At 35.9% G+C, this 72,089-nt stretch overlaps 3 protein-coding genes across 4 annotated transcripts; 2 read left to right on the forward strand and 1 right to left on the reverse strand.

The window, feature by feature from the left end:
• Positions 1 to 15,139: 15,139 nt before the first annotated feature.
• Positions 15,140 to 17,502, reverse strand: LOC145018290 (Tetraspanin family protein). The gene is made up of 6 exons (XM_078976190.1): positions 16,963 to 17,502; positions 16,589 to 16,688; positions 16,362 to 16,442; positions 16,169 to 16,273; positions 15,773 to 16,003; positions 15,140 to 15,434 (listed from the first exon to the last, which is right to left on the reverse strand). The coding sequence occupies exons 1-6, from the start codon at positions 17,361 to 17,363 to the stop codon at positions 15,387 to 15,389; spliced, it is 966 nt and encodes a 321-aa protein (XP_078832316.1). The 5' UTR covers positions 17,364 to 17,502; the 3' UTR covers positions 15,140 to 15,386.
• Positions 17,503 to 26,192: 8,690 nt separating this feature from the next.
• Positions 26,193 to 33,682, forward strand: LOC145014251 (CLIP-associated protein-like). 2 transcript variants are annotated; one of them, XM_078972629.1, is made up of 21 exons: positions 26,193 to 26,732; positions 27,053 to 27,208; positions 27,306 to 27,368; positions 27,564 to 27,632; positions 27,710 to 27,866; positions 27,967 to 28,128; positions 28,261 to 28,358; positions 28,443 to 28,517; positions 28,586 to 28,654; positions 28,738 to 28,823; positions 28,893 to 29,010; positions 29,117 to 29,215; positions 29,334 to 29,676; positions 29,759 to 31,329; positions 31,408 to 31,509; positions 32,252 to 32,356; positions 32,453 to 32,527; positions 32,678 to 32,746; positions 32,824 to 32,892; positions 33,007 to 33,108; positions 33,295 to 33,682. In XM_078972629.1, the coding sequence occupies exons 1-21, from the start codon at positions 26,400 to 26,402 to the stop codon at positions 33,445 to 33,447; spliced, it is 4,074 nt and encodes a 1,357-aa protein (XP_078828755.1). In that variant the 5' UTR covers positions 26,193 to 26,399; the 3' UTR covers positions 33,448 to 33,682. The 2 variants fall into 2 exon arrangements, with proteins under 2 accessions (XP_078828755.1, XP_078828756.1); XM_078972630.1 differs by having other exon boundaries at positions 29,334 to 29,634.
• A 3,194-nt stretch (positions 33,683 to 36,876) lies between these two features.
• On the forward strand, positions 36,877 to 41,126 carry LOC145014861 (chaperonin CPN60-2, mitochondrial). The gene is made up of 18 exons (XM_078973300.1): positions 36,877 to 37,109; positions 37,208 to 37,232; positions 37,333 to 37,464; positions 37,860 to 38,019; positions 38,114 to 38,289; positions 38,393 to 38,488; positions 38,630 to 38,734; positions 38,842 to 38,928; positions 39,019 to 39,108; positions 39,214 to 39,294; positions 39,385 to 39,453; positions 39,553 to 39,630; positions 39,706 to 39,801; positions 39,882 to 39,981; positions 40,067 to 40,170; positions 40,258 to 40,363; positions 40,573 to 40,651; positions 40,761 to 41,126. Exons 1-18 carry the CDS (start codon positions 37,072 to 37,074, stop codon positions 40,867 to 40,869), a joined length of 1,731 nt encoding a protein of 576 aa, XP_078829426.1. The 5' UTR covers positions 36,877 to 37,071; the 3' UTR covers positions 40,870 to 41,126.
• The last annotated feature ends 30,963 nt before the right edge of the window (positions 41,127 to 72,089 follow it).

Raw genomic sequence — 72,089 nt, forward strand, 5'->3', positions numbered from 1 at the left:
GAGTAGCTTCGTTTGATTACGACAGTCGGGGTTTGTTGACGCTTCATGGTAGGGTGTGGGTACCGTACTGGGGTGGGATACGGCAAGTATTGATGGACGAGGCTCATAAGTCTCGATTTTCTATCCACCCAGGAGCGACGAAGATGTATCGAGATCTTCGACCTGATTATTGGTGGCCCTGCATGAAGCGAGATGTCGCTTGGTATGTGGAGAGATGTTTGACCTGCCGGAAGGTCAAGGCGGAGCACCAGAGACCTCATGGCAAGATGCAACCGTTAGACATTCCCGTGTGGAAATGGGAGGATATCACCATGGATTTTGTCACCAAACTCCCCAGGACCGCACGTGGGGTGGACTCGATATGGGTAGTAGTGGATCGGTTGACGAAGAGTGCCCATTTTCTTCCGATTCAGGAGAGTATATCGGCGGAAAAGTTAGCCGATATCTATGTGCGAGAGATTGTGGCACGTCATGGAGTGCCGGTATCGGTGGTGTCGGACCGAGATGTTCGTTTCACGTCCAGATTCTGGAAGCGATTCCACGATGAGATGGGTACTCGTCTCCATTTCAGCACCGCTTTTCATCCTCAGACTGACGGGCAGAGCGAGAGGACGATTCAGACTCTCGAGGACATGCTTAGGGCATGTGTTTTAGATTTTGGGGGCAGTTGGGATACGTATCTTCCGTTAGCGGAATTCTCATATAACAACAGTTATCATGCGAGTATTGATCGACCTCCTTTTGAGATGTTATATGGCAGGAAGTGCAGGACCCCGATTTGTTGGGGCGAGGTCGGTCAGCGAGTTATAGGGAGCACCGAAGTGGTGCTCAAGACGACGGAATTGATCCAGCAGGTCCGTAGTAGGCTGCAGACTGCGCAGAGTCGGCAGAAGAGCTACGCCGACAGGAGGCGTTCGGACTTGGAGTTCCAGGTGGGAGATATGGTTCTTCTGAAAGTCTCACCTTGGAAAGGTGTCACCAGGTTCCGGAAGAGAGGCAAATTGGGCCCCAGATTTATTGGTCCTTTCAGGGTTTTGACCCGGGTGGGTCGGGTTGCTTATCGGTTAGATCTCCCTGAGGAGCTTAGTCAGATACACAACACCTTCCATGTGTCGCAGTTGAGGAAGTGTTTGGTGGATGAGACAGCAGTCGTTCCCTTATAGGACATTCAGGTTGATAGCAGCCTAAATTACATCGAGAAGCCGGTCGCGATTCTGGAACGGAAGACCAAGACCTTGAGGAACAAGGTAATTCAGCTAGTAAAGGTGCAGTGGCAGCACCGGAAGGGGTCTGAATGGACGTGGGAGTCTGAAGAGGAAATGAGAGCGCACTACCCGGAGTTATTTGCAGATCCAGCCGTAGCAGACTTCGAGGACGAAGTCTGAGACAAGTGGGGGAGAATTGTAACGACCCGTTCCCGGTATGTTGATTTATTGGTAATTATAGTGAGTTTTTTTCAAGAGGGACTCGGCGAGTTCTAGCCTGACTCGCCGAGTAGGGTCGCGCCTGAGGGCACGCGTGAGCCGGGGACTCGGCGAGTCCATATCCCTGACTCGGCGAGTCCATCTGTCTGGGTGAAACCCTAAATTCCCCGGGTTGCCCACTATTTAAACCACCTTATAGCCCCCATTCTCGCCTTCCTCACCCTGAGAACGCAGTGATAGAACCCTAATCCTCCCTTGAAGAGCTTATATGTGTTTTGGTGCCATTTTGTGAAGGTGTGAAGAAGGAGAAGAAGGAAGAAGCAAGGAGAAGTGTTGTAGTGCAAAGATCCAAGGCCAAATCAGAGTTAATTGAGGTATTTTCAGAGTTCCATCTTGTTATATGCTTTAAACTTCCATTAGAGCTCTCCTAAGAGCTAGTTGATGCTTGTTCCAAGCCTTATGTTTGCATGAACGTCTTAGTAAGTCGAAATAGCTATGGATCTGAATGTTGGGGTGTTGTAGAGCCCAGATCTACTGTCTTTTTGGAGTTATATTGCATGATGACCATAGATCTACCCATTTTATGCATCCTTTAGCCTTATTTCCCTTATTCATGAGGTTGTACACGTAAAGTTGGAAACTTTACGTGGTAAATCAGCTTATTGGACTCAGATCTATCAATTGTATGCATTGGATTCAAACAAAATCAAGTAAAAATCAGTTGCATGGCGGCAACTCGGCGAGTCGGAAGAACGACTCGACGAGTTGGGTCGCGAGTCCCGAGTTCTTCAGTTTTATCAGTGTCGAGTGGACGAGGTGAGTTAGGGAGTGGACTCAGCGAGTTGAGGGTAAACTCAGTGATGGGGGGGACTCGGCGAGTCCAAGGCAATCTTCTTGGGATCAAGAACAACTCGTCGAGTCTGTTCATACGACTCGGCGAGTCGGATGAAGATTGGCTGAGTTCTTGGATCAAGAGGGTACTCGTCGAGTCGATGCCCGACTCGGCGAGTAGCAGCGAGTAAGAGTGAAAAGTGAGAAGTAGGACTCGGCGAGTTGGGTGGCCTAACTCGGCGAGTCAGCCCAAAAGATAATTGACTTTGACCGAGGGTAAAAGAGTCATTTTACCCCAAGCGCAGTGTTTAGTATTTGATCGAGTGTGTTTATGGACTTGTAGCCGAGGAGATTCAGGAGCAGCCGCCGTTAGCTTTCCGAGCCACACACTCAGCAGCCAGCTTACGAGGTGAGTTTCCTTCCAGTAGGAACGGGTCTAAGGCCACAATGCCGGCCCATTCAGTTAGCAGTAGTTTCCGGATTTAGGTCCGATGCAGTAATTAGTATGTTCGATGCCTTCATGACTCGAACAGGATTTGTGTGCTATGTTTTATGTGTTAAGCATTATGTGTTCCGGGCCACGACCCGATGTAGCATGTCGTATATGTGTTATGCTAGTCGATGTGTTATGCTATGCCATGTTCAGTCAGTCAGTTCCGGACTTCGGTCCGATGCAGTTAGTTCCGGACTTCGGTCCGATGCAGGGGACAAGGTCCCAGTCAGTTCCGGACTTCGGTCCGATGCAGTCTGTTCTGGACTTCGGTCCGATGCAGTTATTTCCGGACTTCGGTTCGATGCAGGGGACAAGGTCCCAGTCAGTTCCGGACTTCGGTCCGATGCAGTTTCCGGGCCTCGGCCCGATGCAGTGGGCAAGGCCCAATATGTGTTTATATGTTATTGTATGGTATGTGGTAGTTTGGGGGAGCTCACTAAGCTTCGTGCTTACAGTTTCAGTTTTGGTTTCAGGTACTTCCGCAAGCAAAGGGAAGAGCTCGGGGTGACGGCATCGCACACGCCACAGCTTAGCTTTTAGCCTGGGATTGATTTAGTTTGTTTTGATTTGACGTAGTATGATACAGTTTCCGCACAGTGTTTTCTATTATGATGGAATACATCACGTATGGTTTTATTATATGACACTCTGATTATGGTTTTGATTATATCGAAAAACGAAATTTTTTTGGGACGTATTTTTGGGTCGTTTCAGTTGGTGTGTGCTTCGTGTGGGATTTGCATCCGTTAGGAGGTCGGGAATAGGCGATCGGAGCTGTTGCCGCTGTTGGAGCCTTAAGACCACTGTGAAGCCTCAACGCCTCTGTAGCGTTGCCAATAACACCACTGCCGCCGCTATTTGTGCTTCTACCACTCCACTACCAACGATGTTGGAGCTCGCCGGTTGTCTTCAAGTGGTGGACCGTCATGGCCACCGTTCTTCTCCCCCAGTTGAAGCACCTCACCCTCTTCGTTTTATTCCACTGTTACATTGCCAAACGCCAAGACCACCACTGTTGTAGCTGTCGTCGCCGCTTGTGTTGCTGCTACCACCGTGTACACCACTAGGTGGGTGGTTGTGTTACTGTTTCGGGCATAGAATGTTGGTGTGTGTGTTATTTCAGTGAAGTAGGTTTGGTTTTGTATGGCTGGAAAACCAAGAAGACCACCACCACCACCATGAGGTGGTGGCTGCCACCGTCGGCCACCACAAAGTGGCTATGTGTGTGTGTTATTTGAGATTTGTATTGTAAAAATGTAATATGGTAGGAATAATCAAAAGAAAACTCATAATCACCATCGTAATATGGTGGTTGTGGTCTCCTGCCACCACCAGCCGCCGTGTTGGGTGGCGGTGTGCCTCGTTTGCATTTTAACTCGTTTGTAATGCTTGGACAGAATGGGACTTATGAAACCCTAGTGGTCCCAATGAAACCCTAATGGGCCCAATGAAGCCCTAATTAACCTAAAAGCCCAAACATGGGACTAATGGGCTAGTATTGGGTTGGAAACCCTAGTTTTGGAAACCCCTAATGGAATAAAACCCTAATGTTGGGGAATTATCAGGACCCGCACTTGAATTAATTACGAAACTGAAAATGAAAATTAATAATCATTTTCAAATTAACCTAAGGCAATATTGGACTTAATGGATTAAGTCCTTAATGGGTTAAGTAGGAACACGTAACCCTAATCATCATTTCATGTGAAAACCCTAATTTCACTTGGGCCTTGAGTTAGGCCTTTCTTTTGGGCCTTGGTGAGTGGGTTATGGATGGGCTATCCAAGAACAAGTAAATGGACTAAAATAATTTAATGGGCTTTAGGATAAGGCCCATGTGAAGGACTTGGGCCGAATTTGGAAAAATTAGGCTATAACTGGGCCTTGATGATGATTATAAGATATTAGGCCATTGGTATACTAATAGTTTAGACTAGAATTAATGGATGTCCCTTAAGGAAAGACCATGTAGAGGTCTGGGCCCAATTTGGAAAATCGGGCCATATGTTGGGCTTTGGCCCATTACTTGACTATTAGGCCTTTAGAGTGTGAGTTGGACCTTGGGATTGGAACCCAATTATTAATCGGGTATTGTTTGATGTTGGCAGTTCGGGAATCTATCAACCAGCAGCTGGAGTTTCATCTGCGGGACTTCACCAGTGCCAGGTGAGTTATCCTGACTATACTTAGGGGTCAAAGGCACTAATGACGGCTGATTGGATATGTTATCATAGCAGTTGGTATTATGTTAAGTATGAGTTAGTTTTGCATGCTAGTTGCTATGCCAGTTTGGTAGATCTGTAGGACTACTTATGTTATTATCTGATTATCTGTATGTGCATTAGTTATGTTATATGTCGACATATTATGTGGGTTGGGTTGAGGTTGTACAGCTCCGTGCGGTAGCCAACAAACCCTAGAGTATTCCAGATACGAGATGAGGGCCAGGTATAGCATACCAGACTCGTACTGTGGGATCGGAGGCAATCCAGATGTGAGTTGTGGGCCCGGAAGGCAATCCAGACTCATATTGTGGGCCCAGGGGTAATCTAGTATGTAAAGTTGTGGATCCAATACATGTTGTTATTTGTATATGTGTTATTTGCAGTGTATTAGTATTTTGGGGGAACTCACTAAGCTTTGGGCTTACAGTTTTAGTTTTGGTTTCAGGTACCTCAGATGATCGCAGTAAGGAAAAGACGTAATGGTACAGCTCCTCACATTTTATGACTATGTTTTTGGGAGACTTTGATATTAAACTATATTGAAAACATTTTGTAATAACTAATGGCTTTCGAATGTTTGAAATTTTTTTAAATTGGATTGATTTTTTATGGGTGTTACAAAAATGATTATTGGTGGCCCTGTTTGAAGAGAGATATGGCATGGGTTGTCGAGAGATGTTTAACCTGTTGCAAGGTCAAGGCAGAGTACCAGTGTCTTCATGACTAGTTACAGCCTCTGGAGATTCCCCTATGGAAATGGGAACAAATAAGGACTGTGAGGGGTATTCACACAATTTGGGTGATTGTAGACCGATTGACAAAGAGTGCTCACTTCCTGGCTATAAGTAAGAACTCTTATGCAGAGAAACTGGTTGGGGTCTACGTTCGAGAGGTAGTGGCTCAGCATGGAGTGCCGACATCGATAGTGTCATATTGTGATGCGCACTTTACTTCCAGGTTCTAGAAGAAATTTCATGAGGATTTGGGTACCCGGCTACATTTCAGCACCGCATATCATCCACATACAGACAGGCAGAGTGAGCAAACGATTCAGACGCTCGAGGATATGCTACGCGCTTGTGTTGTGGACTTTGGTGGGAGTTTGGATTCTTATCCTCCCTTGGCTGAGTTTTCATACAACAGCCATCACTCCAACATTGTGTTGCCTCCCTTCGAGCTCTTATATGGGAGGAGATGTCAGACTCCTATCTGTTGGGGGGAGGTCGGACAGAGAGTGATGGGGAGCACCGAGATAGTGCTCAAGATGACAGATCAAATCCAGCAGGTTAGACAGAGGTTGTTGACGACCTAGAGTCGTCAGAATAGTTACGCAGATCGAAGGCGCTCCGAGCTAGAGTTCCAGGTCGGCGACTTTGTTCTCCTGAAGGTATCCCCATGGAAAGCGGTGATCCGATTCAGGAAGCGGGGCAAACTGGGCCCTAGATTCGTTGGCCTGTTTAAGGTGATTGCCCAGTGGGCAAGGTAGCTTATCGGTTAAAGCTGCATGAGGAGTTGAGCCAGATTCATAACAATTTTCATGTATCCCAGCTAAGAAAGCGTGTAGCCGACGAGACGACATTGGTTACTTTAGAGGACATTTAGTCGATGAATGTCTGAATTATATTGAAAGGCATGTATCGATATTGGATAGGAAAGTAAAGACTTTAAGGAACAAGAGGTACATATATTTAAAGTTCAGTGGTAGCATCGTAGAGGTTCAGAGTGGACTTGGGATCCGGAGTCCGAGATGCGCGAGCAGTACCCAAAGTTATTTCCAGAGGATGAATTTAAAGGCGAAGTCTGATCCTAGAAGGGTAGAATGTAACATCCCAAGATAAGGTATGTATCGATGACCCTTACTTTTATTGAATTATCAAAAATAGCCCTTAATTGAGAAAAAGGTGGAAAATGAGTATGCGGGGCGTACACATGTGTACGCTCAGCGTACTCATGTGCGTATTATGGACGTAGAGGCCACCTAGTACCTTGGGCGTACTAGGCTCAAAGTGTAAACCCCAATTGTGTTGTGGGTCCCTATTTAAGGAACACGATAGCCTCATTTCCAATCACCATTTCCGGCCTTCAATTCCCCTCAAACCCTAAATCCCATTTTCATAGCTTATGTGAGCATTTGAGGCTTATTGAGTGATCTTGTGGGATTCTTTTGTAAAGAAGGAGCTTTGAAGGAAGAATAGTTGGTGTCCAAGCTTTTGGATCTGAGTTTCCCTATGGTTGGTGCATCATCTAGATGTATCAAGCTCAAAGTTTTCTCATTGTTTTGATTAGTTCATGTTTTGGTCCATTTTTAGGGTTGTATGTCCCAAGCTTGAAGCTTTATGAGTTTGTTGAACTCCAGAGTATAATACTTATCCTTTTAAGTGTTTCTAGTTGTTTGGACTCATAAAAATGAGAACTTGGTCGTCAAGATCTCTCCATATATGAGATATGAGGACTTTTGTGAGTAAATGATGAGAGTTTATGAGTTTTAGACTTGTCCAACCATGCTAAGGCTTAAAGTCACCAACTTTGTGAAGTAATAGACTCTAGTTAGCCTAGATATTATATTGTAACTATGGTCTTAACGTATTAAGACTAGGAGAGTGAGAAAAGTGAGTCTGGGACGTACGCCGAGCGTACTCCCAGCTACGCGCAACGTAGCGCTGAGCCACCTTGATGCATGCATGGTCAGTTGTACACCCAACGTACACGTTGGGTGTTGACTTCCGTTGACTTTTAGGGTTTTGGTCAAGTTGTGGACTTTGGAGGCCATGGAGGGGTAAAATGGTATTTTATCCTTCTGAGATTTTGTAGAGGAACTTAGCCTAACATCTTTTGGGGGGTTGTTAATATCAAATATTAATTAGAGATATATGCGATATATGTTAGGCGGAGTCTAGACCGGCAGTTCGGTTGCGGGATATACTTGCTTTACTTTACGAGGTGAGTCTTCTCACTATACTTACCTTAGTGGTAATTACTGTGCGACCGGAGGGTCTTGTTTGTGTTATTGAATGACGGGTCTCATTTGCTTATACAGAGATATGTGATATTATGCATTCTGTCTTTGTGAATTATGTTGTTATATTACTCTGTGTGTGTGTGTGTATATATATATATAGATATAGATATAGATATAGATATAGATTTATGACCGGAGGGTCCATATCGAGTAGTGAGACCGGAGGGTCTTCACCGAGACACATGACTGGAGGGTCCATACCGAGCTGTGGGACCGAAGGGTCTTCACTGAGACACATGACCGGCGGGTCCTTATCGAGATATAGCCATGAGAGGCTAACTAATTGTGTGTGTGGTATTTTAGGGAACTCACTAAGCTTCGTGTTTATAGTGTTTGTGTGAAATGTGTTTCAGATACATCTCCGGATCACGGAAAGACTCTGACATGATTGTACACACCAGCTTGATGATTTGTGTTTTTGAGGATTTGGGGATATTTGACAAATAATTTTCCGATGTGTTGTGTTTGGGAAAATTTCAAATTGGCTTGATAAATGTTAAACTATGTTTGTGTGGAAATTCTAAAATTTAAAATTTTATTTGAAAATTTAAAGTGTTACAAAATTGATTTTGAAGAAATGAAAAAGGAAGAAGTTGTGCATGTATACATTAGAAACCCTTTAGGTGAAATTAGAAACCCTTAGGGTGAAATGTCCAAAATGTTCTCGTGTGCAAAGCACATGTGCAACTTAACGTTTCTCTCAAACAATCATCTCACATTAAGGACCATTGTGTGACAACTTCTGTCAAAAGAGACCATCGATGCCAAAATAATAATAATAAATAAATAAATAAATAAAACTAAAGATGATTCTAGGTTTTCATACATAAGGATTATTTATGAAATTTTCTCTATATGAAAATCCATTTACCTTTTTTGGAAAAGAAAAAAGAAACTTATTATTATATATATTAAAACCATATGACCTTAGCAATAGTACACTTTTAGGGTTTATTTTTATATGCTGTCAGTTTTAATCTTTTTCTACAGTGGTAGTTTTTTTAGGTCTGAAACTTTAACCAAAAAACGTTTATATGTTGACAGGTTTGGTCCATCTGTATAGTGGTATGTTTTTGTAAACAATATTGTTGTATTTTGGAGGGCCACAATCATTGTGTGACAATTAACATGATATCAAATTATATCCTTTTAAAACGGGTTAATATCAGTCTAGTTGTTATTATTGTTGACTTTTTAAATTTAACATGATTGTATTAGGTTGGTAAATCAATATATGTTGAACCTAGTAACAGCTAAATAGACCTAACCACAAATCAACATATAATTGTTTAAAGGGCTTGTTACACACGCGTTTGTGTGAATCGTATTCATTCATTGAATTCTGAAATGTGGGCATGATAATTTAGCTGAAGAAGTCGCATGCATTTCATTTTGTTATGGATGATAATAATTTGAAGGGACCAAACGATATGAAATGCTAAAGAACGTTATTGGTTGGGTTTCACAATTAAAAGAGAGTATACGTGCCAACTTTTGTAGCCTCTTGCAATAATGTTCTCGAGTGGGGGACCTTTATTTACAACATTTTGTTTGTGTGTAAAAATATTGTTTATGCTGCCTTTTTCACCTTTTTTTTTTTTTTTTTTTGATAACTGGCCACAATAAGTTGGGTTTACGACGAGGTGTTTGAAACCGACAAATATCAATTTACCGGGGAAAATTTGAATTTTAAAAGATGAACAAGATATAGGCGTTTTTTCATCCGGAAATATTAACCCAATGGTTTTTCAATAACCGATCCAAAATAGGTTAGTTTTTTCATATTTTACTAGATATGGTTGATGTATTAAAAATAGGAAATCCTTAGAAAGATGCTAAAGGCAAAAGGTACAAAATAACAGATCACGGATTACATAAAGTAAGAGACATATTATTACATTAAAACTGACATGCAATAGTCAAATCACATCCTCTTTTCACCCACAAATTAAAATAAATCGTCCATTTTTTTCCATCAATTTAGTGGGGTTTTCTTGAACTACTGAATTTAGTCGTTTTGTTATAAATGAAACCAATTTGAAAACTAAACGACCTTTTATATTTTTATAGTTTGGATGCCCTAGCTATTTAAGTTTCTTTACAAATTTCGGTCATTAAAGTATTGTATTGTGTAGTTCTGTAGAGCATAAATTGTTGTATGGGAAAAAAATTGTTACTTACGAATCTTTCCTTTTTCTTATATAGTATCTGTAATTTATATCATATGACTTACATATAATACTCAAAAAAAAAAAAAATTAAGAGAGCATAATGCTAGCTATATATTAGCATCAATGTAGCCCCTTCCTATTCATGCTTCACAAGATCATGATCATTATTCATATGGCAAGCGACAAGTGTGTGAGCGTGTGTGTGTGTGTGTGTGTGAGAGAGAGAGAGAGAGAGAGAGAGAGAGAGAGAGTGTGGTGTCCATAAGGCTTTATGAATGTATGGTCCTCACATCATATTATTATTGTTAGATGGGATGTCACAAGATTTTAATAAGATCCTCCAATTTTGGTATGTTTTTGTTATTCTTAACTGAAAATGATTGTTTGTATTTTTAATCTTTTTTTCCAAATGAGGTTCTTATTCAGATAATACTTGTTGTCTTTCTTAGAGCTAAGGAAAAAACTTATGACACGTTTAAATGACAACACACTCTATTGTAGTATGCACACATGACTACATAAAGCATTCTATAACTGTATAACATGACATGAATCATGGACTATGTACTTAAAAATAGTATTTATCGTAGTTAAAATCCACATACATCAAGTATCAAAATGCGTGATGTTGAAGCCTAAAATGTGTATGCATAAAACCCACATGCTTTATCCGAACGATAAGAATATTAAAATTCAATTTGTAAGTAAGGTATCAGATTAAAGCCTGAATGCTTGAAAATCATATTTCTTGCTTTAGAAACATTGTGATTTACCTTCTTATGATTATAAAGTCATTGGGGACACCCTACATTACTTATGGTACCATGTGTCACGTTAAACATTTAGCAAACGTCAATTTATCCGTAGTTGCATGTACCTAATAAGTTTCCCACCATCGAATCGTCTTGTCCACCGACAACTATTGTGCATAATTAATAAAGTATTATATATTTCATTACCATTCAAATATATATATATATATATATATATATATATATATATATATATATATATATATATATATATATATATATATATATATATATATATATATATATATATATATTCGTTACAATTACATTCAACATGAAATTGTCAAAAAAGAGTGAGACCCTCACATATTAACTGTGGTTGCTGTCTTAGACAATGACAGAAGCAAAAAGAATTCCAAACATAGTGCTGGGGGTTTAGAAGTCACATTCACCTGCCTCAACTCAACTCATAGTTGTGACTTGTGACTTTGATATGTATTTATTTTTTTTATTTTTTTATGATTACAAAATCTGAGTTTTATGAAGTTAAAACTCAAATAAGATTATGTCTTTTTTCCAAGAAAGATCAACATGAAAAAAGCACAAACTCTCTCATCGACGACTCCATTAGCGGGTCCCACGACCGTCATAATGAATGTAAGTTACTATATACCATAATAAAAAAGGTGATGCGTAAGCTTGAGCATCACAAACCAATGTTTTAAAAACCGGTTTTTTAATTGAACCGGTCGAGTGATGTTTTCCGGTTTAACCGGTTCAACTGGATGGTCAAACCGGTTCTATATTTTTATATGTTTTTAATTATCCTGTATACATTGATTACAAAAACTTGTATCTTTTTAGTATTACAAACGTAAATAGAATGCAACATATAAAAACAATCATTATAGAAGTCAAAATCAAACAAAAAAGACCAAAACAAACACAAAAATCCAAGAATGTCCGGTTCAACCCGATCCATTCCGGTTCAATTCAGCCGGTTGAACCGGTTTTTTACCAAAACCGGCTGGTTCAATCCGGTCAGGAAATCATTATAAAACCGGTCCAAATCGAACCACTCTCACCTCCGGTTCCCGGTTCGAACCGGTTTTTAAAACAGTCACAAACATGTGTTAATGTATCTTAGGCCACCACTGGGGGGGTTTAGGAAGAGTTTAATGGATAAAAAAATATGATGTGACTTTGTATGGAATGAAAATACCATTGGGAGGTGAGTTTAATGAAATAGGAATCAATCCCCATTCAACAGTGTCATGGTAATTTGCTTTTGTTTTTTAGTTTTTTTTTTTTTTTTTTATTGCTTTCTCAATTTAATATACCAATTTATAAATTTATATTGAAAGTAACGTTTGATTTTTTTTTTCAATAAACAAACCATATATTATGTTTATTGTTTTTTGAATTTTCATACTTTTTTTCTTTTTAATTCGTAACTTTTAATTTCCAAATTAAAAAAATAATAATAATAAATTAAAAAATAATAATAATAATATTTAGTAATTGTAACTTTGAAATTTTAGTTAATGTGATATTTTAGTTTTATTTATTAATATTATTTATAAAAATATATAATAAAATACTTATGTGGTAATCCATTGAACACTTAAGCAGTGGCAGACGCAAAAGATTTGAAGATGTGTGCCGCTCGTATACGAAGGTGGTGCACTTAAAAGGAAAAAACAATACACTACAGGGCGGAATCGGAGTAGTAGCCCGGGACCCCAAATGCACTACACAGGTCCGCCACTGCACTTAAGAGTTTAAAGGAGTATAGAGCTTAACAAGTAAAATGGTATAGTTAATGGAATGTTGATATGACAATCTATTGAACTTTTAAGAGTTTAATGCATTGAAGATGACCTTACATCAGAATGATAATATTGGAATCCATAGACATCTTACATGGTATAAGAGTGAGCTCCTAACTCTTTCATGGCTTCAACCTTATTGTATATCCTTATTGAGTCTCCTCTTTCAAGAGTGTTACTTGTATCTCATGTTGATGTGATATAGTGTTATAACAAAGTATATATGTTGAAGTCTCTATCTCTCCATAAAAGTTCTTTTGGAGAGACAAAATTAGGCTCATATATAAATATAAATATAAGTATATTCATACATGAATACATCACCTCCCACCCGCCACCAACCACCACCACCACCACCATCTCCGCCACCACAACCAATCACCGCCAACAACCGTCACCTCTGTCACCACCCGTCGCCGTTATATTCATATATGAATAATCATTTCTGCTATACTTATTTATATATGAATATATGTATTCATAAATGAATATGATCTTTTCCTTTGCAATAAAAAGATATAAAATTGATCTTTTATATTTTATAATTTAACTCAATTCAATTGTATTCCATTAAAATAAAATTTAGAGAAAATAAAATTTGATTTGTTTTGTTTAAAACTACGTCGTTTAAAAGGTTTTATATCTTATCTTATCTTAGGGACGTGTGCGTGTGTGTCTATATATATATATATATATATATATATATATATATATATATATATATATATATATATATATATATATATATATATATATATATATATATATTTGTGGGTGACAATAATGCTTTTCCTAATTTCTTTGTTTCTAAAAAAGAAGTGGTTGGGAACATGTTGTTTTCACATTAATTATAGTGTGTTTGTTTGTTGAACTGAATAGTGCCTTAAATTTCAATGTGGTTGACAAATGGAAGGAAGGAACGGACTTACCAAATGATCGTACAATTAATATGATGGAAAAGTTAATCACGATATTAGAATTAGAAGGGTGATGTCCGGAACCGAAACTTCATTTGTGAATCCCAAATCCTTATCGTTAAAACAAACATAATGAAATGGGTTTTTGTATATTTGAGCATATAATATAATATTCAAAAGATTAAGCCGATTAAAGGCGACTCTTTCCACTCATTTACTTATAAATAAGTTGGTTGGAGCCTTGAAGTGTGTTTTATCTTTAAGGATTTAAGCGAGTAAAACAAAAAATAGCTAAAATTTTAACGGGTCAAAATGGGTTGAAAGAGACTATAGTCCTCCATCTAATGTGGTAACATCCTGAATTGTCTTTATTCACAAAGTAAAAGAAAATGATTATAATTATAACAATGCAATATTTATACAAATATCTACGACTAATATTTATAAGCAAAGAGACAGACAAAATATTTGTATATCAACATAATTAAAGGAAAATCACCTATCAACCCGCTTATATTTGTTCAAATTATAAAGATAAGTGTTAGTATATAAAGTCTAAATATGGTAACGGAGCACATGTCGTCGTTACGGCCCAACTCTTGAAAAAAGTGGGCCCGGGCAAGGTGTATGTTTATTTTGCAAAGGCATAGTTATGTATTATGTAATGCAATATAAAAGATAGGATTCACAAAATAACAAAGCTATTATCTGTTACCCATAACTCATATTTTTTTGTTACCCAAAAATCATAATAACTTAATACTTATGTTTCCTACTAATATGGCGATTTGCTTTATTTATTACATATTGTCATCGCATATAATGGAATATAAGTTGCTGCTATTACAGATAATGAATATTAAGTTCATTGTTATCATATGTAAAAAAAATACAAGTATTTTGTTATAAGTTACATTTTGCTTTTATTGTCAAAAGTCTATCCGATGGTTATTTATTAAACATGTACCCCGACACGTTGGGAACGAATTTGAGATGCAGTTCCATCACTAATACACGGCCCATTACTATTTCTACTTTCAAATGGACTTTCACACTACCTCTTGATCCATCTTAATATTATTAAGGAAATAAGAAATTCCATCTTCAAAGTTCAATGTAAAACAAGCACTATAAAATCAAAACTATGAATAAGTTGGCACTTAGAAATCATGATGGACATATTGGTTGGAAATGAAATTAATATAATTACTTAAAACTCACAGTGACTCAACGATGATGATCATGATTGTTTATAAGTATTCTGAATTATACAATGTATAACTATAAAACAAGATTTATGAAATTCAACACCATAGTTTTGGACACAATTTTTAACTCGAAGCATCTGTAACAAGATATGTATGAAATTCAACACACACACACATACACAGAGAGATTGTAGAGGATGTTACCACACAATGTACATCTACAAATGCTTATGGTACAAGTACAACACCGGTTGTTAGATAGATAAGATGTGAAGGAAATGAAGATAATTGTGATTCTGAAATAGAGTGATGGATTGAGAGACTATAAAATGATCACACGGGGCTATGGCTATCTATACAAATAAAATCATAAAGAAAATAAAATAAAATTGTACCTTAGCAAAATTCACCCATAATCCTTTAAATAGGCAAACAGGTTGAAATTGCATTGCGGCTTTCATTAAATAATGAGATTGAGGTTTCTCCCAACATCTTGGAGATAAAATGTTGCTGCTGCTTAGACTTTCCTGTCAAGTGCTGCACTCTGATTGCTATTCAATCCATACTGCATCCAAACGGTCCAGAATGAAAAGCAAGTTAGGTTTCATATTTTCTCCATTTTATCATTTTTTATCGTAATAGTCATTGAAAAGCACAGTTCTTTTTGTTCAAGAATCTACTGTTGATCTTCTTATTGTGACCAGATTCTAGGAAATTCTCAAAGGGGGCAGTTCTACACTTATAAATATATATTCCTTCACAACTGTAAATAACTTAATAAGAGAGAAAGAGAGGGACATGGTAAATGTTTGATGAATTCCTAACAAAAGTCAAAAACAAGTAGTAGGTAGGTAGGTAGGTAGGTAGGTGTATGAAAATTGAAAAAGAGGGGAGTACGGGTACCTTTTCTCTTATCCTTGAGGTCCAGATGTCAGACTTAAAAGCTTTAGCATCACCACCACTAGTTGAGGTTGAGGTTGAGGATGATGCTTGGTTTGAATTTGAGTTTAAGAGGGGCTCCCATGCTTTCCCTCTTGAACCAGAAACAGAACCTTCCTCCAGATCATCATCCTTCTTCTTCTTCTCTGAAGACACCATCATTCCCAAAACTACAGCAAGAAGTAGACTTACCACCTGAAAACAAACAAACAAACAAGACAATTATCTGAAAACAAGTCATTTAGAAAAGGTCACAAGAATCATGCTCTTAGAATTCATAATGTAAAAAAGTAGCAACTAATATGAATATTTTAGTGAGTGTGTTTGAATTTTGATATAGAATAGGAAAAGATATCTTACCTGAATTACAATTATAGCAATGCCAACCCATTTACAGATATCAATATTATCTTCTATGAAACCCCGAATGCTATCAATTTCTCCAGTTGGGTCCTGTGGTAGATCCTAAAAATTGCCAAATGTGATTACGTGGGTGAAAACTCTCAAGATCAACATGTATATATATGTCTCAAGAATGATTACAATGTAACACCTTTTCCCAACGATGATCAAGTGCAATGAATGCCACTAAAGCCACCTCAAGCAGGATCAATACAACTTTCAGTATGGTGTACTGAAAAAAATTTCAAGCTAAGGATGTAACTCGGAGATATTTGAACCAAATGAATCAGTAAAAGACATGGCATGAGAAGCCCTATTAAATTATTGCAAATTAAATCAAGTATGTATTATCTACACAGAAGAAAGAAAAAAGGATACGCAACAAAGGCAACACCCATTGATTGCTTCAGCTGCAATATGACCAATACAAGAGATACAACAAAGTACAACACCCAATCCCATGAATGCGTATATGAACCTGCCACAGAATATAGCACCAATTTGTCAATATATAAACAACTATTCTATCACACTGCATAACCCATACCCTAACTAACACCAAAATCAGACAACTTAAGTCAAATTCAACTCATCCAAGTTAGAGAATGTACATCCTGCAGTTATGTGAGAATTGCAGTTGTTGACGAATTGACCACCAATTTTTCATTTCTAGGTCTTTAATAATAGAAACATTTTTTTAGAAGACACCCTAACGGATAACTCTCCAGAGACAAATAAAAATTAATATTCACCAGGGAGCAGGAATGGGATTGGAATCGAGCTTTATCCCGCCATAGAAACTGTCAATCGTGCCATCTCCAAGATTCAGATGAATCACTTGATAAGAAACCCTACCCGTGTTGAAAATGGAGAAAACAGATTCTGACGAATTCGGCGATGGGGCTGGAGCTAAATCTGAAGGAGGTGGTGATGATGATGGTGATGGTGATGGTGTTGGTGATGGTGATGATGATGGTGATGGTGATGGTGATGGTGATGGTGAAGGTGGAGGTGACGGAATCGGCAAGTGTTTCTCCCACTGATTCAACATATACCCAGAGTAAACAATGATCGAAATTCCAAGGAATGTTTGGAAGAAAATGAGGAATTTGAGAATGAATGCCACAAATGAATGGCAACAAGACGTCCTCATTTCTTCGTAAAATTTTCAAACAAATCGCTGATTTTGCAGAGTTGAATGCAAATCAAACCCTAGCTTCCGATTTATTTCGGTCTTGACCCTTTTCGGTTGCTGTTCGTCGAAAATCCGTTGAATATGTGAATATTCGACGTAAAATGAAACGGTAGGATTGTGATTGTGCCGGTTGTTGTTAGTGATTAAGGTCTAGTGGGCTCATATGACCCAATCTGAGATGGGCTGAAACATTATTGACCATTTTGCTTCGGTGTTTCAGTAGTTGTAAATTGAAATTGTCCGCTTTGTAAATTACTTATGATTTTGTGGTTTTAGTGACCTAATAATCAAACATGAAAAAAAAAAAAAAAAAACATGGAACGATTTGTGGCCAAGAAAAAAAAAAAAAAAAAGTGATTATTAAGAGTGAATATAAAATTCCTAACAATCAATATCTAATAACCACTACGACTAAGGTTTGGTGCATAAAAACCAAATGTTTACATTTTTTTTTTGAAGGATTATATCGAAGTTGTGAGCATATTAGGTAACTAGCATGTGAGCCCGGGCTGAATCTCTACAGTTTTTTTCTTACGAGGATAAAGAAGTAGCAGTTTGTGTATAAATTTGTAACTAACTACATATCTAGATTAATTCACACTTTTTCATGTTATATGAGAAGGTAGTACATGAAGCACCCAACTAAAAATCATAACAAAAAAAATTATAATATGAATGAATGTAATGTGAAGTAGATAAACGTCTCCCATATGTCAAGAAATGGAAGAAAAAAAAATCATGATTTTATTTGAATGTTTGATCATTTACAATGTACTAAACAAAGCTAAAACTTAAACCTACACATAAATCTAAGTAAAAATGATATTGTCGTAGTGACCGAAGAAGCCACTCTGCAAATAGTAAACATTTCATCACCAAATCTATGTTATTTTTTAATAACTTAATCTATATATGCAGAAGCTTTCAAGGCTGACTTTCAAACTCGAATTTATATAAAAGAAAATAGGAGAAAGAGATTGTGTGCCTGCTTCCATTGAAGCTTTTGGATCTGAAGAACAAACTTGGTTTTTCAGTTGATCTTAAGACAACTCTAAAAACCCCTTGGCAATTAGAAAAAATGAATTTGTGAAGTAAATTTTGTGCAAATTGATTTGCTCCTCATCACATATATTTATAGACGGAGATAAATCCTAATGTGAGAGATGGAATGGATCTTAAGAATCTTGAGTCAAATTGGGAACTCAAGCCACAAATGATAAGTGAATATCGGTCCATCAACAATCTTATATGTTTGCCATAATATTTTGGATTTAAATGATAACAATATATATGTTCATTTATAGAATGGTCCTATGATTTTCTAACAATCTCCCATTAGACCATGAATATATAAATGTACATATAACCATATTAACGCTTTAATGTATGTTATCATTATATGGGTACCCTTAAATAGTCTTGTCAATTAATCATAATTGTATAAGATCAAGGTGGTCTTTGTTACAATTTACGTAACTAAACCATCAATGGCCACATCTATATATATAAGTATAAATAACGACATAGATTAAACATGATGCGTGGTCACAAAATCAAAATTGATTTCTAACGTGTTACTCTTTAACTTGAAGTGAGATCAAACTTCAAATAAGTGCAACTAATAATGGAATTAGCTGAATTCTTAAGTCTATACAGAAAAACATAGTTGTTCTTAAACCAAAAATAAAGCACCCAAAAATAAATTATAAAACTTCCACTAAAACAAAATATAATCAATATTTATCACACCCATGTGTGTAGCGTGATCATTAAAGACCTTAGGAGGTAATCCATTCGTGAGAGGATCTGTTATCATGGAGTTTATCCCGATGTGCTCTATTGTGATTTTTCCATTTTGCACTATTTCTTTAAGAATCAGTAACTTAATGTTAATATGCCTTTAATATGTAGAACTTTTGTTGTTGTTGGAATACAAAATTGCTGACATATTATCACAATACAACTTTAGTGGTCTTTCAACACTAATAATACACAACCCCATGACTAAGTTCTGCAGCCATATTGCATGATCTGATGCCTCGAAACATGCTACAAATTATGCCGCCGTGGTGGAAGAAGTTACCAAAGTTTTTTTCGCACTCTTCCATGAAATAGTTCCTCCTGCTAATAAGAAAATGTAGCATGATGTGGATTAATAACTGTTTGGCACCCAACAAAATCAGAATCAGAATACATAATGATATCCAAAACATTTGATTTCCTATATGTGAGCATGAAGTTTTATTCTCTATATATATATATCTCAAACCCTGTTTGGCTGCTCTCCATTGGTCCATGCCTAGGTTACTTAGATATCTTCCCAACATCCCTACAATGAAAGATATGTCGAGACGTGTACACACTTGAGCATACATAAGACTCCCAATAATTGATGCATAAGGGATCTTCTGCATCTCTTTTAACTTCAAGGTCATTTTTAGGGCATTAATTGAGACTGAATTTGTCTCCTTTCGAAACAGGGGTGTCTCCTGGTTTGTAGTTTTGAATGCTAAATCTTCAAGGATCTTTTCAATATAGCTCTTTTGTGATAATCCTAGAATTCCATGAGATCTGTCTCGTTGATTTAGGATTCCTAATACAAATGAGGCTTCCCCAAGATCTTTCTTCCCAAAATGCTTTGAAAAAAATTTATTGGTCTCATATAAGACCCCTAAATCATTGGTGGCACGTAATATATCATCAACATACAATACCAGAAAGTTGTATTTACTCCAACTGAACTTGTGATATACATAATCATCTACTATATTTGCCTTAAAACCAAGTGAGACAATGATCTGATGAAACTTATGGTACCACTGGCGGGAGGCTTGCTTGAGTCCATAGATAGATTTATTTAGTTTGCAAACCATTTCCTTTGAGTCTTTCGACACGAAGTTTTCTGTTGCACCATATATATAGTTTCATCAATGTCACCATTGAGAAATGTTGTCTTAACATCCATCTGATGTAACTCAAGATTGTAATATGTAGCTAGTGTCATGATCAACCTAAAAGAGTCTTTTGTTGAAACCGGAGAGAAAGTCTCTTTAAAGTCAATTCCCTCTTTTTGAGTAAAGCCCTTAGCTACAAGATGTGCCTTATATGTTTCCACATTACATTTTGAATCCCTTTTGGTCTTAAAAATCCATTTGTAACAAATAGGCTTTGAACCTTCATGTAATGGAACAAGATCCCAAACTTTATTGTCTTGCATAGACTTATACTCATTGTTCATGGCGTCAATCCACTTTTGATAATTTGAACTTTGCATGGCCCGAGAGAAGTTGATTGGATCATTTTCAATCATTCCATTTGGTTCTTCATTTTCTTGGAGATATACATAGAAATCGGAAGGGATTACACTTCTCCTTTCTTTAGTGGATCTCCTAAGTTGAGGTTGTTGAGGTTATTCATTATTAATAAGATAGTGAATAACATTGTCTTATTAAGGTCCCTGAATTACTTCTTCTCCGACAGACACATTAATTTGTGTATTGTCAAAAGTAACAGTAGGGATCGAGATTGATTCCTCCTCAAAGTCAATTCCCTAACCTTATTTCTCTACCCAAACTCAACATCCTCAAAAAACGTTGCAGTTCCTATTTCAAAAAATTATTGTTTTGCAGAATCATAAAACTTATAACCCCTGGATCGTTCAGAATTGTAACATCCATAAATAAATGATACGACTTGAACCCCTTTAAATTAGAGTTTTTACATTATTAGTCCCTTAGTACGTCGGGCGTACTTAGGAGTACGCTCAGCGTACTAGGACCTTTTCTGGCCACAGATGTTTGGAGGTACGCTCGGCGTACGCGCCAGGGACCATAAAACCCTAATTTCGGACTTGAGGCCTATATAAACGACTTTAAGCCCTTGGGACTAAACCTTGGAGAGCCTCCACTACTCTTGAACGTCATTTCACTGCTGAAAGCCTTGAGAAATCATTTTTTATCTTTAAAAGTGTGCATTTGTGATCTTTAGTGTTCATTTCAAGGAGAAGAGTTGGTCAAGCAAGCTTGGATCTAGAGGGTGCTTCAAGATCTAGCATCATAATCATCTTATAGAGCTCTTAGAGGTAAAAAGACTGCACCTTTCCTCTTTGCTCTTTAGATCTAGCTAGGGTTTATGCAGTTGGTCCTTTTGATGGATTATGGGCCTCATTTGTTGGCTAGATCGTCCCCATTCACGTAAAGTTTGCCACTTTACGTGATAGATAGGTTGTGGGGGAGTGGATCTATGGATTGGAGCCCCTGCATGGCTTGAAAAGCCATTGTATGGATTAAGAACTGGAGGTACTCGGCGAGTTGGATGAAGATAGGCAGGAACTTGACGAGTTGGAAGAAAAACTCCGCGAGTCTGATGAATGTTGCCTTGGACTCGGCGAGTCTGGTCGAGGAATCCTAACCTTTTCTGGTTAAGCCGTGAATCGATGAGTCGAAGGATTACTCGGTGAGTTGAGCATGAAGGGACTCATAGTTCGTGGGACTCGGCGAGTCTTGGGGTGACTCGACGAGTTGGGTCGCGGTATGGGAGTGTTCAGAGCCTAGGGACTCGACGAGTCAGCGGGCTGACTCGGCGAGTAGAGTCAGTCAGGAAGTTTGACTTTGACTGAGGACTTTGACTTTGACCAAGAGTTGACCAGTTGACTTCCAGGGGTAATTTGGTAATTATTGGTATTTGTTGAGTTCAGTCTTTTAGTATTATCAGTGGTGGAGTTTGTGTCGGAGGTTGGAGCAGCGTGATCTTATCTTTTTAGTCAGCAGTTGTGAGGTGAGTTATCCTCACTATATTAACAGGGTCTAAGGCACTAAGGTCGGCCCTTTAACGGATGGGAATCCGGGTAGTTGTTATGTTATTACTTTGCTATATGTTTGCATCCTGGTAGTTAGGATGGTATATGTTAGAGACTAGGCTAAGGTCGATATCCTGGTATATAGTATGATGCTATATTAGTGACTGGTTAGGTCGGTATCCTGGTTAGAGTATTCTATGTATGTGATCTGCTAGATCGGTTGTTTGATGATTAATTGTTATATGGTTATATGTTTATGTGCACATGGTTGGTTGACTGGGGTTGGGTTGAGGTGAGTCCTGCTTTGTGTTGTAGGTCAACATACATAGGGCGGACCGGATATTCCGAAGGCCCAGCAAGCGGTCCGGATAGGTTGTAGGCCCCACGAGGGCGGACCAGACGTGTCGAGGCTCGGAGAGTGGACCAGGCCGACTGAAGGCCCGATGCAGGCGGACCAATCATACTGTAGACTCAGAGAGTGGACCAGGTGGATTGAAGGCCCGGTGCGGCGGACCAATCACACTGTAGACTCGATGTATATGGCTAGACTCAGAGGGTAGACCAGGTGGACTGAAGGCCCGCTACGGCGGACCAGTCACACAGTAGACCCGAAGTGCATGGCTGTTATGTGTTATATTATGTTATGATATGTTGTGTGTATGGTATACGTGGTTGGTATTTTGGGGGTATCTTACGAAGCTTTCGGGCTTACAGTTGTGGTTTAAATGTTTCAGGTACTTCAGGAGACCGTGGCAGGGCAAAGGCGTGATCGTACCGCTCCTCATGTTTATGTTTTATGATATGGTTCTGGGAGATACTCTGATAATAATCGTATTGAAAACCTTTTTGTAATAACTTAACGAAACTGGGTTGGTTTTGAAAAGTTTAAATTGGTTGGAAATTTTTAGAGCGTTACAAGTTGGTATCAGAGCCTTGGTTTGAGTGAATTGGAAAAACATTCGTGTGAATCCAGTCTCAAATCAATGAGAGTTTTTAAAAGAGAATTTAAAATGGTTTTCAAAAATGAATATAGGAGGACGCGGAGGTACGATCAGCCGAAGCCAGTAAGTAGCCCCAAAATACCATACAAGTTATTTGTTTATATGATATGATAGAACAACATGCTAGTACTAGACTAGGGATCTTCAGGAATTGTATGATAGAATTGTCTAATTATATGATGCCTGCTAGCCTAGGGTTTCCTTGTATGGAATTGACATCATTACTGTAGGTATTTAGTGTATGCATCGCAGTTGTTCATAACTAAGATCTTATAGCATGAGAATGTTGATTTGGCCTTATGTTATGTTCTTGTCTGATTGGGAGCTTAAGGTAGGATTGAATATTCGAAAGTCTATAGGGTCCAACGTTATGTATGACTAGCATACACTAGTGTTGCAGGAGTTGGTGGAAGTTTAATGGTCGGGTGAGTTGTAATCTAGTTATTGTATGATTAATACATCTCATTAAGGCCCAAATCATCTCCAGTAGATTCTTTAACGAGACTATATATATATACACATCTCATGAAGTTAAGTTTGAGTGATAAAGAAAATCATGTAAATCCCAATAATTGTTTGTTTTGCTATGGCCATTACCAAAAGTCAATAGATAGTTATCAAACAACATGTTTCCCATAAATTTTATTTTTTAATCATTATGTATTATCTATGGATGTTTTTATGCTTTTTTATGTTAACTAGCAGGAATCAAGTGTGCGCCTTTGGCGCTGTGTTGCATTTAAATGATGATAAATATTTATGTGGAAATTGTCAATGGGAATCAATTTGAAGTCAATTGGGTTAATATTCGCATATGGGTTCAACATATGAATTTTTGATTTCGCAAGTTTAGAGTTCAAGAACTAAACTGTGTTCGCATTTGGAATGAAAATTTTGTGGTTCGCATTTGATTAATTAGGTTAAAATGCGAAGCTTCTTGTAATTTCGTCTGAGCTGCTTCAATAACATCTGCTACTTCTCGAATGTAAGCAATGAGTGAGAGGAGCACGTGGTGGAATTGTTAGAGAGTTGTTTACGTAGTATCGGATGTTGTTCTTATTTTTATTTTTTTTTAATAGTAAGTTTTTTGGGACCAGTAGTTTCAATCGATTTTGAAATTAAGTATTGTTCGCATTTGTATGAGTGTAGTCGATGAATCGATAAAGCAAGAACATATGAGTTTTTATTCGCAATTGGATTGATGATTAAGGGATGATTTGTGAAGAAAAACGCGAAGTCAAGGACTGTGAAATTGTTGTTTGCAAGAATTTAAAAACTCGATTGTGGAGTTGTTGATGCTCATTTTGCGAAAGTAAAACAATCGACTGTTTGCATCTGTGAATCAATTTGAAGTCAATTGGGTTAATATTCGCATATGGGTTCAACATATGAATTTTTTATTTCGCAAGTTTAGAGTTCAAGAACTAAACTGTGTTCGCATCTGGAATGAAAATTTTGTGGTTCGCATTTGATTAATTAGGTTAAAATGCGAAGCTTCTTGTAATTTCGTCTGAGCTGCTTCAATAACATCTGCTACTTCTCGAATGTAAGCAATGAGTGAGAGTATCAATTATCATTTTAACGATCAACTTCTCCCATAATGATATCTATACTACCTAGTATCGTCATAATATCAGCCAATTTCATTCTTTTAACTAACTGAGGAAGAATTTGCAAATTAATAAACCCCGGTGGCCGAATTTTATAGCGCCAAGGAAAAACACCCTTATCTCCTATCAGAAAAATTCCCAATTCTCCCTTTGGTGCTTCGACTCTCGCATAAAGTTCTTGCTTCGACAATTCAAAAGTCGGAGAAAAAATAATAATTTATTATGATGCAATGGATTCATAGTCATGTCTTGCTAAGGTGCTTTATTAAGTATTTTCCACGCTCCTCGAGGCCATTGAATCTGCTGCAGATGTCATCATAGAAGAAGAAGCTGTTCTTCTTTTTTCTGCATCATGAATGCCCAGTCTTTCTCTGCCGTCAACTCGACGTCGTCGTCACCTGCAAGATAAGGCCAAAAACTTGACTTTACTACCAAGCGAGAAAAGCCCTTTCTATCTTCTTAGTCAAGCGCGCTAGCTGCAATCAAACTTGACTTTCTATATTAGTCAAGCGCACTCACTCTAACGGCGTACCTTTTGCATGAACAAATATTTTATCATCATATTCCAACCACAGTACTCCACATTAATATGAGCGTCAAAACGACTGCATAACCTTTTATTGTATGGGACAACATATCTATTATCTGCGTAGGAAACATAGCCAGGCGAGGAGAATGTCCCCGTTTAGAAGCAGGTAAAGCCGACGACGAAACCCCTTGTCGGAATTCCAAACGGGAAGTGGAAGGAAGAGCCATGATGCAAAGAGGAAACGAAAAACACACAATACACAACGAAGAACAGAAACAAACCTGAAGAAGTGATCGACAGAAAAAGGAAGAAGAGTTGAGAAGCAGCAGGAAGGTTTGACGAATGGTGAAGGAACGTTTGACCTTACGTGGGAAAAACAAATAAAGAAGGAAAGATAAAGGCGGTGGGTGTGTCCAATGTGTTAAATCAGTTAAAGAACAGGGGTTAGAACCGTGCAAAGCAAAAATTAATGTGACAGATATGTAAAAAGGAGTAAAGAAGGAAAGATAAAGGCGGTGGGTGTGTCAAATGTGTTAAATCAGTTAAAGAACATGAGTTAGAACCGTGTAAAGCAAAAATTAATGTGGCAGATATGTAAAAAAGAGTAATCATGTGGCAAAATTCTAATTTACTAAAAGTTCCTGTTCACCAACCCGTTTGTGAATTAATATATATATATATATAATGTGAGTTATAATCTAGTTACTGTATGATTAATGAAACTAAAAAATTATTAAGATAGAGCTTAACGAGTTCGAACTCTAATTACCTCGTTAATTGCTAGATAAGATTATCAAATAATGTGGGCCACTTGATAGAAAATTGGGAAAGTGTCGTTGGGAAGTTGCTGCTAGCTGTACCATAATCCTACAAAACGCATATGTCAGTCACACCGGTAAAATACTCCGACTATTACATCCGCTCCGTCGATCTTACAACCGCCAACTGTCAACATCACACCAACCACCGTTTCCGGCTGCTCAGCCACCGCCATATCCCGGGACAAATTCGTGACAGATCTGATTAGATCAGTGGTTGTAGTTCAACTTCCGCGAAATGGAGGAGGCGCTAGAAATGGCACGTGCCAAGGATACGAAAGAGAGAATGGCCGGAGTAGAAAGGCTACTCGAACTTCTAGAAGCATCGAGGAAGAGCCTATCGTCGTCGGAGGTCACGTCTCTCGTCGATTGTTGCGTGGATCTCTTGAAAGACAATAATTTTAGGGTTTCACAAGGCGGGTTACAGGCTCTCGATTCCGCTGCGGTTCTATCTGGTGATCACTTTAAGCTTCATTTGAATACTTTAGTTCCTGCAACCGTTGAGCGCCTTGGTGATGGGAAACAACCCGTTCGCGATGCTTCTCGACGCCTTTTGATCACTCTCATGCAGGTACTATGCCGGCGTCTGTAAATTTGCTGTCAATTTCGAGTCAACATTGACTGTTTCTTATCGAAATTTTAATCTTTATGGAAGTTTATGTTATTCCCTATTTGAAAACGAAATGCATTTTCGCATTATCTTGTTCGTTGATGGTGGGTGCATTCGAATTGCCTTCTCTCTATGTGATCTTGTAGTTTCTACTTTATTTCTCCGAGTGATTTTACGATTGCTGGTGGATGCTATCTTACATTTTAAATAATTTTTTTAAGAAAAAAAAAGAGAAAATTACATCAGATAAGCTTACTAGTCTGTCTCTACCGGTGGTGCAGGTTTCTTCTCCAACCCTCATTGTAGAGAGAGCTGGATCCAATGCTTGGATTCACAAAAGTTGGAGAGTTCGAGAGGAGTTTGCAAGAACTGTTACAACTGCGATTAATCTTTTTGCATCTACAGAACTACCACTTCAACGTGCCATTCTGCCTCCTGTATGTCATTTGCAAGTGTCTTATAAATCCTATGTTACGTTACTGAATTACTGGAAATTGTAATACTTACTGTGTCCACCTTTCTTCAAATGATCAGATATTACAGATGCTATATGACCCTAATCCAGCAGTCCGAGAAGCTGCTATTTTATGTATAGAGGTTAGTAAGGGGCATGGTCTGGCTGTTTATGCTATCTTTTCTATTCAAGGCATATTCTCATGAGGTTTTATATGATCTCTTTCTTCTTAGTTAGTGTCCTGAAACTTTTTGGTAATCCAGTTTCCAACCTAGGGCTTTGCTATAATTTGAATGATTATTAATTAATATTATTTCCTTTTATCTCTGTGGCTGCAGGAGATGTATACTCAAATTGGGTCTCAATTTCGTGAAGAACTTCATCGGCATCAGCTTCCATCATCAATGGTGATTATGTTACTACTAGCATGCTTTGCCATTCTCTTGAGCTTGATTTCCATCTCTGACTTGAATATAATCCTTAGGTAAAAGATATAAATGCCAGACTAGAGAGAATTGAACCAAAGCATCATCCTTCAAATGGACGTCATGCTCCTGCTGATGCAAAACTCTCTAATCATAATCCCAAAAGAAGCAGCCCAAAGGCCAAAAGCTCCTCTCGCGAAGTTTCTCTTTTTTCAGGTTATGTTTATTTTGTCCTTGAACATATTAGATATTCTCTTTGTTCCTGTTTCGTTTATATCAGCAGTATGTATTGACTATCAATATATCTCCATCACAGGTGAAACTGATGTCAATGAAAAGCCAGTAGACCCAATCAAAGTGTACTCAGAGAAGGAGTTGATTCGGGAATTTGAGAAGATTTCTTCAATTCTTGTTCCCGAAAAAGATTGGTCCATCCGCATTGGTGCCATGCAAAGGATAGAGGGCCTTGTCATTGGAGGTATGTTGTATAATATATTACTATTTTTTTTTTTTTTCATTCTGGCATTTTAATTTCTTATATGTTTTTGTACAACTCTTTTGTGGTGGAAATTTGTTTTTTCTCACATACCTTATATCACATTCACATCAGGTGCGATTGATTATTCATGTTTTCGTGGACTTCTAAAGCAGCTTATTGGTCCCTTAAGCACACAGTTAGCTGATAGAAGATCTAGCATAGTTAAACAGGTATCCTACAGTTTCATATGTCTGAAATTATTTAAGTTGTTAATAGTTTATGCATTTCATTTTTTCCTTGAAAACTTTTGATAGGCTTGCCACTTACTAAACTTTCTATCCAAAGAGCTGCTGGGAGATTTTGAGGCATGTGCAGAGATGTTCATCCCTGTGAGTAAAAAATTATCTTTATACCATTGACATGCCAAATGTTTTACTGACCCTTAAGTTTAAATCAGGTCCTTTTCAAGCTTGTTGTGATAACAGTACTTGTAATCGCAGAGTCAGCAGATAACTGCATAAAAACGGTAATTTGTGTTTTAGTTTTAGTTGTTTTGATTTTTTTTTTTCAAATATAATTCGTTTAATTTTTCAAATTTTCTGTTTACAGATGTTGCGTAACTGCAAAGTTTCCCGTGTACTACCTCGTGTTGCAGACACTGCAAAACATGACCGGAGCTCAATACTTCGTGCCAGGTTTGAATTTATTATTTTAATTATAGTTTCAGGCAGTTTCATATTACAATCTCTTTTAAATATTTGCAGATGCTGTGAGTATGCTTTGTTGATATTGGAATATTGGGCTGATGCCCCTGAGATACAACGTTCAGCAGACCTTTATGAGGACCTTATCAAATGTTGTGTTGGTGATGCAATGAGTGAGGTATGAAACAAATACTCTTATTATTATTATTATTATTATTATTATTATTATTATTATTATTATTATTACTATATAGTATATAGTGATTAACTTGTAATGACAACAGGTGAGAGCAACTGCTAGAGCTTGCTACAGAATGTTCTCCAGAACATGGCCTGATCGTTCCCGTCGGCTGTTTTCACTGTTTGATCCTGTTATTCAAAGGGTTTGTGGTTTTAAATTTGAAAACATTTTTTTTTTTAATTCTTGTACTTTTCTGAATTATCATAAAAAAAGGCTGTTACTCAGTTATTTGTTCTAACTAGATATTATTGTTTGCATAGATAATAAACGATGAAGATGGAGGTATGCACAGGAGGCACGCTTCACCCTTGCTTCGTGACAGAAATCCACAAGTGTCACTTAACACCCACATTTCCACTCCTTCAAATCCACCTGGATATGGAACTTCAGCCATAGTTGCCATGGATAGAAGCACAAGCACAACCTTACCTTCTTCTGTAACCTCTCTCTCCTCTGGGCTTTTATCATCACAAAATAAGGGTGGTGGTACAGAGCGTAGTCTGGAAAGCATGTTGCATTCAAGCAAAGAGAAGGTTTCAGCCATTGAGACCATGCTTAAAGGTTTGGATTTCGACAGACCTAAATCTTCAAGTCTTGATCTTGGTATAAGTTTTAAATCATTCTTCTTCTTTTTTTTTTGGTGTAATTTTAAATGACTAAAATTCTTTTGTTACTCCTAGCGCAGGAGTGGACGCGCCTTCATCTCGTGATCCACCATTCCCTCTTGCTGTTCCTGCTTCCAATAGCATCTCTAGAAGTAGCAATCATGATGGGGGCTTGGCTTTATCAGACATCATGTCACAAATTCAGGCTTCAAGAGACACTTCCAAACACTCAAACGAGACTTTCTCATCTCATTCATCCTACACAGCTAGAAGAGTAGAAAGAAGCTCTTTTGAAGATCATAATGACATTAGGGTTGCCAGGAGGTCTGTAAACAGACAATACTTAGACACACCACATTCACATCCACATTCACATTCACACCAGGTCCCAAATTTTCAAAGACCACTTTCAAGAAAAAACGTTGTATCAGGACGAATGTCTGCAAACAGACGCAGGAGCTTTGATGATAGCCACTTATCCTCTACAGACACACCTACCTTTACAGAAGGACCATCTTCTCTCAATGATGCTTTAACCGATGGGCTGAGTTCTAATTCAGATTGGCATGCCAGAGTTGCTGCTTTTAGTTACTTACACTCTTTATTACAACAAGGCCCTCGAGGAATTCAAGAAGTCATACAGAGTTTTGAGAAAGTCATGAAAATGTTTTTCCAACATTTAGATGACCCTCATCATAAAATCGCACAAGCAGCTCTCACAACACTTTCAGATCTCATCCCAGCTTGTCGAAAACCTTTTGAAAGTTACATGGAGCGGATTTTACCACATGTTTTTTCTCGATTAATTGATCCAAAAGAATCAGTGAGGCAACCTTGCTCTTCAACTTTAGAAATTGTTGGGAAAATCTACAGTGTGGATTCTCTTTTGCCAGCTTTGCTTCGTTCTTTAGATGAACAACGATCACCCAAAGCAAAACTTGCTGTAATCGAGTTTGCTGTGACTTCATTTAATAAAAATGTGCCAAACCCTGAAGCCTATGGTAACAGTGGGATTCTGAAGTTATGGCTTGCTAAATTGACGCCTTTGGTGCATGATAAAAATACAAAACTGAAGGAGGCAGCTATAACATGTATCATATCCGTGTACTCTTGTTTTGATTCGACTTCTGTTTTGAATTATATTCTTAGTTTATCGGTTGAAGAACAGAATTCTTTGAGGCGTGCACTTAAGCAACTTACACCTCGTATAGAGGTGGACTTGATGAACTATAGGAAAGATAGACATCGTTCTATATCCTCTTATGATCCTTATGATGTTGTTGGGACTTCTTCAGAAGATGGGTATATTGGGGTATCGAAGAAGATTCCCATGTTTGGAAGGTATTCTAGTGGCTCTGTTGATAGTGATGGTGGTAGGAAATGGACTTCTGTACAAAGTGATGACCACGTGTATCAGGACATTCATACATCAAATGGAGTTAATGCCACAAGTGATAAAGTAAGATCCTGGAATACACGATCAGAAGTTTTGGAGGGCAACCCAAGTATGGAGGTTTCTTCAGTTCCTTGTGTAAATCATGATGATGAGAAGACTGCAGCAGAATTGGAATTCAGTCTTTTGAAACTCACAGAATTGAAGAGTGACTTTTCTGCAGATATTGGACCAAGCATTCCTCAAATCCTTAATCAGGTGTGTAATGTTTCAAGTTGTTTAAAGGGAACAATATCTAATGCATAATGATCTCATGTTCTTGTGTTTTCCCCTTAGATCTGTAATGGAAATGATGAGTATTCTGCTGCAAGCAAGTGCTCGGCACTTCAGCAATTAGTTGATGCCTCTTTGGTCAATGATTCATCCATATGGACTAAGGTATGCGTGTCTTCTTCTTTTCATGTTTATATGGATTGTATATTTACTGATGTCTATAGCATTACTGAAACTTAAGAACAACTTTAACCTTGTGGAAAAATTAGCTGAATTAAAACAAAATTTATCCATTTAACCCATCATTTTTTTTCATTATCAAAATCAGTCCCATTCTTGATTTCGTTCTAGCCAGTGTGCCCATTTTAACATTCCATGACAGGAATAAAAAGTCACTCAAAATACATTTTTGAACTGGAGAAATTTTGAAAATATTTTAACTATTGTTTAAAAAAATTCCAATTTGACGGTTAAAAACGTTACTTTTGACTTGGCAATTAAAAAATATGTAACACCTAGATGAAATAAGTTAAATAATATATTATTTAACAGTTTATTGTCATGAGAATAAATTTGGAAAAATATTAGTAGTAAAATTAAAAATGGAAATTTAAGAAATTAATTTAGCATAATTATGTCTGTAAGATGCTATAAAATGTATATCCTATGATGAACAATGTGATTCTTAGATTTGATAGTTGATGTTTTGATGTAAAATGTGTACTTGCGTATTTCTGTTATTTGATATGCTGTCATTTTATAGTTAAACTTGATAGTAAATATAAAATTATAATTGAGGAGTGTCTCCTAATAAAAAATATTTTAGTGTTGATGAGACTGTTGATCAAAAGTAGCAAATATTATTGGGTTGTGATTTTACTTACATATTGTGTGGTGTTATTTGTAGTATTTCAATCAAATATTGACGGCTGTGGTTGAGGTTTTGGATGACTCTGATTCATCTGTCCGGGAACTTGCTCTTTCATTAGTAGTTGAAATGCTAAAAAATCAGGTTTATTACTTTTATGTTTTTATGCTCATTGTTTCAGTTTCACAATCATATATTAATCTTACATTATGATATCATATGTGATGCTGTTTTCAACAGAAAGAGGCGATGGAGGATTCTGTTGAGATTGTAGTTGAAAAATTACTACACGTCACCAAGGACTCAAACCCAAAAGTGAGTTTTTGTTTTTGTTTTTGTTTTAATCAGGTCGATTTAGTTATTGGATTTTAGAAAATAGTGGTATGTCCATTCTCAAAAGTAGATAGATATTATTAAAAAAATTTCTTGTTATATCTTATGTATGATCGCAAGCTGTAAATGCAGGTGGCAATTGAAGCAGAGCATTGCTTGAGTATTGTTATGTCTGAATATGATTCTTTTAGATGTTTAAGTGTAAGTTATTCCATTTCATATCGGCTTGTGTTCATTTTGGTGATTTTTTTTTATGATCTAATAATCTACCTTTGTAGGTTATAGTCCCGGTGTTGGTTACTGAAGATGAAAAAACACTTGTTAATTGTATAAATTGTTTGACAAAGGTACTTAGTACTTACTTTCTCTCTCAATGATTATCAATTTATCATGGGATTGGGTTGGGGTGATGCACTAATATAATATATAATGCATTGCATGGTGAATTTTCTACTTTTCAGGTTGTAGGCAGGCTCTCCCATGATGATTTAATGGCTCAATTACCATCGTTTTTGCCTGCGCTTTTTGATGCCTTCAGTAACCAAAGTGCTGATGTTCGCAAGGTCAGCCTTCTGAATATAAATACTTTTCACAAACTTTTATTTATATTTATCAAATTCCTTCCACCCTCCCTTAGGAAAGGTCAAACACACACACACACACACAATGGAATGGAATCTGGGATTCCAATTCCATGAGAATCCGCTAGTAAAGAACTGGAACTGATTGTAATTGGTTTGTGCATGCAGACGGTGGTGTTTTGCCTGGTGGACATCTACATAATGCTTGGAAAAGCGTTCTTGCCATATTTAGAAGGTCTCAACAGCACACAGTTGCGATTAGTAACCATATACGCTAACCGTATTTCACAAGCCAGGACAGGTACTCCCATTCAGGGCTAAACACAATTTTTTAATTTTTTTTTTTCAGAAACGGAGAGGGATAGTGTGTGTGTGTGTGTGTGCAGTGTGTTCTTCTTGTTCATTCATTTGTATATTTGTAAGTTTGGGCTGTTTTAGTTTTTTTTTTGGCTGTGTGAGTGTTTGGAGGGTTGGTATTATTATATTGTTTGTGTTCTTTTAATTTTGTTTTGTGTCCATAACAGTAATAATATAATGAAATTATGTCATCAATGTATGTATGGGTGTTTTTTCGTTATTCAAACTTGAAATCACATTATTTTAAGGTGTTATTTCAAGTTAAAACAAACATATTAACATAAGTATGTATACATTTTCGGTTTGGTTTGGGACATGGTTCTAAACATGTTTAGAGTGGTTCGATTTTTGGGTCCATTACCATTTATTTTCCAGTACCATGTAGAGTGGTTTGTTTTGTTTTTGGTCTTGGCTGAACCTTTTTAATGCTTCATGTTCATGCATGATAAATCAAAAATGCTTCATGTACTAAGACTAGAGGACCAAGCCCAAACTGTTTGAATGTGCCTAAACTCCTAAAGAATAATGGATGAAAGTTATTGCCATTGTGAGTTGAACATTTGCTTGATAATAAAGATTGACTATCTCATCCATATATGATAAATCCTTTCAAGTGCGAATTAAGTGGTGATTATATAATATAAAATCGGCCTAAAGACATGGATGAGATGAAACATGTCATAATATCTTCATCTTAGGCATCTTGTGAAAGATCTTCGAAATGTTGCTATGCAAGGGATAAAAGAGTTGCCCGCCTTGATAATTTGTAACATGTAGATCGTTGAGTATTATGGATTTGTATGTTTTAGCAAATTACCAGTTCGAAAAGGCTAATTGATTTATTGGAAACTTTATTATTTATAGATGGGTTCTGATTCTTATACTTAATGTTTTTATCATTCCATTGAAAAAAAATAATGTATTGACAATTATGCCCTTGATCTTAATCTATAAATATTTAAAAAATGGAAATATATATTTTTTTGTTTCCAAACGAACCCATGGGGAAGCAAACGGTTTCCCTCTTCTTCCTCCTTCAATGTTGGTACGTATGCATGCTTTTAACGATACATGGTAGCTTCGGTTCGAGCATTTGCAAACCTCCATTGCAATAACAAATTGTTCATAAAATTTGAATAATGTTGATCTGCTTCTTCCGATGATGCTTTCTTTTGCATAAAGTACTGCGGACTCCCTCACAGCTAGTCCTGCCACTTGGACTTGGCAACTTTGGCGGCACCGTCCTCGTTGAAATAGGCGCAACTTGCCCTAACGACAAAGCCCATACGAAAAGAGATGGTGGTTTTTTTCTTGGCAAAACTGCAACAAATGTTTTTCTCCATGGCCACCTTGACGTTTGCAACCTTCTTTTTACCGACCACATTAATCTTCATTAGATTCGGAAGGTTAACCATTGAATTATTTACTTCCATCTCCTTATAGTTTCTACTTTTCAAAGTGGATCTTGAGCGCGATTTGGAGATGGTGTTTCATTTGCTGGATAATGCAGTGGTGAATGACAAAGATGTGATTGAATTTTCGCTTCTGCAACTTTATCAGGGGTAGTTGTTTTCCGACCGGTGATGGGTGGTGATGGCCACTGCAATTAGGACAATGAACCATACCTATCTATTTAATTTTAACAAAATCAGACATAAAAGCCAAGTTTAACAAGATCATACATCACACATGGTTAAAAATTCAAATAAGACATCAAGGATGAATTCAATTTCGCTTACCGTTTGAGAGTGGGAGGAAGAAGCATCCGTTATAGAAGCAACACAGATGAAGGTTTCGTCATGCGCGTTTAAAAAAATATATTTTTCTCTCTTGAGTATAATTGTCAAAATATTATTTGTCCGGTGGAAGTATTAAAACCCTCATTGGAAGAATGGGAACCCTTAAAGATAGTTGCAATGTAAAGGACAAACAAAAATTAAGCACTTTCCTTTTACCAAATTTATTATTTAAAGATAGTCTTTGAATAGTGGATCAAATTGTTAGATGTAGACCATTTTCGAAGAGACACGATAAACAAAATCATCAAGCTATACTGTATAACAAGCTTAAAATGTATTTTAGAGTTGCATTAGATGTTTTGCCATGAATATCATAAAACATAAAAGATAATTGTTTGACAAACATGAAAGGTTTATAAATATACATTAAAATCATAAAGCAAAAGTTCAACATGCATTATCCATAAGTCAAGATGTCACTAGATCGAACACGTGAAACATAATGTCCTCACTTGATAGAACCAACAGATAGAAAGGAGTATTAGAAAGGGTGTGCACATGAAAGATTAAATTGGTTTAGAGTTTCATTTGACCTATCGACATAGGATGCAATGTCAAGGTTACATGTACATGCAACTCATTTTCTTTTGTTTATTTAATACCTATATATTTGATAACTTATTTTTCTTTTCTTCAAATTGATAGTACATGAAAAGAGTTCCATTGCCTACTTGGCCGCCATGCATGCATACCTACTTGGCCACCATACATACCATTGTCATCACTTGATGAAAAAAATAAATTGTCATAAGATCTCATATGGTACGGCTGAAGTTCCTCATAAGGCTTGGGCTGTGGTGTCTATGGTAAGAACTATCCAAATCACTTTTTTCATATCTCATGTCGTCTTGACGTATGTAAATGAGTGGTGCACTGTGACAAGAAAAAGAAGAAAATAGATAATATGGAAGAAAAGGAAAGAGAGACCAAGCTAGACATTTCAATGCCATTTAAACTTGTCATCTTATCATGCCATAATAGTGGGTCGGTGTGTGTCATGACACCTAGATGCCACCTCCTCCTTGTTATGCTTATGCCACCCCACTTTCCCAAGCCTAAAAAGGCCAAGTGAAAAAGTCGTTATAGACAACAAAAATAACCAGGATGATTTTTTTTTTATTTAAAAAAATATGTATTACTTGTTTAATGTTGACATAAAACCTGTCGATGGAATGTTTTCTAAGCATTTTTATTTTTCTAAACACGAAACACTGATTTTTTGTGAAATGATTAACTCATAAAATTATTTTTATAATAAAGATTAAAGACACCTGATTCAGTTATAAACAATGACTTTTTTTAATAAAAATGTTACAACTTGTTTTATGCCATCATAAATCCAATTGTTATAATAAGTTTTTTAAGTAAAACTATTTTAACAAAAAACAACTTTTACAAATACAATGGTCTAATAAATAAAAAAACCACTATAATACAAAAAAATTGAAAACTCCATTACTATTTCTCGTTTGCTCTAGCTTAACAGTACAAGTGAAGACGGGCCCAAAAAGTTATGTACTGGGCCAGGTCCAGTAGAGTTGACGTGTCCAATACTCCGATCCTGAAGCCAACAGCCAATCCGAGACAAGAAGATAGACGCCGTCTAATTCGAGTCGTCGAGTTTCCGTAGAACCCTAAACCCTAAAACGAATCTGGATTTCTTCTGGATCCTTCTCTTCCTCTGCTATTTTAATATCTCTCTCTACTCTCTACCCCGTCTCTAGTCTCTAGTCTCTACCCATTTCACATTCCGCCCTTTCTCTTCTGAATACTCTCCTCCGCCGCCACCATGTTTCGTCTAGCAGCCAATCTCGCCACAAAATCAAGGTCAGTTTCATTCTAACGTTTGATCTAGGAATTATGTGCTACAGCAAGAAACTTATCCATTGATTTAACTTTGTTGTTGTTTGTTCTTCCATTTTCAGGATCGCCAGAAACAATGCTCAGCAGGTATACGCTGTATATTATAGTATATGTAGTTCATTAATGATCTCGTGATCTTTTGTAAGATCAGTTAAGGCTTAAAATTCTACTGTGTGTTGTGATTCAGGTTAGCTCGAATTTAAGCTGGAGCCGAAACTACGCTGCGAAAGAAATTAGATTTGGAGTAGAGGCGAGAGCTTTGATGCTTAGAGGTGTTGAAGAGCTTGCCGATGCCGTCAAAGTCACAATGGGTCCTAAGGTCATTCTAATCACCGTTTTCTGTTTGCGATGATTGTATTTTGTATTTTTATGGTCATTGGCAATGTCTAAAATAGACTGCACCATTGAAATGACTGATTCTTAAGTACTAAAGCTTTACTAATTAAGCTCGATTGCCATATTTAGTCATTAAACGGTTGGATCTTTTGCATATCCTTGCGGAAATGACAACACCTATACGAACTCGATAGTTTTCCTTTATTTATATTGCGACTCCTGCATTTGCATTCTGCATGCCCTATCTAGTTTCGTTATAAAGTCAGTATTAAGATTGCAGTTATGTTGTACTTTTTATTGGTTATTGTATCTTTGTAGGATCGAAATATTGCACTGCTGCAGATACAGTAGCTAACTTTGATTGTTGATCTTTTAAAGGGACGTAATGTTGTCATTGAACAAAGTTACGGGGCTCCCAAGGTGACAAAGGACGGTGTCACTGTGGCAAAGAGTATTGAGTTTAAAGACAGGGTGAAAAATGTGGGTGCTAGCCTTGTCAAGCAGGTTGCTAATGCCACCAACGATGCTGCTGGTGATGGTGAGTTTTCTTTTTGTTTTTTCACTTATTTGGATTGATAATAGAATTCGTTAAAGCTGAAATGAGCTAAATCTTTGGTGTAACAATATTTTAGGTACTACCTGCGCAACAGTTCTTACACGTGCAATTTATTCAGAAGGCTGCAAGTCAGTTGCAGCTGGAATGAATGCCATGGATCTTAGACGTGGGATCACCATGGCTGTTGATTCAGTTGTCACGAACTTGAAGAGCAGAGCTAGGATGATCAGTACATCTGAAGAAATAGCACAGGTTTGTTCCATTTACTGAAAGAAATTAGAGCTATAATTTTCTCAATCAGGCTACTAGTACTAACTCTTTAGTTGATGTCTTTTTGATATGACCTAATAAAAAGGTTGGGACAATATCAGCAAATGGAGAAAGGGAGATTGGTGAACTTATTGCCAAGGCTATGGAGAAAGTTGGCAAAGAAGGTGTTATCACCATTTCTGTAAGTACCTCATAAAGTTCTTCACAGAAGTTATCTCACCAGTTTGATTGAATAAAATATTATTTATATATATTTTTAGAATACCAGTTTGTAATGTTTTCTATCTGTAATGGTTTTGAATGTAATGTGGATTGGTTGCAGGATGGCAAAACACTTTACAATGAATTGGAAGTGGTTGAGGGAATGAAGTTGGATAGAGGCTATATATCACCTTACTTCATCACTAACACAAAGAATCAAAAATGTGTAAGCATTAATATTCTTCTAACTGCATTTGTTATTTACAGATTGCCTCTCGTGTTACCAATGAGTTGTCATATATCTAATTACTGACAATCTCTTTGTTTTTACAGGAATTAGATGACCCTTTGATTTTAATACATGAGAAAAAAATCTCCAGCTTAAACGCCATAGTCAAAGTTCTAGAATTGGCTCTGAAGGTAACGAATTTAGTCAATAGTTTATAGTAAAAATGCTTGCTTGTGTCTTCTGAATTACCCATTTACCACATCTTATATGCTGCATTTCAGAATCAAAGATCACTGCTGATTGTTGCTGAAGATATTGAGAGTGAGGCATTAGCCACTCTCATTCTTAACAAACTCCGTGCTGGTATCAAGGTATCATTTTTTTTTTTATAATCGTTTAAACAATTATTTCATCAAATGTTTGTTTATTTGTTGGGTTATAATTCTTCCAATCTAATAGTGCATATTGTTGTGTAGGTCTGTGCCATTAAAGCCCCTGGTTTTGGAGAGAACCGAAAGTCAAACTTGCAGGATCTTGCAACTCTGACCGGAGGAGAGGTCGGTCTCATTTTTTGCTTATTTTCAACTACTTTGTTGTGTATACATTTTGATTTAAAATTTGCTTCTGTTTCCATAAATTTGCTGTAGGTCATAACTGATGAACTTGGCATGAATCTTGATAAAATGGCACCAGAAATGCTAGGGACTTGCAAAAGGGTAAGTAAGCACTTTGTTTTTCCTACAACCACAACAACTCTAGCTTGCACAAATGGAAACATGCAATATATGCTAATAATATTATATATATACATTTAGGTTACAATATCAAAGGATGACACAGTTATTCTTGATGGGGCTGGTGACAAAAAAGGAATTGAAGAAAGATGCGAACAGGTATTACAGTAGCTTGTTGTATATTTAATTTATGTACCTGAACTTGCTAACATGTATGATTTTGTGTTTTTACAGTTGAGGTCGTCGATTGAATTGAGCACTTCTGATTATGATAAGGAGAAGCTCCAAGAGAGATTAGCAAAACTTTCTGGTGGTGTTGCTGTTTTGAAGGTTTGATTCTTGTTTTTTTTTGTTTTATTTCTAAATAGTTTTGTTATGTAAATGATTGATGTGTTGCTGTGATTGGTCAGATTGGAGGAGCGAGTGAAGCTGAAGTTGGTGAGAAGAAGGATAGAGTTACTGATGCTCTAAATGCTACCAAGGCTGCAGTTGAAGAAGGAATTGTGCCAGGTAGATTATTAAATCATGTCTTTACTATTCAAGCACTATTTTACAGTATTTCTTATTAATTGTGATAATAATATTATGATTATAGGTGGTGGTGTTGCTCTTCTATATGCTTCAAAGGAGCTTGATAATCTTGTTACAGCTAATTTTGATCAGAAGATTGGTGTTCAAATAATTCAAAATGCTCTCAAGGTAATTCCCCTCTTCTTCCTAATAAAAAACAGCTAGCAGTGTAGTTTTATTGACATTTGATTGTTTATTGGCTGTGTGTATGTGAAGGCTCCTGTGTACACAATTGCTGCGAATGCAGGAGTAGAAGGTGCTGTTGTTGTTGGGAAACTATTGGAGCAAGATAACCCTGACCTTGGATATGATGCTGCTAAAGGTTCTTCTTTTCTCTTTTCTCTTTGATAAAAATAAAATTAGCAAGCAATGTACTTTGAAAAACTCTACCTAGTTATAGCAATGCCATTGGTAGATTTTTCAAAGTATGCTTGATGTTCTTTCTAACAATTAATGGAATGGAAATTATTCTTTTGTTTTGTTGATTTTTAATTTTTTTTTTTTTTTTTATGTTTGCAAATAAATTAATAGGTCAATATGTAGACATGGTTAAGGAAGGAATCATTGACCCCCTGAAGGTGATCAGGACGGCTTTAGTGGATGCTGCAAGGTATTATATGACCACCTTTTTACCCTTCCTTGGTGAACCCTAATTTATGTTATTTTTTCACATGGAAATGGAATCTGAATCTGAATCTGTTGGGTATTGGGCTTTGCAGCGTGTCCTCTTTATTGACTACAACAGAAGCTGTGATTGTTGAACTTCCAAAGGATGAGAAGGATGCGCCGGCAATGGGCCCAGGCATGGGGGGCATGGGTGACTATTGAAGGAAAAACAAAGGGGTAAAAGTAATCTTATAATATATGGCCAAGCATTTATCAAACTGTACAAGTAAATGAATTGAATTAGATCAGATTGAGATCTCACTGATTTGAGCGAGGGAGCCATTAGAGTTGAGTTTTGTTTATTACGGATTTGCTGCCTACTTATTAGTTATAATATTTTGTAATCATTTTGATGAGAATGCTACTGAACTGATCATCATTTTTCCTCTAATAAACAAACAAACAAACAATCTTGTACATCTCCTATTCCTATTTGTTTGTGGCAAAAGCACGTGTATGTGCAAAACCAAAATAAAATCAGATAGCATATCAATTGTAATTCAAGTCCGTCATTATTGTCTATGATCCGGATCATACCCTTATTATAAACATGCTATTGAGCAAACCATTATTTACGGTTTTAAAATATTAGTGTTTTAATTGAAGTGGAGTAATTTTAATAAAGGCTTTTTTTTTTGTTTATTTTTTGTTATCGTTGATTGGTTTATATCTTTTTTTTTAATCAATGCTCTATAAATAAATATAGAAAAAAATATATTAGAGAAGGAAACATGGTTAAGCAGTGTTGAGGCGTGTGCATGATTGATTGATTGGACAAAATCGGTGGGGTGAGAGGCAGGGGGAAGAAGGTAAGATAATAAATAAATAAATAGATGAGAGTCGTCAATCATGTAAGCAAATCATTTATATCATGTGTTGCATCGTAATAAATTAGATCATACAGTCATCATATTATCACCCAATTCAATCCAGATTCAACTCACTCATATCATACATTTAATCACGGTGACAACATAACATCATTAAAATCGGCCTCACACTTTATGACTTAACGGTAACTTGCTTGTAGAAACTCAATTTCAATCATGACTTTGTAATTTGCACATCACAAAATCAAATGCACTCTATATCTATCGCCTACAACGACAGTTTCTAAAATCTAATTAAAATAAAATACAGCATATGATATGAAGTTTATAACATAAGAATATTTTATGACCTAACTCCTTCAACTTTTATTTTTGGTGGGGTTGTGGGGAAACAAATTTCTAAAAGGTTCGACTTGGGGCTGGGCACATGCAGAGGATTCAATCTCCATATATTGCTGTCTATCTCTAAATTTATTATTTATTTATTATATCCACTTCCGACATCTGCTTAATGAATGCAATTCAAAATCCCTTTTACACAAAAAAGTTTGTTGCCAAATAAGTAATTACAAAAGTTCCGTTGTCCTTGGTTTTTTCTGTCAGAGAAAACACACCTAAAATAAATGTAATCTACTTTCTTTTATTTTCTTTTATATATATATATATATATATATATATATATATATATATATATATATATATATATATATATATATATATATATATATACTCCATCCGTTCCAAATTGATAGTCTACTTCTGATTTTTGAAGTTTTTTTTTCTTCAACTTTGACCTTAAATATTTTTATTTGTGTTATATATTACTTGATAAAACTTATAACAATGAAAAAACATTTAAAATACAACTCATTCATATATTTTGCTTCAAGTATTATCTATCAAACACAAAAATATTTAAGGTCAAAGTTGAAGAAAAAAGACCTCAAAACTCAAAAGTAGACTATCAATTTGGGACGGAGGTAGTATATTACAAGGAACGTTTAAAGGTCTTTATAAATCGAACGAGAGATATTTGATTATAAAGTTACAACATATAGTCATAAATATTCTTCTTAAAAATATATTTCTTGAAACAGAATTAACTGAAAGTATGTTAGGTTGCGTTTAGTTGTGGAAAAATGGGTCGTTTTTTGGAAATTTTTTTCAAGAAAAATGAAAATTTTGAAAACGCGTTTAGTTTTCTAAATTTTTCATAGAAAATGAAAATTTTCCGTTTTTTAAAATTACAAAGAAGTTGTAAATTTTTAGAAAACCAATAATCATTGTTTTCCATAATTTTCTAATTCCAAGTTTTTTCTAAAATATAAATACACACCCATTCCCAACCCACCCATATCTACCTACCCCCATCATAACACCCACAACCCACCATATCCCCTACCTATACCCATCGGCTCTCAAGCCCACCCCCACCCCTACCCCTACAAACAAACACACACACACACACACATCTACCCTACAAACTACAAAGTACAAACACATACACACCCCCAACCCCACCCTCACAAACAAACACACACAAACACATCAACCCCCCACACACCCACAAACACACACATACATACACCCATCCCACCCCACCCCACAAACACACACACCCACCCCCACACCCACAAACACAAATCCACAACACACATACATACCCACAAACACACACACTCACACCCTCACACTAACAAACACTCACCGACCCACTCAACACAATTACCACAATCACCACAATCACCGACCTACAATCACCGTTACCACCACCGTTACCACCACCATTACCACATCACCAGCAACACCACCACCGCCACCGCCATCACTGCCACAATTATCGCTAGGGATGGCAAAAAATACCGAACCCGATGGTGAAAACGGAAAACCGACATATTAGGGTCGGGTTTGGGGTCGGTTAATCGGGGCCGGGATCGGGTTTGGTATGCTTTTAGAAAATTTTTGCGGATTTGGTTACGGGGATGGTAAACAAAATACTCGTCCCGATTACCTGAAACCAAAACCGAAACGAAACCGTTCATATATATATATATATATATATATATATATATATATATATATATATATATATATTAAATTCCTTGGGTTATCTTCTTTGTTGTGAACGATTTAAAGATAATTTCTCGAGATAACTTTCTGTTTATTTGTAGTGCTAGTTTTTTGTATTTTTTTATTCATAGTACTTAGAGTAATAGTAATATTATTGTTTATGAATGCTAGTGTCTTTATTGTTTTTTTTGCCACTAATAATCACTTATGTATCAGAACAAATATGTCTGCTCTTAATGGTATTGTAAATTATCAAAATTATTTTGGATATGAATTTATGCTTGCATCACTAAGTCTAACGGTTTTGTATTCTTATTGCATCAAAATTATTCTTAATTTGAATGTTAAATGGGGATCCCCGTTACCCCGTTGGGATACCCGCAGACACGATAGTGTTTGGTAAACGGGTACCCGTTGGAAATCGGGTCGGAGATGGGATCGATTTTCATATTCGGGGACGGGGACAAGATTACCAAAACTCGTCCCAAACCAGCCCCGTTGCCATCCCTAATTGTCGTCGCCACAACCACCGTCTCCATCATCGACACCAACACTGCCTCCGCCGCCGCCTCCACCCCCACCCTACCACCGCTACCGTTTTATAAAAATGAAAACCGATAGAAAAATACACATATAAACACGTTTTCTAATTTTCTAAAACTAAAAATGAAAAATGAATAAATTTTAACTAAACTTGTTTTCTAAATTTTCCCGTGAAAACTTAAAACGAAAAACGAAAAATAAAAATTATTTTTCCGTAACTAAACGCAACCTTAATCTTTATATATTGTTTTCAATGATACCTTCTTTGAACCTTTAAGTAACAATTGGTACCTCCCCTCTTGTAACATGGTTTTAGATTATTTAAAATGGTTATTACCAATAAAACACCTTACATTTTATCTGAGAAAATAAATATTTTCTTACATTTTCTTCATATTTATCCTTCTATCAATGTGATGACAATTGTTACATTTTGATAATATAATTATTATTATAATATACTTATCATCATTTCAAACGGATAGAAATATAATTTCTCTTTACCTATTTTGGTCCATAATACACACCCACTAAATTAATCCAACAACACTTGGTCTTGATGTCCTTTCGTGCATACAGAGTTGACCAATGTTTATCATTTTCTTCCTGAAAATTTAACAAAACTAATGCAATGACACTTATACCTTTGAAGATTAGATTGTAATACATAAAATATCACTAACCTAACTATTAAATTATTTTTCTACGTTATCAATATGTTATTTTAACACGTTTTTTCACTTCAATATGTTATCACCTTTTAACAAAAAAGATTTTGCTTAGATAAAAATTGTTATTATTTGGAAAAATATTAATAGAAACATATTATAAAGTCTTATGTATTTTTCCAACAATGAGATAACTTGATAAAAAAAACGTGTGAAAAGTTATTAGATAATAACATGTTGAAGCAAAAAAACATGTTAAAGTTATATTAAAATATTGGTAAAATTTATAAAAGCAGAATTATGAAATCCGTTTCATACTTATAGTGTTATACAACTGTTTTTTCTTTTGATAACTTTTACCACCATTAACAAGTTTTTATGTCAATATATTGTTTTAGCATGTTTTTTTTGCTTCAACATGTTATCATCTTATAGTTTTTAACATGTTTATTATGTATTATTATTTTTATCAAATTATCTAATCTTTAAATAAATACAAAAAAGACTTTTTACTCAAAATAAATATCTTTTAATCTTTTTCTAAGTAATAACTTTTTCTTATCCAAACAAAATATACTTTTACCCTATATAAAAGTTATAAGGTAACATATTGATAATCAAAAGACACGTTAAAGGAATATATTAATAACTTAAAAAATACGTTTAAAAACTGGTATAAAGGTGGAAGGTATCGTCGAAATAGTCCTGGGAACGGGGCATTAGGAAGTGAGAACACAGCTACATGTATTTTAGGAAAGAAGAGAGATTTTCTGGTAAAAAAATTTGTGAACTTTCTGTCTCCTTTTTCTTTTTCGTCCTTTGTGTTTCTTTATTTGTTACATGGGTTTAGGGATGATCGGGAATGGAAAGACGAGAATTTTCATGTTTTCAATGATCGGAGGAAATATTAAAAAAACATGAAAAAAAACTTATGTGACAAATAAGTGAGAGCATTGGGTGTGGGCAACAAGATGCAATACCACCTTACATGCCACATAAGCAAGTGGTGTTATAACACCAAGTGAGGAAATAGACAACAATATACAACAAGATGTAACACCAACATTTTGAAAATAAATATTTTTATTTTTGTATTTTTTTTTACTATTTCGTTTTTTTTAACTTTTTTTTTTGGTTTCGTTTTTTTCTCTTTTTGCGTTTTTTAATAACTAATATTTTTTTTACAAAACATATAATTTTAAAAACAAAAAAAAAGACATAATATTTAAAATCTAAAATCCGATTACAATTAAAAAAACATAATTTTAAACCTAAATTAATAACTAAAATAACATTGAAATCACTACTAAATACCACACAATCAACCCAAATATTTTTTCCTAATTTGTTCCTTCATTGCTTGTAGCACCGGTAGATCAGCAGGTGCTAAACCATCCTTGCTTGTCCGAAGAATTAACAACTGTTGTGTCATTAGTTCCCTTTCTTTTTACTCCCGCTTCTCCCGTGCATGACTTTCCAGAAATTCCAAATGACGACGTTTCAACTCATTTTTTTCTTTTATTAACAAATTATGTTCGTCAAATTTCGTTCTCATTTCCGCCGCATCTTTTGCTCTCGTCTCCACCTCCTCCGCATGTCTTGCAGCGCGCCTCGCTTTGTCGCGTCCGGGCGGTCGTCGTGGTGGGGATATCTCTTGGATATCATCCGGGATCTCATCATCATCGGCGTTTAGGTCGATGTTAGTCCGTGCGTCCGGCATGTCGACCGAACTAGAATTGCGAGACCTTTTGGATTGAACCTCCGACGATGTAGACGTTTTATTCCACTTTGGATCCGCTCACAACAATCTCCATGATTTTTCAAAGTCGAAAACATGACCCATTTCGACCCGATATTGTTCCTTCGCAGCTTTGAACAAATCAAAGTCGTTGGTTCCACTTTGTTGTTGCGCCACAATCCGGTTGTAAATACCGTTGAATTTGCTGCACCGCTTACTTATCATACCCCATTTGCTGCTCAACATGTCGTTATTGCGATACGGATTTTTCTTTAAAATAGCGTGAAACTTGTCGAGCACCGCCCCCCAATAAGCTCATTTTTTCATTCCATTTCCACGAAGTTCGTCCTTTGAAGTAGCACACCAAGCCGCCGTCAAAGCGTATTCCTCCTCCGGTGTCCACCATTGTGGAACGTCTGCATTTTCAGATTCTACCGCTATTGATTTTCCTTTCCCTTTCTTGTTCCTACTACCTCCCGCTTCCGCTTCACCCGATTGTTGTGTCGTAGGCGATGGTTGGTTGGTTTGTTGTTGCATCGAAGCAAAAGAAGGGAAAAGATTTTGTTGTAAATTTGGGTTTTGACCGCCTTGATTTTGTTGAAAGAAAGGTGAGTTGGGAAACTGTAGTGGCAGTGAAGCGGGGCTGAAAGCTGCGCCTTGGTATGGAATCTGTGGTGAGCCTTGAGTCGATAAAAGGTTGAAATAACCTTCATAACCGGCAAACCCGAGAGGCGAGGTTGTGTTTGGGTTTAATGATGGGGAGGTGTTTTGGTTTTGCTCCATTTTTTTAGAAAAGAAATAAGAATATAGATAAGATTTGAAATGAAATGAGTATATGTAAATATATATATATATATATATATATATATATATATATATATATATATATATATATATATATATATATATATATATATATATATATAGATGTAAAAAGGTTTTTTTTTTTTTTTTTTTTTTTTTTTTTTTTTTTTTTATTAATGTATTTGACCGTTTTCAAACGGTAATATTTCAAACGGTTAAATTTTAGCCGTTTCTGCTCGTCTCCGTGCCCACGAGATTCAAATGACGAGAAGCAACGAGATAGGGAGCGGTGTTCCCCCCGTTACGACGCCGTCACCATGCGCCACATCACCCGCGTTATAACTCGTTTGTACCCATAATACTTCTCATCCCTCAACTATTCCCAAGGTGACAGCAATATCATCCACAAACCATTATATATCATTATATCTAAATAACCCAAAAACTTCATGTCATTCTTACAAAATATATGCTGAATCAAAAAGTAACAATTAAGATTTAAGATCATGATTTTAATCGGATTTTTTTTTCTAATCACAATCAACCATTTCATTTACGCTGTTAAAAAGGTAAGATACAATTTTTTATATATTTTTTTAAACAATAATGGTTAGTGTCCACATTTAATCAAGATTTAATTATCATCGTACAATGACTGAGATGATAAAAAGATAACAAGCTGTACCGTTAAACCTTTTTGTATGGTAAAACTAATTCTTTTAAAGACTACATCTATAGATTTAGAAGATATATAATTTTATAACTAAAAATGATTCAACTTTAGAAAACAAGAGAAAAACTATGAAAATATTTTTGATATCAGAGAAATGCAAAATTGTCTTTGCAGTTTGCTGTTTAATTTCTATCATTGGAGGCTAAGAAATCTAGAAAATTTCATAAAAATAGTTATTTTTGAAGGTTTGCGTTCGTCTATTATTTTGACACCCTCTGTGACGTTAAGTAATTGTTGAATTACTATTTCACCCACTCTACCAACCAACCTCATCCCTTAAGCTTTAGTCTTTGAACACCGCTAATCCAACACCATTCCCTCCTATATAACAACACCACCGGCATCCCCTACCACCGACCTCCACCTCCCACCGCCTACCTTAACCGGAACCCCAAGAGGTACCCTCGATCTCAGTTGTATGTTTCATCGAGGATAAAGAAAAAGGATTAAACCCATTCCATGACTCAGAACTCAAAAATAAAAAGAAAAGTAACGGTCTGAATCCCCACCGTTGATCTCCTTCACGTGATTTCTGGACAAAAAAGTAAATAAGCTTCTCTCTCTCTCTCTCTCTCTCTCTCTCTCTCTCTCTCTCTCTCTCTCTCTCTCTCTCTCTCTCTCTCTCTCTCTCTCTCTCTCTCTCTCTCTCTCTCTCTCTCTCTCTCCACCTGCAATAATAGCTAACGACCATCAAAGGTGGCAGCAGCCAGCATCAGTGGGCAGTGACCACCAATCTCTCCAACAATATATATAGGTCCCCTCAATCGCCACCATCATCCATTGAAGCATGATATATATATATATATATATATATATATATATATATATATATATATATATATATATATATATATATATATATATATATATATATATATTATTGGGTTTAAAATGTCATTTTCAAGTTTTTAAAAGGTAAAGCCGTTACCCCTTGACTTTAATGAAATCCACCACTGTGTTCTCTCCATTTTCCTTCTATCTCTCCCTGAAAAATCATTATCCTTACTTGCTATTCATTCAGCTACCATCTCACCACCCGCTTGAATCAAAAGCTAGATTGCACAAAAAGTCATTCTCCTTACCTTCTTTCTGGATACTTGAGGAGATCAAGAAACACAACGCCTTCGAGACAATTTTCTTCTTTCTAACCCACTAAACAAAGCCACCCCCCATCTTCTTCATAATCACCGTTTTTTCATGGCTGCTAATAGACATTAAAGTTCTTTACTTGCTTTACTTCCTGTGGTATTCGTTGGTAGTCAAACCCATGTTACCGAACCCCAAGAACACCCATTGACCTCTTTGAGAACTTTATCGAACACTTGGTGTGCGAGCCTACAAACTCCACCTCAACACAAAATTTCTTTGTTGAAGGACCCGATTTTCGATTCAAATCACCAAAACAAATACAACTCCATAAAATGAGTATGAATTAGACCTTAATCGTGAAAACGCAACCAAAAACAGTTTTGTTTTTGAATTACTGTAGAAGTCTCGACTAATTATCCAATGTGAAGTTATAAAACTGATACACCATTCTTAAATCTGCACCCTGCATATATGCACATTGTAAAGATGCACAGAAGATATAGAACTGGGAATTAGAACCTGTGTATACATTATACACATTTCCCTAGGGACGTCGGTTTTGGTTAAACCAAACCAAACTGTACTAAAGTCGGGTTTTCCGGTTTTTAAACCCGGTTTTTGTATGGTCGGTTTTTCGGTTTTTCGGGTTGGATTTATGGGTTTTCGATTTTAAGCTATGGATTATGTTCTTTTTCTTATTTTTGGGTTCAAAATAGTAAAAATTAGTTGTGATAAATAGTATTGTATCCATTTTAAATACACTAAAATAAAGAACACGGATTCTAGTATTCCAAAAAACATAAAATCGTTCAAAAAATCAAAGTTTAACACCATTAGCATTTTGTTGAAAATAAACATAAAGTATTAAAAAAATAAAGTCTAAAGTCTAAAACTAAAAATTTAAAACATGATAAATAATAGAGTAAATTACACGAATGGTCCCTATGGTTTAGGGTAATTTGCACGTTTGATCCCTAACTTATTTTTTTAACTTGGAAATCAAAACCAAAGTGCTAATTTAAATAAATTATAAAATCAATTTCTCAATATTCCACGTAAGAAACTCATTTTAGTACATATCGTTAACTAGAAATCGAAACCAAAAATATTCACCCACCATCCACCACAAATTTTGGAGACTATATACATTTTCGGCACCAATGGAGATTTTCAAGGACACTGAGCTTTACAATCTTGAACAATGGATCTGTAAACATCGATTCCAAATCTGCAAAGTTCGATTCTAGAAACCTTTCATGTCCGAAAACCTTAAAAATTCGTTTGCATTAGGTGGATCCAGGAAAACAAAGATCTATAAACATAGATTCTTAATCTAAAAGCCTCAATCGTTGATATCTCACACCAGAATCTTATTTCCCCTGTTTATATATCTTCAAGTTCTTGACATCCCATCTAAAATTTTTGCATATATCCATGAATGAACTCATTGGAGAAATCCCAGAAACTATTGGAAAGCATTCTCATTAAATAGGAAGGGCACCATTGTCATCGCCTTCATCCTCCATCGCCTTGACCACCATCGTTATTTCCTAGAGGTGGCAACTCTCGATCCAACCCGTAACCCGAGACTGATCCAACCCGAAAATAGATGGGTTTGGGTTGAGATTTTTGACCCGCCAACCCACTAACCCGTTTATTTCATGGGTTGGGTTGGGTTATCTGTTTGGGTTCGCGGGTCAACCCGCTAACCTTTATATATATATATATATATATATATATATATATATATATATATATATATATATATATTACGTTATAAAATGATATATTAATTATTAATGAAATTTGATTTCCATTCGTATTCGTAATATTTCGTATCGTTGTATTCCTTCCATATTCATATGTGACTAATCTGCGTTTTCGGTTCGTTAATTAAAAAAAATACATGTTGTTATTTTCACGAGTCACGAATGAAGAACATATCCATTTTCTATGAATGTTTTCATTTTTTATTTTAATTTGGATGTTATTGACTTTATGAATTTATGTTGAAAACTTTTTTTTTTAATGTTAATTACTTTAATCATTTTATGAATTGATGTTGTCAAAACTTCATTTTTTTAAAATGTGTTGCTTATTTATTAAAAAGGTTATATGGGTTGGGTCTGACCCATTAATTTGTGAACCCGCGAACTCATATACTTAAATGTGTTATATGGGTTAGGTTGGGTTGAAGTTTCTAACCCACCAACCCGTCAACCCATATATTATATGAGTTGGGTTGAGTTTATGTTTTTTGAACCGCCAACCCGTCGACCCATGACCCGCTAACCCGAACCTAACCCAATTTCCAGGCCTATTATTTCCATTCCTTGCTCTGTTCATTAGCAACCCTTCATTCCAACACCAAATCTGATATCTATCATCACCATCTTCACCCTCAATCATCGCATTAGCTACATAACAATTGTAATAAAAAGACACAAGAGGGAGAAGAGGGAAAATCTACACCCATCTGCAAAAGTTGAATTCCAAGGAAATCAAGCCCTTTTCACCACAAATCAAATCACGAAAGACCACCTATTCATCTGTTCCTTTGAGTGAAGCCAGAAAAAACAAAGACATAGTGGGAATAGAAGATTCAGTGGAGGGAGTAAAAGAAAGAGAAGGGGTGTAATTTGTGTTATGCAATCGATTGAATAGAACAAGGCAAATGCTAGCTTCAATTTAGGAGACGATAAGAGAGATGTTCAGATTATAAGGATACAAACACAAGCATGTCGGCTAAGGGAATGATGTTTAACTTTAATTAAAGAACTATTTATAGTATTAAATGTTTATTGAAGTAAATATGGATGCCACATAAGCAATATGTGACTTTAACATGAACCTATTTTGCCAAGTAGGATGCCAAGCAATTGGGGTTAACCTGGAAACTTGTTAGTTTGGGGGTTAAACCCCTATTTAATACGTAAAAAAAATCAATTTTAAGGATCAAGCGCACAAAAAATGCTTGAGTGAATAAATGTGTAAATTTACCAAACTTTGTTGTTCTATAGTGCCAAAAACACAAAGCCAGACATAACTTCAAGGATCTTTTAGACTAATTCGAATTTTTTTGTTACCCAACAGTGACATATATATATATATATATATATATATATATATATATATATATATAAGCCGATTTACGGGTATAACCTTGGTATTAGGGTTAAACCGACCCATGCTCTTTCCCATATTGGCATATTCTGTGTTCTTTTCTACACACACCATTATATTTGAACATACCTACCAATAAAACCCCTAAGCAAGAAGATCCACCAAAACACAACATCATCAACAATTATCCTCTCCCCCGGATTACCAGAGCAAGTCAACCATCACCAAGGTTAATGCCATCGATTGAGCAAGTCAACCGTTGTGACATCCCCAAAACCATGGCCAGAAAAGACCGATTTTTGTTTATGCTTTATAAAAATCAGAGTACTTCATTTTATAAAAAGGTTGCGGAATTTGTTCCCAGAAAAACATGGTAAATACGTTATTAAAACATTTTCGAAGAAACGTATTTATTTCATTTTAAAATGTTTGGGATGTCATCGTTAATACCGAAACATAAGCATAAACAGAACTTACAATGATTTACACTAGTGATCTACATCTCTTTTAAATCTCTCAGTGTAATGTCACTTCACTTCGTCACCTGTGATATACATAAACTGAGTGGGTCAGGTTGGGAAACCTAGTGAGTACATAGGGTTTTCAACCCACAATAATATAATTACTATGTTCAATCAAACAATCAACCCAATTACCCATCCCCATTATCTTCTTTACTCTTTAAGGATTTAACCTAAGAGTCATCTATCCTGCATTCGTTTATTCCGAAGTCCCTTACCTCCAGGGTTATAGGACTGGTACTAAATCCATAGCTGCCGATGTTAGTTCGTAAAGCACTAATTCCATAGCTGCTATATCCTACTTATCGGGTACTAAATCCATAGCTACCAGCGTTCAACAGGTACTAAGTCCATAGCTACCAATTCCTACAGGTACTAAATCCATAGCTACCGGTGTTTGTCCCATAGGCACTAAGTCTATAGCTGCCAATGTATACTCACGTCATCTTCTATCTCTCATCATCTTTCTACCCATCATCATACCCCACATATTCGTATATATAAAATACGTATACAGTTTAAATCCTTTAAAACATGTATAAAACGTTCATCCAACATAGACAGCAAGTATTCAGATAATATGCACACATAGCAAGTAATTTATATAAAATACTTCATATCTATGTGTAAGATGAAAGAGACTATGCACTCACCTGAGAAGGTGGTGACTCGGTACTCGGACAACGCTTCGTTTACTTTAAAATAATTTCCTTTGACGAAACCTAGTATTATCACCACTAGATTTTAGTCTAATATTACCGTGACTAATTATTAGTCTTATTATTATTATTATTATTATTATTATTATTATTATTATTATTATTATTATATAAGCGTTTAAACAATACTTTCCAACTACTATGTACAGACAGGGGCCAGACATAAAACACCGGAGGGCAGGACCATTTTGGCGTATAGCACTTCTGAAATCCAACAACCCTATGCGGCCCTTTAAACCAGATTCCCCGTACCGCGAGTAGTTAAAAGATATTATAACGACACTTATATAAGTCATAATAATAGCTCAAATATTTATTATAAATTTATAATAACAATACTAATTTTAAATATAAACTATATTTAAAATAGGGTAAGCATAACTTACTTTCAAGGGGATTTTAGTTAGGAGTCGGGCTCTGCAGGGGCAGAACTTCATCGCTGAATCTTTCTAAGAAAGATTCATGCAGCGCTTCAGCGCTCACCTTACTATACTAAACTACAGAAAGAGAAGTCGAATCACGAGGGACCGAAATGCTCGGGGGATAAGGAGAGAAAGACTCTTGAATCAAGAGAATGGTGGAAGAAATATGAGAGCCCAAGGCTCTTATTTATACTAATTGAATTTTTAAAAACTACCCTCCATAATTACTTAATGACCTTTTAGTTATATAAACAACTAAACACCCTTCTATAATACTATTTTAAATGGATTTAATGATATTTGTACTAAACTAATGTCGAAAGAACTCAACATTAGTCTTATAATGACCGCATCGTCGATACCTTTCTAATGATATATACATATGTATATATATGTGTACGTTTACATGATTTATACTTTATTTTAATACGTAAATATGCTATTATAATTTGTAACTCGTTCATATGAACTCCGTTTTTGACGTTCTTTATATCCACGCGTAGGTGGAGACGTACTCTACAACTTTCGTTTAGACTCCGTCGGCTAATTTTGACTTTATTTTTAAAGTTATATTTTTAACAGGCCGGGACAGGATTGGTCCGTTAAAATCTCATAACTTCTTTATCCGATGTCCATTTTCGTCTGTCTTTTTATCGTTACGCTACTAATAACGAGATCTTCGATTCTTGTTTAGGTTGTGTCGGCTAAAAATCAATCGATCTAAAATTCGAATTTCGGGTTGTACACCGCTAATCCGAAACTTCGAAAAATCATAACTTCTTCATACGAAGTCAGATTTGGGCGTTCTTTTTATCGATGTTCTTAGTTTAACATATTCTACGACTTTCGTTTAGAGCGCTAAGGCTAAATCTCTCTCTATCATAACTTTACTATTTACTCTTCCCGGCGCCGTGCCGGTTCCGACGCGAAACTTCGATGGGTCATAACTTCTTCGTTATAACTCGGATTTCGGCGTTCTTTATATGTACGGAAACCTTGTGACATATTCTACAACTTGGTCAAGATTATTTATTCTAAATAATCTTTTTGTAGAAAAATCGTTTTCGACCCCTATTGCCTCTAAATTGACTAGCCCGGATCTGCGGGCGTTACAACCGTCGCCAAAATTTGGTGGCGGTGTTCTTCAAAATTAAGAACAACCACAGTAACACAAACATTTTTTCTATATAAAATATTATACTAGTTTCCTTAATGATATCAATTGGATTTTATTTTCACAAATAGGTCTGATTAGTTGCTTGAGTTTAAGATATATTATTTTTGAGAGTTACGTATACACAAGTTATTGAATTATTAATTAATTAATCCGTATGGTTTGTTGTAAATATTTCTTAAAATTGTACGAAGTAAAACACATTAGAATGAACATTTGGTAACATAATGATTTTGTTTCAAAATAACCTTCAAAATTCATTGATTAAAACTATTTAATTTAAGATGTTTTAGTTATCTTCACTGTATGTAAATAAGAATAAGAACTTTTTATTGGTTGTTGTTGCATGAAAAAAAACCAAAATTTATTTAAATTAAGCTTATCTTTTATACTTCCTAAAAAATTAACTGATATGTAAAAAGGTTAGAAACTAGACGATAAAAAATAACATTTATTAAAACTAAGTCTAAATAATTACAAGTTAAGGTGGAGATTGTTAAATGTGACTTGAGCATTTTGAAGCATTCACATGGAGCACTTGAGTTTAATGAATCACTTGGAACTCAATGAAGCACTTAGGTTTCATGGAGAATGTGAAAAAGGAACATATCATCTGAGAAGGGAATGAGTTATCTGACAAAGGAACAAATCAAGTGACAAAGTAACGAATCTTCTAATAAGGGGGGGGGGGGATAGAGCACCTAAGAGTGGAATTAAGAATCTTGGTGCATGGGTGCACCGTCTATGATCAAGATGCGCAATCCTATGCTTGGATGCCCCACTCAGGAGTCAAGGTGCGTCATTGGGAAGCATGTTGTGCCATCTAGGTTGAAGGTGCACATCTAGTGTCTAGATGTGCCAACTGGGAAGAAAGTGTGCCACTTATGAAGCTTGATGCACCACCATGGTGAGAGTAAGCCACTTTGGAGTCTAGATGTGCCATTTGTGAAGGAGATAAGCCAACATGGTAGAGGATGCATCGCCATTGGATAGGATACGCCATCCATTGATCAAGATGTGCCATCTTGATACAAGGATGCACCATTTGGTTCCTAATGAACCATTATGCTATGATGTCCTCTATGATGATCAAGATTGTCCAATGATGCTCAAGGATTATTGCTTTTATATGAATTTTTATGATATCAATTCTATATAGTATTAATAATCTAATATATAAATTTTGTATAAATATAAAATATAAATTATGCATAATTTTAAAAACCGCTATACCACCGCGATAACCGCGATTTCAAATAGCGGCATGTGACCGCTATTGAAATTTCTACCGCGATAACTACTTAGATCACTCCTGATTTTAATCGTATTGTCCATGCTTGTCTTTTTTAGAGGAGTGTTCTTTTCATTAAACAAATGAAGAACCCAAGCTCTCTTTTGTCTAGCCAAATTTTGATTATTATAAATGTTGGATTAGGTGTCTAAGCCCATAACTATAATTAGTATGTACTTGACCCGAGAGTAGCATGGTCCATTTGGGTTGCATTCATCAAAACAATTTGATAGGATGGATATTTGAGAAAGAGGTTATTTGTGATTTATTAATATATTATAAAGTATAATATATTAATTATGAAATCATATTATTTAAATGGTATTGATCAAAAATTAATTTGGAATTAATTTAAAGATCAAAAGAGACTAATTAAATTATCGGGGACTGATTAAGTAAATAAGTGATACTTATAGTCTGGGCTAATGATCCATGTTGATTATGTGGAATAAATCTTTGTGGAGTTCATGAAGATTTAGTCCAAAGGATTTATCATATGGATTATTTGATTATAAGCCCAAGGAAGTGGATTAAGGTTTACAAGTTGAAACTCTATGAATTCCACACTATATATGTAACCCCTTAGCTCCAAAATTGGCACCCCAAGAGTTCTAAGAAAACCCTAGCCGATTTTGGCGGTTCATAGCCTTTTTCTTATTATCCTCCATTTGCTTATGGTGTTTTGTGAACCATTTGAGGCATCACACTTGAGGTGCTAAGCTCTTGAAAGGCCAACAACTACAAGCTACAAATAAGAGGTATTCTTCTAACTAGTTTTTATGATTCATGTACCAAATTTGAATGCTAGTTAGGTTTCATGCTTTGGAAAATTGTTTATTGCATGTATAACTTGAGAAAACATAGATCCAAAGCATTAGGGTTGTATGTGCACCATATGAGTGTTATACTACATAAAACCCAACAATAAAGGCAAAAGAAGACAAAATCTTTTTATATTTTATAAACCACATTTATAAAATATAAACTTTAACTTTTGGTAAAAGGCAAAATAGTTTATCTAATCCAAAATGTTGTGAATGACTTATTAATTCATACCATATGAATTATATATAATGTTACTTGTTAGTAAAAATTATTATTTCCTAGAAATAAATAATTTTCAATTTATATATAAGAGTTTATCGAATATTTATTAAAAATTTAAAATCAATTTCTAATAAATAATCAAATTATATCAAGTTGTTGTTAGTGTGACATTTTAGTATCATATGTTAATTAACAACATCACTTTAATATGATTCTTGAGCATACTCGATCTTTCAGGTTGATTAACCATGATGATATTGATGTGTCACTCTTGCATTATAATGAGACATTATGGATCATGATGTTCATCACGTGTGATGCTGATGCTCATGTAATGCATATTAAGGATGAAGGTTCTAGAAGCTACTACATGGCGGAATATGATTGGTTGACATCTTTTATAGACCTATGGGCTAATGGGCTTGACCCATTAGGGTTTTAGGTCTGATCCCTTCACTATAAATGTAGATGCTTGCTACTCACTGAATGTATCTTTTGTATCCTTAGTAAGTAAGTTGAATATTTGTTTTTTGTTTTTTTTTTGTTTTTTTTGTTTTTTTTACTTGTAATCTTTATTTGAGAACTCTATGAATAAAAATACTCTCCTTCTGCCCGTGGATGTAAGTCACCTTGACCAAACAACATAAATACTGTGTTTTTTTTGTGTGCTTTTGGTTTCGTGTATTATCCACATTACTTCCTAAAAAGGTCTTCATTCATCATGTTCTAATTTGGTGGAGTTGTTGAAGGCCAACCCAAGTGACAAAAATGTTATAAATCTGCATTTAGCTCTCATTTATCATACCTTATGGACGATTTGGAAAGCTCGAAATGCTTTAGTGTAATGGAATGAGAGGAGAGTTGCTATGCTTCTTACGGAAGATAATGTCTACTTTCAATTGAGTTAAAAATAGATTCAAACGTAGTCTTTTTGATTGATCGGTTTGATGTATGTCTCCTATTTCAAACTTCTTTTTTGTAACCTTGCTTGAGTTACTCGTTTAAGTCTATTTTTTAATGCTAATGTGTTGCCTACTATTCAAAAAAATAAAAATAAAAATAAATAAATAATAATACAATCTATCGATTTTAGATATTCAACAAAAAAAGATACTCCATCGAGTAAATATTTATTTTTTAAACTATAACTAATGACAATGTTTTACTATTATTAAAATTATCCATAACTAGTCTTATAAATATATAATAAAATTGTATTCTTAAAAGAATTGCATATATTTTGTTGTGGTTTTTGAAAGGTAAAATTGGAAGAATATTCAAATAACTTTATAAGTTCCGTTGAACAACTTTTCCTAGTTAATTTTTTTTGAAAAATACAACTTATAAGATATTTTTTGATTTAATTAACATTAAAATTTTAAAAAGTTCGAAAAACAAACGTACTTATAACACCGTGCCAAACTTAGCCTAAAACTACAATTATAATAATAAAAAATTGAAAACTCTCGTAGTGTTTAACAATTGAAAAATAATATTGATGTCCAACATGTATTAGTCCTTTACATTGCCCATTTATCTTGGACATCATTTAGAAAGTGGGGACGATGTTGATCGAGACATTTACCAATTTATAAGAATCCATCTATCGCTCTCTATAATTTAACGTTGCATTGATACCCTGATAAATATAGTTATTGTATACGTATTTACCAAACAACTCAATCAATATATTTTAAGCTCGATCTTCAGACTCAAGTGAACATCAAATTTAGTCTTTCTTGTACGTAAAACCCGACAAATTCAATGCAACTCTAACGTCTAATGTAAACCATCATGAATGTATAACCTAACACATAATATGCAACTTTGTATAGTATTACAATTATATCTCGACAGTGATTTTAATAATTTAAACAAGTGATGACACAAGCTTAAGCTAGTCGACGCCAAGCTGCAAAAGGACCAATCCACACGCACTTTTTTCTAATCTACCCAATAGAAGGACTGAAGGACCGAACCAACAGAGGCCTAATATCATTAGGCTACAGAAAGTGATAACACCTTCAGTACACCACAACATCATTTTTTTGTGTTGCGATATATTTTTTTGTTGCCACCTTAATAGCATGTAATCATTAGCATTTCAAAGGGATGTAGCACCCCCAACACGCTAGACTTTTTGATATTTTTTTCAAACTTAAATAAATAAAATGGTTACAATAAACTAAAACTTAAAATACGGCATAATAAATTAAAACATGACTTAATACCTAAAAACATAAATTAATACCTAAAATTTAAAACACGACTTAAAACATAACTTAACACTAGATTTAAGTGTTATGTCCGTGAATTCGGGTTAGATAAACTAAATAATCTTAGATAAAATTGAAGTAATCGTGATGATGATTTTAGGGATATAAGGAACACTTGAATCTGATTTCGTATGAAGAAGTTAATGCTTAAATGAAGTTTTACGTTCAACCCTATACAACAAGGTACGTTGTAAAATATGAATCGGAGATATGTTGTTTATTAGCCAAAGTAATCTAAACGAAAGCATAGTAGCCGTTAAAGTGAGTGCATGCATATAGAGAACATTCAAATCTGACTTCATATGATGAAGTTATGATTTTTCGAAGTTTCTACACGAATCTAAATTCAAATCGGTTGAGTGTTAGCTGAAACAATCTAAGCGAGAGTTGAAGATCTAGCGAATAGGATTTCGTCGATATAAAGATAGTCGAGAATGAATGTCGTATGAAAGAGTTATGATTTTTATACGGACTTTAACAGTATAAGCATGTTAAAAATACAACTTAAAAAATAAATGAGAATTTGCCGACAAAGTCCAAATGAAAGTTGGAGTACTCATCGATAACTACTCGTGGATATAAAAAAACATTGAAAACGAAGCTCGTATGAGAAAGATACGATTTTATGAAGTTTTTTTAGAAGAGTCGGGCACAGGTAGGTTTCGCGACACACAAACCTTCTAAAAGGGTGATGCGGACCACCACCTTTGCGACATGTGGCAACAAACTGAAGGAGAAACATAACATGAGTGCATGACGCACACCTATATAGGCATGAAATGCATGGTCAAAATCACCTATAAATAGGTGTAGCCCTTCTCATTATCCTTACACCCTTCCATCCCTTCTCTTTGAAAAATTCCGCCTTTTAGTCCCAAAATTCTTTGGAAACTAGGATATCTTTATCGAGGCCCTACGACATCAGAAAGCCGGAGAAATAGAAGCTCTCGGGTCGAAGTTCTTCCCGATTATTTACCGGTTCTTGTTAGAAATCTCTGTAAGTTAAGCTACACTTATTTTATTTCAAGTGTATCTTATATTTATAATAATCGTTATTATGAATCTATAAATAAGGTTTATCAATGAATGTTAAACCGTAGTCGCACCTGATTTAAACAAATAAATTTTACTGCTGGTTGCACTAAAAATAAAAGGGAGCAGAGTTGAATCCTCAGGAACACAACCTAACGGTCAATGCATTTTTGCATCAGACACATTCTAGTCAATAAAATTGAAAATATAAGAGGAGGGTTTTTTTAATTAAACTAAAAACTAATTTTTTTAGTGAAAAGAAATTAGACGAAAATCAATATTAAAAACGATTTCAGTTCTGCTGCGACTTTCCTAATCATGCAATCAGTTCAGATTTGGTTATTTGATATGCATTCTATCTAAGTTGGTATTGAGAAAAACTAACAAACTCTAGTATAATCTCTTTTACCTAATTAGTTAACCAAACAAGCTCCTTGAATTAACCCTAACTTTTTACTATTCAATTAAACAAGCTCTTAATTAAATTAGAAAACAACTTTATGTTATGTGTAAAATTCCCAGTAATACCCAATACTTATCACAAGCTCGGAAGCATCAATGTATGATTTTTTACAGTTTATATCAGAGTTAAATCTCAAACGCGCCACTAATATGATACTTGTTACTTTTTACCAATTGACAAGAATAATTACAAATTCTTTTAACTAATTAATAGGAATGATAAAACCCTAGCTAGGTGATCAGACTAACAAGAATAAAAAATCAAATGTTCACTAAACTTAAAACTAAAAAATCTAGATAGAAACACAAAAAGGAAACCAAATCTAAAAATTAATCACATAAAAAAGTATTAGTCTATGCAAAACTGAAAACTAAGGTTTTAGCCAGACATAGCTAAAAACGAATCTAAACTAGTAAAAAGAAACATTAAATGAATAATCTTCTAAACTAAATAAATGAAATGATTCACAACCTTCATATCTTCATAAATCGCTGAAAGGTATCACAAATCATCTTTAAAAGTGTTTTTCGTCGCATGGAATCGTCTAACCTTCTAATATTATAATGAGGGTCGTATTTATATGTAAGACGGAAGTTTCTGGAGAAAGAAACCAAATATGCAATTGTAGTTTTCAGATATGCGATCACAGATGTAACATCCCGAGTTCAAGGGTGCAAAGTTCAGGGTTTAAAGTGAAAATGTGAATGATCAACTCGGCGAGTCCATGGGTAGACTTGGCTAGTAGGGTCGCGATTCTGGTCGCGTGTTTAGTGGCCAACTCGGCGAGTCGGTGGCTGGACTCGACGAGTTGGTGCTGTGTGGAGAAAACCCTAATCCTAGGGATTTGGCCCTATATAAAGAACATAATACCCTCTCCCTAGCCTCTTTGCTCTCCCTTGAAGTCCAGAAACCCTAATATTCGTTGTGAGAGAATTAGAGAACATTTAGATCTTGAAGGAGTGTTTGTTGAAGAGATCTTTGAAGATTAAGAGGCTTGGAGCAAGGGGCTTTTCAAGGTTTTGACTTATTCTTCTGTTGGAGCATTCTTTTGAGGTAATGATTCGTTGCTTGAGCTGTTATCCATATAGATCTATCATTTATGGGATTTTTGGGTGTATATCTAGTGCTATCTTGAGTTTGGAGGTTAGATCTGAGGTTGCTACCTCAGATCTAGAATAGTGATGATCCAAAAGAGTATAAAGTCCCTGTTCAAGAGCTGTTGATGAAGTCTTTTAGCCCTAAACCTTAGCCCAAGAGTGTATTATGCTTAGATCTCCTTGGATTCACGTAAAGTTTGCCACTTTACGTGATGGATGGCTTGTATAAGAGTAGACCTATGGGTTGAAGACCCTGCATGGCTTGGAAAGCCTCTGTATGGGTTAAGAGCTAGTGGTACTCGGCGAGTCACATGGGTGTACTCGGCGAGTTGCATGAAGATAGGAAGAAACTCGGCGAGTCCGTTCTTGGACTCGGCGAGTCTGGTCTTGAGGTCCTAACCTTTTTCTGGTTAAGCTGAGAATCGGTGAGTCAAAGGATGACTCAGTGAGTTGAGTACGATTTGAATCAGAGTTGTGGGACTCAGCGAGTCTTGGGGCGACTCGGCGAGTTGAGTCGTGTTATGGGAGTTTCAGAGCATGGGGACTCGATGAGTCAGCGGGTTGACTCAGCGAGTAGAGTCAGTCAGGAGGGTTGGCTTTGACTGAGGAATTTGACTTTGACCAAGAGTTGACCAGTTGACTTCCAGGGGTATTTTGGTTGTTATTGGTATTTATTGGTTTCGGTGATTCAGTGGTGGAGTTCGTGGCGGTGGTCAGAGCAGCGTGATCTTGTTCTTCAGTCGGCAATAGCAGGTGAGTCTTCTCACTCTACTTTACCTAGAGTGGTAATAGAGTTATGTGACAGAGTTATTGTATGCTATCTATGCTATGTGTGGCACTATATTATTTCTATGTGATTTATGTTGTGTATATCAGAGTTAGGACCGGAAGGTCCACAGAGCTAGGACTAGAGGATCTACAGAGTTACGTTTAGAGTTATGTGCCAGTGTAATTGTATGCTATTTATCTTCTGAGATTTATTGTGATATGTGATATGCATGATTCTGAGTTATCAGAGTTAGGACCTTTGGGTCCATAGAGTTAGGACTAGAGGGTCCACAGAGAGTTGGGATTGGAGGGTCCCACTGAGACACAGACCAGAGGGTCAACAGAGTTATAGCCTTGAGTGGCTAATATGTGTTAGAGTGGTATTTTGGGGAACTCACTAAGCTTCATGCTTACAGTGTTTTGTGTTATGTTTTTCAGGCTTCTTAGGTTCACGGGACGACACCGACTCGATTGTACACACTGGGGGAAGCGTTTGTTTGAGGATCCTGGTTTATTAATTGATTGAACAAAAGAGTTATGTATTGTAAATTAAACAAATGGGATTTTTATGAAAAGCGTTAAAGAGATAATTAAACTATTTTAATTTTCAAAAAAAAAATTGTTTGAAAAATTACGGTGTTACAACAGATATCCTGATTTTTTTCAAATTTGCCCCTAATTGATGTACGATGCTATTTTCGATGTTTCTGGAACTTCGGGACAAAATGCGATCGCAGATTTGACAATTTCTTCCAAGATTGTGTTTAAATGAAGTATAATGCCAAGTCTGAAGTTATTGGAGCCGCGTGTAAGAAATGCGATCACAGAATTGGTTTATGCTATTGTGGGAACTGCTTTTTTTCTTCAGATGGCTTCCAGAAGACTTATTTCAACCATGAGAAAACTTCAAGACATTTATGTGATCACAGAAAGGAGAATAGTGATCTTAGAAGCTGATTTCTGGCCTTTTTCAGATGCGATTCTTCAGTTTAAGCACTTCATGTTATTCCTTAGCATCCTTCTTCAGTTCCAGATCCATTTAAGCTCCAAACATGCATCCAACTGCTCCTAAAGTACCGCTCCACTCGAAATATCTGAAAATGACAAAAAAGCGCTAGAAGTACAAGAATTTTGATAAAATACATGAGCTGAACATTATTTAAACTAATGACACACAAATATACAAAATATGATGAAAAATGCTAATAAAAACTACTCTAAAAGATGCATAAAACGACATCTATTAAATCTCCTCAAGCTTGAACCTTACTTGTTCTCAAGTAATAAAAAAGATTAAACATTATAAACAAATAGAAAGATGTAGATGACCAAAAAAGAATTTAGAATAAAAAATGAAATAAATAAAGGAAATTTAAAAATTTGAACTAAAAATACTTCACTCTTTTTTTCTTCACATGATCAGATATTACAACTAGGAAGCTCCAATGAAATCACTACTTAGACAACAGTCTCGATACCTTTATTGTAGATTAAGAATTCATATTTAATAACTCAAACTAAGTTTGAGTAATAATTTTTACACCAAATTAAATTTGTGAAAACAGTGTATTTTTAAAAATAATTTCATGAAAATTCGTTTATAAAAACTTAGCTTGATCGACCCCTCATTTTTCCCGATCTTGTTTAGTAAACGCAGTAAGCTCCATTATGGATAGAAAATCCAAGCTTACCCCTATGATTCTACTATCAAGGGATCTAAATCATTATACCACACATCCTTTTTGTCTTGATCAACTCTTCAGATTTAACTTCTTTGGTTCTTGATTTCGACTTGAACTTGACTTGGATTTGACTTTAAATTTCAAATTTCTTCAAGTTTCTTGATATACTATTTCTAACATATATATTTACTGGGTGTGGATTTTACTTTGAGACCCACTATATCTTTAATACTTCAAAAATGATAATAAATTGTGTGGGTATAACAAGAGTTCCTTCCTAACCTCAATAAGCATAGAAACTATAGGGATCGATACTGCAAGGAAAGAAAATGGTTATCAAATATAAGTTCTTTTTAAGACATTTAAGGAAATTATTTCTAAAACACTGTTCGTTTTCCATCCCACACTTCCATTGTAAATATTATTCGACTCTTATGTTGGTTTATATCTCGAACACATTTAAAGCACTTGAAAATATAATTCTTAAAATTGATTGTAATAAGACTATTATTTTCGGTTCTATCACACTTCATCCTAAATAATATCCTCATCTCATGTAAAAAAATTTCAATATTTGATGTTTTTTTTTGAAAATTTTTGGAATTTTTATATGTATGCAGAAAATAAAAAACTAGAAATAAAATCTTTTTGGGTTTTTTTTTATAAATGCAGAAGAATAAAAAGGAAAATTATTTTTTGGATTTTTTAGATTTTTTATATGCAAATGCAATGCAAAAAAAATAAAATGCAAAAATAAAAATAAAATTTAAAAAATTTAACCTAAAAAAGACTAAAAATTTTAAATTGCTTTCCAAAAATGCCCTTCTTTAGCGTCTTTGGCGAAATTGCTTTCCAAAAATGCCCTTCTTTAGCATTTTTGGAATTTTTATATGTATGCAGAAAATAAAAAACTAGAAATAAAATCTTTTTGGGTTTTTTTTATGAATGCAGAAGAATAAAAAGGAAAATTATTTTTTGGATTTTTTAGATTTTTTATATGCAAATGCAATGCAAAAAAATAAAATGCAAAAATAAAAATAAAATTTAAAAAATTTAACCTAAAAAAGACTAAAAATTTTAAATTGTTTTCCAAAAATGCCCTTCTTTAGCGTCTTTGGCGAAATTGCTTTCCAAAAATGCCCTTCTTTAGCATCTTTGGCGAGACGTCTTCCTAGCTTTCTTCAACACATCGGGACGTCCAAATGGATGATTTTAAGGGCATTAGCACTGAAACCTTTATATAATGGTTTCAACCGGTGCCCATTGACTTTGAAAATTTGTCCCGCCTTTTCGCTTTGAATTTCCACCGCCCCATGGTCAAAGGTCTTTATCACAACAAAAGGTCCAATCCATTTTGACCTTAGCTTGCCTGGAAATAACATCAATCGTGAATGGTATAGTAAGACCCTATGCCCCGGTTCAAAATGCTTCCGGGTGATGGACTTGTCGTGGAAGAGCTTCGTTTTCTCCTTGTAAATCCTTGCGTTTTCATAGGAGTCGTTTCTCAATTCTTCTAGCTCTTGGAGTTGAAGTTTCCTATGCCTTCCTGCCTCGTCAATGTTGAAATTGCATTGCTTGACCGCCCAAAATGCGCGGTGCTCTAATTCGACGGGAAGATGACATGGTTTTCCAAAAACCAATCTGAAGGGCGACATTCCTATCAGGGTCTTATAAGCAGTCCGATAGCCCCATAAGGCATCGTCAAGCCTCAAACTCCAATCTTTCCTTGTCAGGTTCACTGTTTTCTCTAGAATAGACTTCACTTCAGGATTCGAGACCTCCGCTTGACCATTCGTTTGAGGGTGGTAGGCGGTAGAGACACGATGGGTCACGTTGTACTTTTTCAATAAAGCCTCCATCATTTTGTTGCAAAAGTGCATCCCTCTATCACTAATCAAAGCCCTAGGTACACCAAATCTCACAAACACATTAGATTTTAAAAACTCGATAACCGTTTTGGCATCATCCAATCTTGTGGCTTTGGCCTCAACCCACTTAGAAACATAGTCAACCGTGAGCAAGATGTAAACGTTGCCAAACAAAACCGGAAATGGAACCATAAAATAAATCCCCCATACATAAAAAATTTCACAATCAAGGATTGGATTTTGGGGCATTTGGTTCTTTTGCGAAATGTTTCCCGTCATTTGACACCGTTCACAACTTTTACAAAACAAGTAACAGTCACGTGACATGGTTGGCCAAAGTAGTCCACATTCAAGAACCTTTCTCAAGGTTCGGCTAGGTCCGAAGTGTCCCCCACAAGCAAATTCATGACAGAATTGCAAAATAGATTGATGCTCTTGTTGGGGTACACATCGCCTAATGATTTGATCGGGACAATGTTTCCACAAATAAGGCTCATCCCACACATAATATTTTGCATCACTTTTGAGCTTTCTTTTTTAGCACGTGTGAATGTGTCGGGATACCTTTTTGTGACCAAAAAGTTAACGATATCGGCATACCAAGGAATAGATTGAGTAAGGGAAAATAGATGCTCATCTGGAAACTCGTTCCGCAACGGGAGAGGAGTTTCATTTGAAGTGATCCGGCTTAGATGATCGGCAACGAGGTTCTCGCATCCGCTCTTGTCCCGGATTTCCAAGTCAAATTCTTGTAACAATAGGATCCACCGGATGAGTCTCGGTTTTGCATCTTTCTTTGTCATCAAGTACTTGAGAGCCGCATGATCCGAATACACTATAACTTTGGTGCCAAGTAGATATTGTCGAAACTTCTCCAAAGTGAACACTATGACCAATAGCTCCTTCTCCGTGGCAGAGTAGTTGCTTTGAGCATTATCTAGTGTCCTTAATGCATAATAGATCACGTGGGAGGCCCTCCCATTCTTTTGACCCAAAACGGTGCCTATCGCATAGTTGCTTGCATCACACATGATCTCAAAGGGGAGATCCCAATTTGGTGCTTGCATGATGGGAGCGGATGTAAGCAACTCTTTGAGCTTGTTAAAAGCTTCTTTACACGCCTCATTGAACTCGAAATCAACCCCCTTTTGCAAGAGTTGACACATCGATCTTGTTATCTTTGAAAAATCCTTGATGAACCTTCGGTAGAAACCTGCATGACCCAAAAAAGAACGAACTTCCTGAACACAAGTCGGGTAAGGTAAGCTTTGAATAACATCAATTTTGGCCTTATCTACCTCAATTCCCTTTTTAGACACAATGTGACTCAAAATGAGACATTGGCTCACCATGAAATGATATTTCTCAAAATTCAAAAGTAAGTTTGTTTCAATGCATCTTTTTAAAATTTTTATGAGATTAGTCAAACATTCTTGAAAAGAGTTGCCATATACTGTGAAATCATCCATAAAAACCTCAATTATGTTTTCAACGTATTCCGAAAAGATACTAACCATACAATGTTGGAAAGTGGCCGGGGCGTTACACAATCCAAATGACATTTTCCGGTATGCAAAAGTACCAAATGGACATGTAAATGTCGTCTTTTCTTGGTCTTCCGGTGCAACCGGGATTTGGTGAAAACCGGAATACCCATCGAGACAACAATAATGAGATTTCCTGGCCAACCTTTCTAACATTTGGTCAATGAAAGGCAATGGGAAATGATCTTTTCGTGTGCTTGCATTGAGCTTACGGTAGTCAATACATACTCTCCAATCTTGCAAGGAACCATGAACATTCCAGGATCTTTGCATTTGGGTGGAAGTTTCCTTTGTAAAACCGCGGATGCGTTTTCATTCATCAAAATTTTCTCATTTCCGTTCAACTTACTCTTGTTTGTGCAAAGCTCCTTTAAGAATTTTGCATATCTCGGGATTTTTTTGATTGCATCAAGTAAAGGGATGTTTACTTCCACCTTTATGAAGGTGTCCAAAATCTCTTTCTCCTCCATATTCTTCTTTGAAGTTGCAAGTCGGGAGGGGAACGGTGGTTGAGTGGCTATTGGTGTTACTAGAGGGGTAGTCTTCTTTGGAACTCCGGCTTGTGCATCATTCTTGCTTATAGGTTCTTCAATGGGAGTGATCTCTATCTCTTACTCTTCTTCCTTTGGCTTCTTCTTTGAACTACTTTCTCCGGCTTGTTTGCCACTTGTCAAGGTCACCACATTGACATTTGGGTTCTTTTCGGTTTGAGAAGGGAGTTTACCACGAGATTCCAACTTTCTTATAGATGTAACTATATCTCCCATTTGTGCTTCAAGGTTGGAGATACTAGTCCTTGTCTCTTTTTGGAATTGTTGGGTACTAGTGGCTAAAGATTTGACAATGTCTTCAAGAGACATTCCGGAGCTACTTGATTGAGATTGAGGAGGTTGTTGATGATGATGTGGAGGGTGTGGTTTGGGTTGATAGTGTGGTTGTTGATGTTGTTAATGAGGTTGTGGTGGTGGATAGGATGGTCTAACCAATACATTTTGAGGCAATGGTCTTGGGTTGTAGCTCATGTTGGGATTTGGCTTCCAACTTGAATTATATGCATTTTGGTAACCGGATGGTTTGTTGTGGTAGTTTTGGAACTCTCCCGTGGCATTCACATGCTCCGCATCTTCTTGAAGGATGGGACACATATCCGTAGGATGTCCCATTGTTGCACATATTCCACAAACCATCACTTGTGGAGATTGTTCCATGGCTAGCTTTTGGACAATGGAGGTTAGATCTTTTATTTGAGACTCAATATTTGATGTTCCCACTTTTGGACAACGGAGGTTAGATCTTTTATTTGAGACTCAAAACTTGACTTCAACTCTGAGCCTCCTTCCAAAACCGGGTAATTGATACCGGTTGGAGTTTGTGTAACATCGGTCACCATTATTTGCCTCAAAGTTCTTTCGGGAACTTCTCCTCCGTCCGCCATTGTAATTGGTTCAATAATGGGTGGGTTTTGTTGTAGAGGTGGTGTTTCGGGAATTTCTTGGCGAGGGTCGGGACTAGAATCGGGTTCTATATCACTTAATGAAGCGGTTTCAACCTCCGGGTCCCTGTGGGGGTTAGAAGTTTGACCACGTTCAACTCGTTTTTCCTTCGCCAAACGCCTAGCTTCTTTTCCGATTTCTGGGTTGTAAATCAAGTCACCTGTACGCTGAGATCTGGGCATAGAGAAACAAATTGATTAAAAATAAACCAATCCCTAACAACGGCGCCAAAAATTTGGTGGTTGTCGAGGCCAACACAAATAATAACCCTAAATATTACACACTAAAATAGTGTATAGCGGTAAAGGGATCGAATCCACGGAGATTGGTTTAATTTATAACTCTATGAAAAATCTCTTTGTAAAGATACTTGTAAAATAATAATAAAAATAAATAGGGGGGATTTGGTGTATTGAAATACTTGAAACAAACTAGAATTAACTATGAATTAAATACACAATTTCAACAAAAATAAGGATTTGATGTAAAATCAATAAGGGAGAGATGGTTGACTTAAAGTTTCCTCACTTTGACTTTTGATGAACATATCATTAGAATCCAATGGTGCAATACTTTGATTTAAATCCTTAATTTGGCTATAGTAATCCAAGGAGCTTGAGATTACCTAGACTTTTCTTAATTATTGAAATGGCTAGAGAAGCTCATAACAATTTCCTTAGTCAAAGTCACTAATTCCAAATAGCATGTAATTAGTGAAAGTCAACTAGCATTAAGAACCAAAAAGTCACTAAATCCAAGAGGAGTCAATTGCTTTCACTACCATGTTGGAGAAAATGTTTTTATGATTGTGTGAAGCAAAAACAACACAAAAATCATTTGTTGCTTGCTAATTTGAGGATCCTTTACTTAATCAAGAAATTAGCCAACTAATCACCACAAACACATTTAAACTCATGAATAAAAACATACTAGTAGTGATAATATAATAAAACACAAAACATTTCCATAAAGATTTGAGAACAAGTTCCTGGATTCTTCAACATTCAACAAAAGTTCAAAGGATTCAACAAGAAATCAACCAAGATTTGTTTAGCCAAGCATGGCTAAACTCAAAGGAACAAAGTTAGATGAGATTGTACCAAACATTTTTCAATAATCAAGAGGTGAAATCAAGATGTTCTTGAGGTGTTCTTGGCCTTCAAAAGCACTCCAAACTCCAGAGAGAACAAGTCAAACTCGGACCTTCAAGATGAGGCTAAAGAGGCACACCAACCTTCCCAATATAGAGCTCTTAGCAAAATCCCGAAATTACCCTTGTTAGGAATCCACGCGGGCCGTGGGTTTCGACGGGATTTTTGGGCTTCCTTCAAGTCTTGGGCCTCCAAAGCTAATCCATTGGCCCAATTCGGATCCAATCAGTTCCTAGTCCATTTTTCTTCAATATTTCTTCAATTGAATCCCAATTTGTCTTTCCATATCACTCAAAACTTTCGCAAACTCTTAAACATCGATCTTGCACACTAAGAATTCTCTCGCGCCCTTTCAAATTTAAAGTCTAACACTTCTGCGCCTTCAAGCAATCGACAAGCCCACTCCATGAATCACATCCACAACCATCAAGCACGAAATCCCCATTGCTCTTCAAGTCCAATCGCCTCCCAAAAGTCCCGCTCCGCTACTTTCCTTGAAATCTGCAATAATGCTCAAGAAACTAGAGAGTACCCGAAATGGTCATAAAAATAACAAAAAGGAAACTATGCATGGAAATTAACTAAAATGCGAATGGAATGTGCTAAAAAAACCTATAAAAAGAATTAAATAAAATGAAGCTATCATGACCTCATGTCAAAATGTTGTTCGACATCATACCGATTAAGCCAAAATGAATCTTGTTCGACCTCCGATCCAATTAACCCGAAACGAAACTCCAAATCAATTTCCACAAAACGAAGGTAATTCGACATCCAACCCTAATCGATGATATTCTCATGTCGAACTCACTACTCACTCGACTATCACAAGTTGAAATAACCAGGTGCATATCAAACAAATCCAACATACACATCGAAAGTCATTTCGATTTCAACCAAGCAACCCATAACAAAACTGATTTTGAACTTCACATCATAACATGACTGTGACCCTTAAAAGTGAAACCGTATGTTGTTTACACATGAAAATCGCTAGGAGCATTCGACATTAATGACTCAAAACACATTTCGATTCCAACTTGTTTCCAATTCCACAATTCGAACCTGATTTTGACATCAATTATCCCAAGCAACAAATATCGACTCCAAAAAAATATGTTGACCACGAACCCAGACCTTCGTTCTCAATGCCAAAGTTAGTCAAAACTTTTTCAACACCAAGAACCAACTCTATATCAAATTCGACTTTATATGTTGAAATCAACCCCTCTTGAC

Source organism: Lactuca saligna, chromosome 9 (genome assembly GCF_052625555.1).
Source record: "Lactuca saligna cultivar CGN05327 chromosome 9, ASM5262555v1, whole genome shotgun sequence".
NCBI lineage: Eukaryota > Viridiplantae > Streptophyta > Magnoliopsida > Asterales > Asteraceae > Lactuca > Lactuca saligna.

What these genes read in the sequence shown, in the direction of transcription:
- LOC145014861 (XM_078973300.1), top strand. Translation starts at nt 37,072, where the DNA reads ATGTTTCGTCTAGCAGCCAATCTCGCCACAAAATCAAG. An exon ending in CATCTGAAGAAATAGCACAG is followed by an intron (nt 38,290 to 38,392) that starts GTTTGTTCCATT and finishes CCTAATAAAAAG; the next exon opens with GTTGGGACAATATCAGCAAA. An exon ending in AACTCCGTGCTGGTATCAAG is followed by an intron (nt 39,109 to 39,213) that starts GTATCATTTTTT and finishes ATTGTTGTGTAG; the next exon opens with GTCTGTGCCATTAAAGCCCC.
- LOC145014251 (XM_078972629.1), top strand. Translation starts at nt 26,400, where the DNA reads ATGGAGGAGGCGCTAGAAATGGCACGTGCCAAGGATACGAAAGAGAGA. An exon ending in TTTTGATCACTCTCATGCAG is followed by an intron (nt 26,733 to 27,052) that starts GTACTATGCCGG and finishes CCGGTGGTGCAG; the next exon opens with GTTTCTTCTCCAACCCTCAT. An exon ending in TTGAAATGCTAAAAAATCAG is followed by an intron (nt 32,357 to 32,452) that starts GTTTATTACTTT and finishes TGTTTTCAACAG; the next exon opens with AAAGAGGCGATGGAGGATTC.
- LOC145018290 (XM_078976190.1), bottom strand. Translation starts at nt 17,363, where the DNA reads ATGAGGACGTCTTGTTGCCATTCATTTGTGGCATTCATTCTCAAATTC. An exon ending in AATCCCATTCCTGCTCCCTG is followed by an intron (nt 16,689 to 16,962) that starts GTGAATATTAAT and finishes ATTCTGTGGCAG; the next exon opens with GTTCATATACGCATTCATGG. An exon ending in CCTCAAGGATAAGAGAAAAG is followed by an intron (nt 15,435 to 15,772) that starts GTACCCGTACTC and finishes GTTTGGATGCAG; the next exon opens with TATGGATTGAATAGCAATCA.